This window comes from Humulus lupulus, chromosome 2 (assembly GCF_963169125.1).
Source record: "Humulus lupulus chromosome 2, drHumLupu1.1, whole genome shotgun sequence".
Taxonomy (NCBI): Eukaryota; Viridiplantae; Streptophyta; class Magnoliopsida; order Rosales; family Cannabaceae; genus Humulus; species Humulus lupulus.
The window spans coordinates 219744799-219816887 of record NC_084794.1 but is presented as its reverse complement, the minus strand read 5'-3'; the positions used below and the strand labels follow the sequence as shown (position 1 = coordinate 219816887).

Genomic DNA, 72089 nt, shown 5'->3' with positions numbered 1-72089 from the left:
CACCATACAAGTAGTGTCTCCACACCTTTAGTGCAAAAACCATTACTGCAAGTTCTAGATCATGTGTGGGGTACCTCTGCTCATACTCCTTCAATTGACATGATGCACAGGCAATCACCTTCCTTGTCTGCATAAGGACACAACCTAGGCCCAACCTCAAGGTGTCATAATAAACCACAAACTTGTCCAGATTTGCAGGAAGACTCAAAATTAGAGCAGTGATCAGATTATTCTTCAGTCTCTAGAAACTGTCCTCACACCTGTCTGACCATATGAACCTCTGATTCTTGTGTGTCAACTCTGTCAGTAGCGACGCAATCTTGGAAAACCCCTCCACAAAGCGTCTGTAATAGCCTGCCAATCCCAAGAAACTTCTGATCTCTGAAGCATTCTTCAGCCTTGGCCAATCTCTGACAGCCTCAATCTTCACTGGATCCACCATAATTCCATCCTTACTCTCTATGTGACCTAAGAAAGTCACCTGTGGAAACCAAAACTCACACTTTTTGAATTTCGCATACAACCTATGCTTTCTCAGTCTTTGTAGTACTAATCTGAGATGCTGCTTGTGTTCTGTCTCTGACTGAGAGTATACAAGTATATCATTGTTAAAGACAAGAACAAACCGATCCAGGTAATCTTTGAACACCTTGTTTATCAGATCCATAAATGTTGCTGGGGCATTAGTCAGTCCAAATGACATCACCAAAAACTCATAATACCCATACCTAGTGTGAAAGGCTGTCTTCGGTATATCTTCCTCCTTGATCCGCAGTTGGTGATAACCATATTAAAGATCTATCTTAGAGAATACCATTCTACCCTGTAACTGATCAAACGGGTCATCAATCCTTGGTAGAGGATACATGTTCTTAATAGTTAACTTGTTCAGTTCTCTATAATCGATAAACATCCTCAGAGAACCATCTTTCTTCATCATGAAGAGAACTGGTGCACCCCATGGCGAGAAACTGGGCCTAATGAAACCCAAGTCTAGTAACTCCTGTAATTGAACCTTTAGTTCCTTCAGCTCTGTTGGAGCCATCCTGTATAGTGCCCTTGACACTGGCTCTGCCCATGGTGCCAGTTCAACCACAAACTCTATCTCCCTATCTGGAGGTAACCCTGACAGATCCACTGAAAACACATCTAGAAACTCACAGACTAATCTAGTCTGTCTTGGTCCCACTGGCACGACTTGAGTGGTATCCACTACAGTAACAAAGAATCCTATGCATCCCCCCTGCAATAGGTCTCTAGCTCTAAGTACAGATATCATAGGTATACGAGGTCCATGCACAGTGCCAACAAATACAAAAGGATCCTCACCCTCAGGCTCAAAGGTTACCATCTTCTTCTTGCAATCTATCATTGCCCCATACTTCTCTAACCAATCCATACCCAGAATTATATCAAAGTCAGTCATAACCAACTCTATCGAGTTGAATGACAACTCCCTGCCATCCACTGTCGCTGGCAGTGATCTGACCCATCTCCTGGAAACCACTAACTCCCCAGTAGGCAGCATAGTACCAAACCCCACAGGATAAAAGTCACAAGGTCTACACAGTCCATCAATAATCCTACAAGCAACAAAAGAGTGTGTAGCACCTTAATCAATCAAAATAGTATAAAGGGTCCCAACACTAGAAAGCTCACCTGTAAGCACCGAGGGACTAGCCTCAACCTCTGTCTGGTTCAAGGTAAACACCTGAACTGACGTCAGGCTGTCCACCTTCTTGGGCTCTTCCTTCCTGGCTTTCGGGCAATCCTTCTTTAGGTGTCCCACACTCCCACAAATGAAGCAGAACTTCACGCGACATTCCCCAATATGGCACCTCCTGCACTGAGCACACTTTGGGAATGCTTTCTAAGTCTCCCTGCCACCCTGGCGGCCTATCTGTACGCCTCGTGGTATGTTATTTGGCACTGGAGCTGAAAATGTATTTGCAGTCTTTCTCTTTTGGTTACTAGGGCCTCCGCCCCTACCAAAGCCCACAAATGGAGGTCCCGACCTCCTAGAATCCCTTTTGACCGCATTCTCGCGCCAGATCTTATTCTCTGCGCTCTCAGCTGTGAGCATCTTCTCTATAGCCTGTGCGTAAATAGTCACTCCTGGCACAGTAGTGATACGAACATCCCAAGCTATCATAGGCTATAGCCCTTGGAGAAACCTCTCTCTTCTGATCCCATTAGTGGGCACTGTGGGTATCAAAAATTCAACACTAGTAAAGAACCCACATCTCATGTCTAAGGTCCCTGGAAGGTCCCAAGCAACCATGTTTGATGTCCCTTTGATCCCTCAAAGTAGTGCTCAAATCAACCCTACTCCAAATGACCACTTCACCTCAGACACCCGCTAGCGTCTCGCGCGCCCCAGGCGCCAAGCAGCCGCCTTGCGCGCCCCACGAGCCCCAGGCGCCTCGCGCGCTCCGCGCGCCCCACGACACCACTAGGACAAAAGCGTCTCACGGCCCCCAAGATGCCACGTGCAACAATCACGCCGTGGTCCTCATGGTGGCCTCCTCTCGCACACCAACCTCGTCCTTAGGGGTGTCCACGTGGTGACCATGAAATAAGAAGAGGTACTGAATGAGCCTACAGACCAAGAAGAGTTAGAATACGGATGGTATGGTGTCCACGCCAGACAGGTAGTGGCAGTACAAGAATGGTACATGGTTAGGACTCCCTTAACACGCTTATGAGATCCACACCCAACAAGTAGTGGAGGCATAATATGGTACCAAGACAGGAGTACTTTTGCAGACCCCAGACACGTACTAGAGCAAACCACCACTCTTCCAACACCACTACCCCTGAGACCACTCTCTTGACAATATACTTGCGTACCATCTGGTCCCTTGGACCACAATGTATCAGGGGCCATTAGAGCCCACTATAAAAGGAACCACACTTCCACATGGAAGGAGGTTGGAAAATTCATTGTAGGCTGAAGCTATTAAGCAATATACAGTTTTTACTCCATTGTTGATCTGTGTTTACCTTCCATAAGTTCATTCTAAGTTCTTATCTAAGCATCACCTTATTTACCTTTGAGTTTTCTGATCTAATTTCGTTGACGAGATTTCACCATCAACAGTTTGGCGCCGTCTGTGGGAATAACAAGCATCAAGGCAACGTTCTTCCATCACTTCCAACAAAGAAAGATGCTAAGACGTTTAGAACGCCTACGACAAATACAAGATGAAGAGGTTCACTGGGACGGAGTAGAGTGGAGGGCTTCCAAGAAAGACCCCCTCCGCCCAAGCATGGAGGCAGACCGGAGGAACCTCTTCCCCCAAGGGAGGAGAAGGAAGCATCGTCCCCGGCTATCCGTCCTGACAGAGGTCATTCAGAGCTGCCAGTGCATCCACTTCACCGGCCCCCGGTGGCACCACGCTCAGGCCACCAAGACCCAGGTCCATCGACGCACGGGCTAGGCAAGGGTCCCGGGGTACGGTCAGTAAGTTCCATCTCAAGGACTCACTTCTACAAAGATGAGATTCACGAGTTACATAAAAAGACTTGAAGGCTAGAAACCACGATAGAGAACATGCAGGAAGTCTTAAACGACCTACTGCAAGGAAAGTCAAGCATACCCCTTCCTAAGCATAAAGAGAAGGAGCATGAAAAAGGGGAAAACACTGTCCCCGTAGACGATGGGGGAACCCGACTTTCCACCAGTAAAACTCCCTCGACAAGGTCCCATGGGGGACCTAGGCCGACAAAACACCCCCAAGAGCAAATGCGAAAGGAAGACGATGGTCATAAGAACGAAGCAGAAGTCACCTCAAAAGAAGCGCCCCCCGTGGTTCCCCCGAGGAACACAACCAGAGCAAGGGTTCAGTCTGAGGATCCGCGAGACTCCTCAAGCAAAAAGAGGAGGGGACTAGAAACCAAAATGCGAAGCCCTCGAGGAAAGATTACCACTGCACTTGTGGGGCACAAAGATGATGAAGAATTTGACCATGATTCACCCTTTACAATGGAGTTCTAGGCTGAGCAAATGCCCACTGGCTTCAGAGAGCCTTGCATGACTCCGTACGAGGGTACTACAGACCCAAAATATCACTTAGAATCCTTCAATAACTTGATGAGGTTAAGAGGGGTCAACAACAGGGCAAAGTGCCATTGCATTGTTGTTACGCTTAAAGGAGTGGCGTACAAGTGGTTCAAGAGGTTAAGGCCAGGAACAATCAAGTCGTGGCAGCAATTCTCTGATGAATTTCTTCTGCAACACCATGCAGCCTATGATTACGTTATGCCAATTACCAGCCTCGCTAACATAAAACAAGGTGAGATGAAAGTCTAAAGAACTATATCCATAGGTTCAATATAGACGCAACAAAGGTGGGAAGTTTAACCAAAGCGGAGCTCAAGATGGCTATTACAGCCGGAGTTCGTCCAGGAAGCAAGTTATGGAGTAACATGCTCAAAAGAGAAGTTTCAAGTTTAGACAATTTCTCCGAGAGAGCACAGAAGTACATACATGTGGAAGAAGGCCATAAGAACTCGCAGGTTGAAGAAAGCGAACCTTCCTCCAGTCGCCCCACTACTGAAACATCTGAAGATTCCAAATAGAAGGGGGCGTCGTGCTAGAAGGGTCGCAGACCAAGTTTGATATTGAACGAAGACCATCTAGCCATGAAAGTCCCGACCCGAGGGGAGATCACCTCAAAAATTGCAAAAAAGGTCTCAAAAGTAGACGCTTGCAAAAAGGGTCTCAAAAGTAGACGCCTGCAAAAAGGGTCTCAAAAGTAGACGCCTGAAAAAAGGGTCTCAAAAGTAGACGCTTGCAAAAAGGGTCTCAAAAGTAGACGCTTGCTAAAAGGGTCTCAAAAGTAACGCTTGCAAAAAAGGTCTCAAAATTAGACGCCTACAAAAAGGGGTCTCAAAAGTGGACGCTTGCAAAAAGGGTCTCAAAAGTAGATGCCTGCAAAAAGGGTCTCAAAAGTAGACGCTTACGAAAAGGGGTCTCAAAAGTAGACGCTTGCAAAAAGGGTCTCAAAATTAGACGCCTGCAAAAAGGGTATCAAAAGTAAACGCTTGCAAAAAGAGTCTCAAATTAGACGCTTGCAAAATGGGTCTCAAAGTAGATGCTTCCAACAAGGGTCTTAGAGAAGACGCTTGCAAAAAGGGTCTCAAAGAAGACGCTTGCAAAAATAGTACTATGCCTAATGACGAGAAGGACGTTTCTCGCAAAAAATAATAAGCGCGCGCAAAAGTATATAAAAGGATAACTAGAACCCAAGGGGTCAACATATCCTTATAGATACAACCAAGGTGCACCAAAGAGAGACCTATCGAACCCCCTTTTGTATGGGCTCCAAAGGACCTCGAGCATGATACATACAAAAAAAAAAATAATAATAAAAAGAAAGAGAAGAGTCTACAAAGACGCCTAAAGGCCTCTTTATAAACTGGGGGGCAAGTGTGGATTTCAAAAATTCAACACCGGTAAAGAACCCACATCTCATGTTTAAGGTCCCTGGAAGGTCCTAAGCAACCATGTTTGAAGTCCCTTTGATCCCTCAAAGTAGTGCTCAAATCAAACCTGCTCCAAATGACCACTTCACCTTGGACACCCGCTAGCGTCTCGCGTGCCCCAGGCACCAAGCAACCGCCTTGCGCGCCCTTGGCGCCTCGTGTGCCCTGCTCGCCCCAGGCGTGCACCCCGCTCGCCTTGCGCGCCCCGCTCACCCCGTGTGCCCCGCTCGCCTCGCGACACCACCAAGACAGAAGCGTCTCGCAGCCCCCAAGACGCCACGCGCAACAGTCATGCCGTGGTTCTCGTGGTGGTCTCCTCTCGCACACCAGCCTCGTCCTTAGGGGTGTCCACGTGGTGACCATGAAATAAGAAGAGGTACTGAATGAGCCTACAGACCAAGAAGAGTTAGAATACGGATGGTATGGTGTCCACGCCAAACAGGTAGTGGCAGTACAAGAATGGTACATGGTCAGGACTCCCTCAACACGCTTATGAGATCCGTACCCAACAAGTAGTGGAGGCATAATATGGTACCAAGACATGAGTACTTTTGCAGACCCCAAACACGTACTAGAGCAAACCACCACTCTTCCAACACCACTACCCTTGAGACCACTCTCCTTACAGTGTACTTGCGTACCATCTGGTCCCTTGGACCACAATGTATCAGGGGCCATTAGAGGCCACTATAAAAGGAACCACACTTCCACATGGAAGGGGGTTGGAAAATTCATTGTAGGCTGAAGCTATTAAGCAACATACAGATTTTACTCCATTGTTGATCTGTGTTTATCCTTCCATAAGTCCATTCTAAGTTCTTATCTAAACATCACCTTATTTACCTTTGAGTTTTCCGATCTAATTTCGTTGACGAGATTTCACCATCAACAGGCACTAGATCCCCGACAAACTTTTCCAATCTATAAAACTTCAAGGCATACTCGGTCACTAACATGTTGCGCTGAAGTAACTTACTGAACTCTTCAGCCTTTGCAGCTTTGACTACGTCGTTGTAGTATTTCTCATTGAATAGAGTTTTGAATTCTTACCATTCCATAGTATTTACAGCCCTGGTCTGGGATACCACCTCCCGCGATATTGGGGCATCCTCCCGAAACATACAAGTGGCATAGGCCAATCTCTCATTACAACATACCCTCATGAAATCCAGGATGGTGATTATCATTGTCATCCACTGCTCAGCCTTCAGTGGGTCTGAGCTGCCCTAAAAAACTGGAGGGTGCTGTTTCCTGAACCTCTCATACTAGGATTCCCATCTATGTCCCACTGCCTAGGGCTGTACTGCTGCTGGTTCCACTGGCTGTATCACTGCCAGTAGTGCGAGCTGTAGGTTCCCTGCTAGAACCTGTTGCTGTCTCAAGAGGCAAATTTCATCTTCTTGCCTCTGTAACTTGGCTTGCATATCAGCAAGCACCTGTTCCCAGTTCTTTGGAGCTGGTAGTAGAGCCTAGCCCTGGTCATTCTCTTCCCTGGCTTGAAATTCTTAGCCAGCCAACCTCTCTGACCTTCGAGGAAGCATGCTGATAACTATCCCACTCTATAGTTATCAAATTGGTTGTTAGGTAAGTAATAACTATACCTCTTGCTGCGTGACGATCCAAGATCGAACAAACAAATAGATGCAATGCTAATAAGCATGCTGACACATAATATATTCAATCATGGTGCTATAAGGACTTCTTGATATTTATCAGCAAATAACGATGCTAATAAGCATTTCTGGCATACATAAGCAATTAACGATGCAAATAAGCATGTTCAAGCATTTATACTTGTATAACAATGCTAATGAGCATGTTCTTTAATCTTTTCCAGTATTATAGTGCTAATAAGCATTTCATGGCCTATATGCAATTAACAACGCTAATAAGCGTGTTCTGACCTACTGGTCCATATAAAAACTCTAATAAGCGATTCCTTTGCATTCACAAGCACTAACAATGCTAATAAGCATATCCCTATCATTCATGCAACAGTCAAGGGCCAAGCCCTATCAGAATATCTCATCCTCCCTAATCAGGCATGCAGATAAGAAGCATACATTTATTTAAATAGTTAAGCACTTAATCATATAAGTAGTTACCAAACCCTGAGTTGAGCTTGTCTTTAGTGGCGAATGTACAATCCTGGCCAGTCTTTAGGAATCCTTAAACCTTGGCAGCTTTGATACCAAGTTGTAACGTCCTCCTAATCTAGGATCGTTACATTGTGCACTTTAAATAGTGCTAGACTTGCTAATCAAGTCCCTTTGTTATAAACATGTAACTAAGGTTAAGGGTTAGGGTTAAAATTTTTTGTCAAAAGGAAACATTGACTTTCCATTTAAAAGTTTAGTACATACATGTCATCCCAAAATAATATAAACAGATGTTTAAAATGTTATATACAAATTAAAAGTTACAACTAGCTGACCTAAGTGAAAAAATGAGGGATACAACCATAGTTCCTCTAAGATATCGTCGACCGTGGTGTTCGAGCATCCCCACATGTATACACCACCACCGAAGCTATCCAAATCATGGCTGGTACAACTTCCCTTTGCCTTTACCTGCACCACATAGCACCCGTGAGCCAAGGCTCAGCAACAAAACTTAAACATGTGCATGAACAGTAAATAAAAGATTCCAGATGCATATCTAGCAGGCCCAACAATAATAACCTACTCATGCATGCGTACAATTACAAATAAATGATCATAGGATAATTCTAGGGCCCGTTGACCTAAATAGATAATCATAGAGTCAATCCGGGGCCCTATGGCCTAGCTATGTGACCATAGAGTCACCCTGGGCCCTTTGCCCTAGCTCTGAGTAACTAGCCATTGTACTAGCCAAGCGCTTTGTTTTCCAACGACCATAGGGTCAGCCAACGAAATAGTACGTCCCTGATTAGGCCTAAGCCTCTCGACCAGATGCAACTCGTTATTGTTGCACTTGACTAATAAGTCAAGACCTTACCCAGATTTCAGATAACCAGACAAATAGATACAGATACAGATAAGCATACTTCAGACAATACAAGTATGCATACATATTAATCATATATTTCAGCCAATTACATACATACACAGTAATAACCATGTTCCTTAACGGGGTCGATCCCTAATTACACAAACAATGCAAACAATCATTAAACAATTATCCAGACACATAGCATTCAAGCATGCTTAATCAACGAGGACAAACATTTAGCAAGGGGCCCGGTCCCTATTCATAGTTACATTTAGCAACCGGCCCAAGCCCTAATCATATATATATATATTATGTATTGGGTGCAATTTTCTTACCTCAGGTCCGGGTGCAATGTATATTAAGAACGACCCTCTAGCATGATGCTAGTTCCGAGCCCCTAGCGATAACCTTGTCGCAACCATAATAGAGAATCTCGTAAGAAACGAGTGAATAAAATCTTCCAAACCGATTCCTAGCCTTTGGGACGTCGAATTCTACTAATCCTGGCAATAGAATTGATCTCGAGCCCTTAGGTTTGAATTTCTACACTCAAAACCTTCCCGGGGCTCAAAAGCCCTTCAAGTGTCGTGATCCAAGGAAAAAGAGCCATGGCCAGCCCTAAGTCAGAGAGCCCAAGGGCTCTCCTTTGGACCACACGGGCCACGGAGCGCCCCTACAAGTGCCGCGACTCAAAAGGAATTTCAGGACCTTTTTCTCACAGCGTTCATGAGAGCCGCAACGCCCCAAGAATAGGGCCGCGACTCTCCATGGAAACATAGTTTTCCCCTTAGTTTCTTCAAGAAAAATCTCACCAAAAACCTATCCAAACATAGCCAAATCAAAAAAACAAAGTTCCCAATCAACTCAGCACCTCAATACCCACAAAACCCAAGCTTAAACTTGGTCAAAACCTAATCAATTCTCCAAATTCCGATTGAGTTTTCAAAACTCCAGAACTTAGTTAAAACCAGAGAAAACATAGATAATCAAGGCTAGAAATTGTTAACTCTGCTGCCCAAAATAATGCTAAGCTTTTCCCCAAGCAATCACGAGCCTAAACTTGCTTCGATTCTCCTTGTTTCAGCCTTTCCTCCTAATAATTCATAGAAATTCCTCAAGGAACATGAGAGAGAGAGAGAGAGAGAGAGAGAGAGAGAGAGACGAGAGGGAGATTGTTTTGCTGAGTGTTTCTTGTGCTTTGTGAGGTTACTTAGAGTTCAAGTTACTCTAAGTAAATCCTGAGGCTCGGGGTACCAAAAACGTCCCTGAGGGTAAAATTGTCAAAATCCCCGAAATTCCCTCCTATTCTCACTAACTTCGAATATATCATCGAATATTTATCCCCATTACCCGATATCCCAGTTCTGCACTAAATACTGAAAATATCCCTTGACTAACCCCGAGTCGGGTATTCGGTCCCGTTGTGACTTTCCCGCTAACTTGCTCCCTTGGATTTCCTCGTGCCGAGTAGCCCAAATATATCCACATAATAATGTGGTCTCATACATGTATCACATATATGCACAGATATTCCAAATATACCCATAAAGGGCCAAATTACGAAAATTGCCCTTCTAATAAGAAACAGTCTCACATGCATATTTAATACACCTAACACATGCATATCTAGTCATATTATAATATAACTCACATAATCATATACTGATACACATATATATCACATAAACACATATTTCATAATTAAATCACATAATTTTCCGTAATTTTCCATCCTGCCCCCCTAATCAAGGCCCTAAGCCTTATTAGGTAATTTGGGACATTACATATACTAACTAAAATCCCTAGAACTATCCTCATGTTAGCCAATCTAATGCAATAATTCAGGTTACAAATATAACTACATAATTAAACAAATGAGAAAACAAGGTTGTACGCATAACGTACACCTTGGGCGCAAATGTCAATTCTTCTTACCTTAAGTAGTGCGTTGTCCGCCAACTTGTCCCAAACCACTTGTTGTGTCACCTCGACAATGTACACCTTAGAATTTACTTAGTTAGATAGTCGTAGCTTATGCTGTAGTATTTTAGTTTTCGTGGTTATTGGTTTAAGCCGGGAATTATTTGGAAACTCATAGAGATAGTTATGGATTTTATAAGTTTAGCCTATAGTTTAGAAATATAAATTTTATCATAAGGTTTAATTATTGAAGCTCATCCTAGAAATATTATTTATTATAATCTAAGGTTTAGATAAAATAATTAAGAATGTGACACTTGTCACATGTATATTAAGGATTTAAGGATTTTAGATGAATAAAATAATCAAGGATAAACCTAGGAAGTCTAGAACCTCCCCTCAGCTATTAGGATCTCGTATTACTCAGTCAAAGTGGTTTAAACAACTTCAAGTGTGCTTAAAATGTGCAAAAATGTGGTTTAATTTATCAGCGTAAGCTGATATATCGCAGTTATATGGGCCAATATATTGCCTATGTTGATACAGAAAGCACGTCGACTTTGCACGAACGAAACCACAGAGCCTCGAGAATATGGGGTAGGCGATATATTGCCTATAGGGGGCGATTATCAGCTCCATCAGGCAATTTTGAAACTCTGTGGAATGTGAAGTTAGAAACACCCCTCAATAACTTGGACTTGCTCTTGAACGATTTTGACTGAGTTCTGGGCATCTGTTGAGCAGAAAATTCCATTTTTATTCATTTTAATGGAAGTTAGTTTCACTCCTTGAACTTAATAAATAGGACCATTTACTCAGCCATTTGCATCATCTTTCAAAGAGCCTCAAAGCTGCCAATTTTATTCTAGAGAGAAACACTAGGGTTTTTGGGTTAAAAGCTTTCAAATCTAAGCTTTTCTAAACACTTGGGAAGTAAGCTAGAGTGTGATTTCGGTATTGAGGTATAGATCAAAGCTCTAAGCTATCTAAGGTACTCTTAATCCTCAGGCTTAGTTCATTACTATTCATCTTATTCTTTTCTTTTACTTCAAATCCTAACTTGTTATAATGACTTTTGGTTAGGTGCTTGATTTATTTGAAACTAAAGGTTTTCTGTAAGTTCTTATCTTGATGGTTTAGATCTTCTTTTAATATTCTTTTCTTTAGGAAACTTATTATTTTACTGTTTGTTTTTAGGAGTTTCCAATCCTACACTTGTCTCCAATACCCCGGTTTTTTGTTAGGAAAATAAGTTAGATATATGTGCTATGTGCTTTGTGTATGTATGTTGTTCTTTTCGTCGCTTGGGCAATATGGTTGCTTAGATATCGAATCCTGAAATTTTTATCATTATTGTAGACTGTAGTTGTGTCTAAACCTACCTCTAAATAGTAGCAAGAGGACTATAGTAGTTTCTATGCCATACTACGGTAATGAGTTAATGACCATTAATATTGTAATCCATTTTTATGTTTTATGTTTATGTTTTAGTAGTTTTTCCTTACTGGGCATTAGGCTCATTCATTTTTATTTAGATTGTCCAGGTAAATAACCATGGAAGGTGGGACAAATCTGAGGTGGCTTTGGCGTGTGTATTGGGTGAGGACTAAAGAAATAGACCGATAGGATCGATCAAGGATGGCGTTGACATTTTAGTCTTTTAATTATGTATTTATGATTTCCGCATTTAGTATTTGAACATTTAAAATAAATGTTTAATTTTATGTACAAACAATGGAATCTCGTATTTTTTTTTTTGGATTTTTCTATAATAAAGTTTTATTATTTTATGTATGTATCCAAAGATAGTCGTTATTGTCTTAGTAGTTTTAAAGGTCCGGGGTCTTTAAATTAGTCAGGTCTTTATAGAAGACTGCTAGCTCCTAGATGTCCAATTACACAGCGACAATTCAGAATAAAGTAAACACAAAATAGGCGTAAGGGTTTTATTTCAAAACCCTAATTATCTAAATACTTTAACTATGCAATTTTAACGTGCATGACACGTAAATTAAAATCATTTTTCACAAAGGTTCGCACCATAATGTCACATGTACAAACAAGGATGTTTCTAACGCAAAACATGAATTCATATAAATATTTTTTTACGTGAAACATTACCAAAATACCCTTAGTATCATAATTACATAAAGACTCAATAATTTTCTAAAAATTATCATATGACAACAAAATTTAACAAACAAATTTTCAAAACCCAAAAATAATCACCAAAGGCTCATATAAGACCAAAAAAAAAAATTTAACATTATAAATAATTTTTCCTCAATTTTCCAAATAAAACCCAAATAATTCAAAATAAATATACAATCAGCCCAAAATTCAAACAAATAATACAAAATTGTTCAAAAACCCACAATAAACTTATAAAAATTATTTTAGAATTTTTCTAGGCAAAATAACTATTTTTCTTAATTAATTTAATAGAAAAACCAATTAGATCAAGAAAAATACATAAAGAATTAAAAATAAAATCTAACTGTACAGACCGGTTTGTACACCCTACAGTAACACACAACAAATTACCTAGGGTTCAGAACGGTAACATTACTATTTTTCATAATTAAAATATAGAATAAGCCAAATAAATCATGGAAATTACATAAATAATACAAATTCAAAATTAAAATACATAAAGCCTTAGAATCTCATTTTAAACATATATAAAAATTCTCAGAATGTTTAGAATATTTTATATAATTCTCCACATTTATCTTCTTAAATTACATATTTAAAAACAAATAATTCAATAAAATTGTCAAGCAGGATCAAAGCTTAAATCTAAAAATACAGAGCCTTTTAAAATCATATAGAGATTATTTAAACATAAACTTATATTTTTCTGAACAATAATTTTTTTAATAATTAATCTCTATATTATCTTCAATAAATCATAGCAATTCAAAGAAAAATACCAAACCAGTTGGAAAATGCTCTATAATTAATGTACTAATTTTTAGGTTTGAAAAACAAAAGAAAAAACCTCTAGAAATACCCAGATTGGGCTCGCCGGAGCCTCACTAGAATCTTCTTCTTCTCCGTCACCGACAAGATGCTAACTCCTCTTTCTGCTTGTTTTTGACACTCCAAACCAGTTGGAATTTGTTCCCAAAGATCCCTGCACCTCAAACAACTCTTGAAGCTCAAGAAAACCAACCCATGATGGCTGAATCGTGGTTGTCTTCCCCATCGCTGGTGTACTGCGAAAAATTGTGGTCAAAATACAACATTTTGTTTTAGAGCTTTTTGATCCATTTCTTCACGTCTAAAAAGCTTCTTATGGCCCCTCTAAGCTTTCTAAACACTTCAAACAAACCTGGAACCTCTCATGTTCTCTTAGATCCGAAATCATTCAAGAACACCCACTTTAATGATGAAAAATGGTGATTTTCGAAAACTAACATTATAGTCCATTTGGTTATGTCTAATACCCTTCTTAGATCATAGGAAAGACATTCCAAACATTCAAAACCATCCAGAAATTCCCTAGAGCTCTTAAACCCGAAATCTTTCTTTTTCTCTCTCTTGAAAATTCAAGAACGTCTCTTTCTACCACTAGTGTGACTCTCCCTCTCTTCCCACGATTTTGAACTGCTCAGAGGCCCTCTAAATAGTGCTTAAACAATAAGAAAGGAAGCCTTAACCACTTGGTTGTTGTTGACGGATTCTAAACCTTTGTTAATAAATTTCTTTTAAAATTAAATAAAAGAAATGGTGATCTTATTATAACTAATTTAAATTTCAAATTTAATCAGTTAATTGAATTTTAAATCATATTCTAATGTCCTTCAAATGCCCCTCAAATAAATTCAAACATAGGGACATTATGGTCATTTCATAATTACATGCAATTGCCATTATTTAATCCATTTAAATAATAATACAATAAACAATATAATAAAATAAAATAAATTCATATCATGTTATTAATATTATTATGCTCATAATAATAATAATAATAAAATTCACAACATAAATAAATAATTAAATTAACCCACATAATTAATTATTTATTAGGCATTATGCACATGTCGAGATTTAAATATCGTTCTAGATTCTCAAACATAAGAAATCGAGAATCTTTACTATTATTGGAATCCATACATATCTAAACCCATAAATATGTAAAATGAAAAAATACCATCAGTGACAAAATTACAAAACTACCATTCCAGAAAATGGATATTACATCCCTAATGTATTCTTCGCCCTTGTTTCTGAAATGCCCTTTAGTGCAGTCGCAACCCATGATGCATCTATAACCCCTCATGAAGCACATAATGAAAATGGATTATGTGATGAAACTAAAAATGAGTTCCTAGATGAAATTGAAAATTCTACTCCAATGTTCATTAACCTTACAGGTAACTAAATTTAGTTGTTGTATATGGTTATGTTTTTCTTTAAATAAAATGACTAGTTTGTTTATTTTAGGTAGTTTACATGGTAGCTTCTGATTTTACAATATTTTTTATATAGCTTATGAACCAACATTATTTTGGCAATGCAACTTCAACCCCAAACATTTGAGGGTTAGATTCTAGTTGCAAGGACAAAGATGGTCCTAGTAAGAGGCATGGGTATCAGACAAGAAAGGGCATTGGTTTTGTGTAACGCTCTATGTCACTATGGCTGCTTCCTGGAATGACGACTGACTCTACAAACTAACACGAGTCTTTCCAGCGTGCTTTATCCTCACTCGCAGGCTTCCTGGGAAAACTTCCCAGGAGGTCACCCATCTTGATATTACTCGAGGTCAAGCACGCTTAACTTTGGAGTTCTCAAGTGATGGGCTATCGAAAAGAAGATGCATCTTGTTGGCATATGTAGTACCCATCAATCCATTTAAGCCCTCTTCAACTGTGTAGTCCCATTCCTACACAGTCTTAGAATCATCACACTTGACCTTTCCCAGGCAGTGTGGGATTGCACAACTTTACATGGTCTTTCCCCTTATGGATCACAGGATTCTGACAGTCACCTTTTGTGTCTATAAGTGTACAATATGAGGCACTATCATCACCCACTGATGACAATGACGTAGAATGGAAACAAGGAAAAAACTATAGTGAAAAAGATGTCAATACAGACTCTGAAATGGCATCATTGACAAGCAGTGATGAGGATGTTGACAGAGACTATTACAATAGCGATGAAGGTGGCAATGTGAACCTAAAAAGGCTAATAAGAGAGAGATTGGTACCTAACAAGAACATTCCACTTGTTGATTCTGATCAAATTTATCACGATGGAAAAATAGTGTTGTGACTATTCTTGAAATTCAATGACTACCAACACTTTGATGCAATTCTAAAATATTATGTAATTCAAGAGGGTTTTGCACTGAAAAAAATAAAGCATAAAAAAGTAGGCTCACATATGGCTGTAGAACAATTGGTTGCCCATGTAGGATACATGCCTCAATCACCCGTGATCTGAATAACATTGTCATCAAGACTTTCATTGAATACCATACATGTCAATGTGTATGTAGGAATAGAATAGGTAGCAGTACTTGGATTGGTAGGAAATTGGTGAAGACATTCCAAAGACATCCACAAATAAAATTGAAGAGTATGAAAGAACAATTGAATAGAGGTTAATAATATAAGGTTATGGAGAGTTAGAAGATATGCAAGAGGAGAAGTTCATGGTAGCCATTCTAAATCTTATGTGAAGCTTAGAAATTATGCAGCCATGATCTTGCATACAAATCCTGGAATTGCTGCCATCATACAATCAAAGTTGGTAGCTATGGAAACTTACAATGAAGAGGGTGAACTTGTGGAATCTTTCCTTCAATTATGAAGTCTCGGTATAAGAAAATATTTGTTTGCTACGAAGGTGTGAAATCTGAATTTTTGGCTAGTTTCAAACCTTTCTTTGGTCTTGATGGTTGTCATCTTAAAAGCCTCGTACAAGGGTATTTTATTGGATGTTGTTGGACTTTATGCAAACCTCCATTTATCCCATTATGTGTCCCATGGTTGAGGCTGAAAACAATGAAACTTGGAAGGGGTTTATGAAGCACTTAATGGAACAAATTGAAGAGTGATATCCGAACGGTAAGCGTTGGTGCATAATGAGTGATAGACATAAGGTAATTCTTTATTATTTTTTACTTGAGAGTTAATACGTTGATGCTTGTTGATTTTAATAATTAAAAAAAGTATACTTTTCTGATTGTTTATTGTAGTGGCTTTGATTTGCACCCAATAGATAGAATTTGGATACTTATACATGGCTTGTTGTTTCACATAGTGCATGGTTTAATTGAGGTTGTGAGTCATGTACGTGATAGTCACCATCGTTATTATTGTTTTCACATTGAAAATAACATGGTGAAGGAGTTTGGTGTTGGTATTAAAAGTGTAAATCACAAATATGCAACGAAATGAGTTTTTAAAAATTTATTAATACCAGCGACCATCATACATATATATATATTAAATCCCAAACAAATATATTAAAGATTACCTCATGAAGCCTATCAAGTATCCACAAATCTTTTTGTATAAATCAACGATCTTTCAACTCAGATTATGAAAGCTCACACCTTGATCTTCCAGACCAATCCTCAAACACACAAGGACGTGTGTGGGCACGTAGGATTCAAAATGTTGATTTGGGACTCTCTAGATCTACTCAACACATGACATCTAAAGAGATTTGATTGAGAGAAGATGTATTGAATAGTTTTTTAGATTTAGAAAAACTATCGCCTTTTTTTCTTCAGAGAGAGAGAGTCTAATAGTCTATGAAAACCACTTCTTAAAAAGTATCGCTTCTTTTTAGGTTTATATAGATATTGAACTAATTTAATTAATCCTTATTTTATTTAAAAAAAATGATCAGTTATAAACTATTTAATTATTTAATTTAAATCATATTTAAAAATGAATAATTAAATAAAAATTATTTGAAATTCAAAATTCAATTCCCGGGGATAGGAAATTCTTGTGTGTGGCGCCACACTCACTGTACAGTGAGTGTGTTGACCACACCATTAGGTTTATCCCTAATTTTCTCATTTGTTTGGTTAATTAATATTTAAGACAATATATTTATCCCAAAATAAATATCAGTTAATTCAAAATTAACTTTATCATAAAATATCAGTTTTAAATAAATAAATATCTTATTATAAATAAGATAATTATTAATATCTATTTATATTAATCCAAACATGATTAATATTTACTTTAACCTATAGTTTTTTTTAAAATAAAAACTATATAGTTAAATAATTAATATATTCATAATTAATCAATTACCCATCATTATCATATAATTTTTTCCTTGCCTTGGAGAATTAATTCATTTGCAGTTAAGTCCTTCTCTCTACAAATCTTTCTTTTGACATCCTTACCCTTGATAATGTAGAATAGATGTGATTTGAGGACCATGGACCTGTAATACGAAGCTCCAATAAACCAGATTATTAATTAAACTATTTAATCGAATATTCTTATTTATTAATTCCATGATTACTCCACTATAAATATGGAATTGCTCTCTAAGTATTTACAAAGTTTTCTCTTGTAGTCCATTGATATAATCAATAAATATAGTTATGTCCTCCATCTATTGGTTTGTTAATTAGAGCTGGTCAAAATTACATTTTTAACCTTCTAATTACCTCTTGATCCTTAAGTACCATTAATTCACTAGCGGATAATTAATCTATAATCAAATTATAGATTTGAGCTCAATAAGTATTCAGTTCTAGAATTAACCCTTATGGGAACCAATATTCGGTCCGTTAGGAAAGTATGAATTCCATTATTGTAAATCATGTTCCCAGCCATTCATGATATTGAATCTCCAAAACAAAAGTTGTTAGCCTCATTATACTAAGAAACCTTAACAGTTGAATAAAAACATACAATAAACAAAAAAAGGAGTTCATGAAAACTCAAGATTTAGACTAATCTACAAATGATCATCTATTATGATAAGAATTAAATCTTTATCTCAAACGACAAGTTGATAAAGATAATTAATTCTCATTGGTCCTGTCATATATAATCTATATTATATACAACACCTTTACTAATATGTCTATCCACATCAGTAATCCGAATCTAGATCACTTGCACCCTGTATGCTTAGTAAACCGCACCAGTAACCATTAATTGAAGATTCCCTACTATAATATGTCATCGACTATTATATTCATTATACATGATCTTGATTCTCTCGTACTAATACAAGGTCATATTCTCATGAATGAATAATAAATTTTCTTGATATGATTATATAATTAATTAAAACAATAATTATAACATTCAAATATGTAATGACCCACTACTCTAGACTATTTGGACCATTAACGAAACTATACATAAAACTTACATTTTTACGAAAATACCATAATTTATTGAATAACTTGCAAAATAAGAGTTATTTACAAAGTAAATACCAAAACGGATATGGGATCCCATTGTCTTTAAAACAAAAACATAATTTAAAATAATAAGACATTACATAATTAGTGCGGAAAATACATATAAAAAGACATAAAACCGAAACTACATCCTCAAATCGAATAACGCTCGGCCCCTTGACTCCATTCACCATCGATACACATCCTCCAAGCGTCACGAATCTTACCGCCACTAAAGCTTATTTTCCTGCACATAAAACAAAAAGGAATGAGCCTAATGCCTAGCAAGGAAAATCTAACACATAGTCATACACATAATTTCATAAGAAACATAAAGACTTAACATAACACATATAACATACACTTATTATAATGGCCATTATTACTTGGGGTCCCATAGACTAAACAAGCATATGCCCATGGAATTAGTGGGGTCCTACTAGCTAAGTAGGTCATATGCCCATAACCCATTTGGGGTCTTGTTAGTCATATGGGTCATATGCCCAAGCCTACAAACACATATATACATATCATAACACTTTTAATAACATAAAACATATAGATAACATAAGCACATAACATATTGATTCTAGCCTATTTTCCTTACCAAAGTTATCGGGATTATGGACTGAGTTGGGACTTTTGGAACACTCCTAAAACCATAAGAAAGAGTGAGTCTAAAGAAAGGAGATGAAATGAAAGAGATGGAAAGACTAAACCATAAAAAAACATGCTTACCGACTTATATGCTTAAGAGCTTGGATTCCCTAACCAAAATAAGAATAAGGTTAGGGGACTGAGTAGAAGGTTTTGAGAAAGGAAATAACATAAAATACAGAAAGGAACTAGAGTTTTGGGTTTACCTCAAAGATTGCAAGATCAATCTAACCTCCACCGAAATACTATAGAACTCACTTCCCAAAGTGTTTGATAAGCTTATGATGTTTAAGCTTATAGTTTTTCCCCAAACCAAGTGTTTACACTCTCACACTCACTTAACACTAGCAGCTTCTGAACTTAGAGCAAATGGTGAATAATGGCTGGGTACTAGGTCCTATTTATAGAGTTTGGGAATGAAAATATCTTGATTTTACTTGAATAAAATTAATGGCTTTTTAGGTGAAAATCATTTGAATAATCGTTCAGCAGAGGCTGAAGACTCGTTCAAAAGATGCTGGACTGTTGAAGGAGTTTGAATGGCTGAAAGGAAATGAATTCAAAAACATTTGAACATATGCTGGAGGAGGCGATATATCGCCCCCTATAGGCGATATATCGCCTGGACCACTGTTCCCGAGGCGACTGTGCATCGATTCGTGTTTTCCGTATCTACGTGCTGCGATATATCGCCCCCTATAGCTGCGATATATCGGCACACGCTGAATATTTAAACACGAATTTACACATTTTTAGCTAAGTTTGAATGGAGTAAACAGCCTTGACTAAGCCTTTAACGTACTCAAAGCTGCTGACTGACCCTATAACATTCAAACTTTACCCTTATTTAATTTAATCCTCAAAAATACTTAATCCTCAATTACCATTCATAACATGTGCTTAAAATCCTATTGGTTGATATCTAAACCTTATAATATAACAAATACTATCCTTAATATCAGTCATATAATCAAACCTTAGGTTATACTTAATATTCTTAAACTATAGGTTAAACTTGGAAAATCTATAAGTACTACTATGAGTGTCCAAATAATTCCCGGTCTGAACCAAAAATCCAAAGTAACAAAGATAACACTAAACATACTATAATACTACTAACAATTAGCTAAGTAAAGTTCTTGGACTCTACAAAATATAGCAAAATTGTACTTTTATTTAAATCAATAAAATATTTTTACCTACTTTTATGGAATTAATCCTAACAATCTCTCACTTGCCCTCAAAGCAAGTGAGGCATCTCCCTTAATCTCATGTTGCATACATGACCCATAAACTACTTTGAATGAAGTGTCTTGGTAAATGGGCCTGCCAGGTTCTGTTCCGACGCTATCTTCATAACAGTCACATCACCTCTGTGCAGAGTATCTCTAACCAGGTTATATTTCTTTTCTATATGCTTTCCTCTCTTGTGACTTCTAGGTTCCTTGGAATTAGTTACTGCTCCACTGTTGTCACAGTACATGATTAGTTGCTTATCCATATCTAGAACTACTTCTATATCAGTGTAGAACTTCCTAACCAAACTACTTCCTTAGTTGCTTCACAAGCCGATATATACTCGGTTTTCATGGCACTATAAGAAAAAAAGGTTTTTACTTCTGTTTTTATATTTGATTTACTTCGGTTTTCGCTTTAATTCGCAACCGCAGTAGTTTGAGGTGAGGTAAAAAGTAGATAAAAACCGAAGTGAAATATAGGCTTTCAACTTCAGTTATTATGTAAAACCGAAGTAGAAAGTAGGGATTCTACTTTAGTTTTTACATAATAACCCAAGTAGAAAGTTGTGTACACTTCCTTGCTGGGCACTTTCTACTTTGGTTATTATGTAAAAACTGAAGTAGAATCCCAACTTTTTACCCCCCCCCTCCCCCCCGCCCCTATTTTTTTTTGGAATAATTATTTTTGATTATTTTAAAATAACCCAATTCTTAATTTATATATATTTTATTTTTTTAAATGGTCTAATTATATGAATTTATAGTTATATATTTTTACAATTGGAATTAGTTATGGATTTTTTTGAATGAAAATATGCTAACTTTCATTAATTAGAAATGTCATACATAAGCATAAAAACAAGTATTTAAGTAAGATAGCTGGCCTTAACATTAATACATTTACATAAAACTAAACTTAGAACTAAACGAACTCATAAACAAAATAGGCTTACTAATAAATTTATGTCATCAATCGACCTAACCATTCGTGTTGGATTGGCAAGAGGTCTGCAATCTCACAATATTCCTTCTTCCCATCAAATTGTAAAATTAATAAATATAAATTAATTAATAACAACATTGATTATTTTATAGGTTATCGATACCAAAATAAGTTATAAAAAATAAACTTAATTTTTCTTTTAGGATTTCTATTGCATTTGATGCCCGTACAAGATCTCTAATGTACTTCAACACATAAAAACCACATTTATGATTTTGTGGTTGTTTTGGACATGCAACATTGAATATCTTTGTAGGATTGCCGAGTAATTCAATGGAAGAAGCCTTATAATATGCACAATATAAAAAGAAAAATTACAAGAGTTATTAAAATGTAGTAACATGTAATAGTTGTTGTGTATAAAGAAATATTTTTAAAATTTTAAAACTTACCTCATTATCATTGAATCAATTTCTTCAGGACGTTTATGTGCTTTCAGTGGATCTAAGAACACGATTTTTCGTTTTGGCATAGAAATCACCAACATCCAATGTTCCTTAAAATAATAAGCATATTAAAAAAATAATTAAATTTTTAATATGAATAATCAAATAAGAAAAGTTTATAGTATTTCTTATCGTATATTCCAAGGTATAAAGTATAGTTGACCAACTCAATTCATGATCATCAACCAATTTGCCAAGTCAATGGTTGATCGTTCTACATCTTTAGCATTATTAGTGCTAAGACGCTTAGTGTCAAAAAACTTGTAAAAGACACGCTGATTTGGAAATAGGGACTCCCAAATGCATCTGCAAAATTTTCTTAAGTGTTTGAAAAATTTCGGCAGAGTTTCCCCTATAAATAGGACTACCCAAACCTGTAAATATTCAATTTACTATGAAAATATGCAACAGATCACAGAGCAATACTCATAACCATTATGAATTTCATATCATTCCAAAGAATTATTTGTAATGACCCAACTATTTCTAAGACCTTGGACCATTAAAAATACTAGACATAGCTACTATTATTTTGATACAAACATAGGAAATAACATAACTTTATTGAAAACCCAAAATAAATATTGTATCAATAACATAAAAGTATAAAATAAAATGTTATATGGTATGGGATCCCATTGTTTATAAAACATAAAACAAAACTTTAATTCAATTGTTTAAATACTATTTGCGGAATTACAAAAGAAATATAATTCAAAAGACTAAATGATGTCATCCTCGATCGACATGCAGTCCATTCATTTCATTCATCCTCAACACACAAACCAAGCTGCCAAGAATCCTTCCGCCTTCCATAATCATTTTTCTGCATCACACTAAAAATAAAGGAGTGAGCCTAATGCCCAGCAAGGAAAATCTACTAACACATAAATCATAAGCATAAAACTATATCATAAACATATACTAGAAAATATATGACTATAAAAAAAAAATATGTCATATAGGACTAGAATGGCCATCATACCTCTTTGGGCTTGTTAGCTAAGCAAGTCATATGCCCATAAATTTGTGGGGCTTGCTAGCTAAGCAAGTCATATGCCCATAAATTCTTGGGGCTTGCTAGCTAAACAAGTCATATGCCCAAGGACTATAAAACATATTCTTGGAGCTTGTTATCTAAACAAGTCATATGCCCAAGGACTATGAAACATATAACATAACATATATCATATCATAGAATAAAACATATCATAACATATAAACACATATATCTAGCCTATTTTCCTTACCAAAAGCCGGGATAGTTGGGAACCAGAACGGGATTAGAACACTCCTATAAACAACCGTAAAAATGATGAGAATCTAAAGAAAAAGAGATAAAAAGAACACTAAACCATCCAAGAAGAACCTTAAGTTTCAAGAACTTAAATACCTAATCAAGAATCATAAGAGTTAGGATTTGAATAAAAAGAAAACTATAGAACCATAAAGAATTGAACTTAAGAATAAGAATACCTTGAATGATCTTATGGATTGATCTAAAACCTCAATATCGAAATCACACTTTATCTTACTACCCAAGTATTTTGAAAAGCTTAGAATAATAAAGCTTTTATCCCAAAACCCAAGTGTTTCTCTCTATAATAACACTAGCAACTTGGAGGCTCTGAAGACTGCTTGAAGAATGAAGAAAATGGCTGAGTACTAGGTCCTATTTATAGAGTTCAAGGAGTGAAGCTATCCCCTTTTAATTTGAATAAATAAATGATTATAAAATGAAAAAGATTTGAATTTTCGTTCAATAGATGCCCAGAACTCGGTCAAAATCGTTGAAAGGCAGGTCCAAGTGGTTAAGGGTATTTTTAAATTAAAAAATCATCAACATTCAAAAATACATCACCAGGGGCGATATATCACCTACCCTGGGCAAAATATCAGCTCCACCCTAATCCTGAGCCTCGTTCGTACGTTCGTGCAAAGTCGACGTGTTTTCCGTATCTCCCGTAAGCAATATATTGGCCCCTATAGTTGCGATATATCGACATACATTGATATATCAAACACGTAATTGCACTTTTTCAGCATATTTTGAATTGAGTAAACAGCTTTAACTGAGTCATAATACGATCCTAGCAGTTTCTGGAAGGTTCTAGAGCTTCTAGATCTTTCTTTTTAATTAAACTATTCATCAAAATACTTAAATCCTTAATAAACACGATTATGAAAAGTGTCATGCTCTTAATGGTTCTATCTAAACCTTAGGTTATAATAAATATATTTCTAGGACCAACAATATTAATCAAACCTTATGTTATAATTAATATTTCTAAACTATAGGTTAAACTTATAAAATCCATAATTGTTGTTATGAGTTTCCAACTAAGTCCCGACTTGAACTAAAATCCACTGTAACTAACATACTACAAACTAATACTAACTACTACTACTATCTAGCTAGCTAAGTAAATATTATGGGACTCTACATTATTTGAAGGGATACATTAATCCAAATATCATTGCAAAGCCTCCAATCATATGCAAAGTAGCATCTTGTTCTACATCCTCTAAAGTTATAAAGATTGAATCACGATTCATGAATGATGGGTCCACTGAAACCGAGACTACTTTGTTTATTCCCTTAACTCTACAAAATTCTCTCACCATAAACTAAAGGCTAACATGGATACGATTCATGATGTGATCGCCAAATGGTTGGCCTTCTATCAGAGTGTTTCTTGGATTGATGTGAGATCCAACTGATGACAGATGTGGGCTGGACATAGAATTACATATTAAAGAATTCTTTTATACATGATCAATCATAATTAATACTTTTGGCCAAGGAATGAATACATCATAGGTATCTTGAACATAGCGTATCTCCCCATCATAACATAGGATTTCAGCTTCCTCTTGTAACATTTTGGTGACTCGCACCCTCACGTATTCGTCTGTCAACTGAACACCATGAATAGTCAGTGGACCCACCCCATCAATGATAACACCCTCAGCCACCACATTGTGAATGTTATCTGAACAAAGTAACACATCAGTTGTAAATTATGGAGACATGTCATGCTGCATTCATGGTGTGTGATATTTTCGTGTTTACCCAAGAATGGCGGCTAATGACGTGGCAAGAATTTCTCACACATGGTTGACACGTGGCAGCGTCATTATGAAAATGTGTTGTTCATCTACCGACCAACTCCCTGCTGCTTCATTAAACCTCACAATTAGATACGACCAGAATGGTCGCACACTTCGATTTATTTCCTTAAAAGATATGTAATCTTGTAATAATTACAATTATTATTTCCTCTTTATTGCCTTGATATGCTGAGATTAGGGGTAATTAAGGCCCATTGGCCCATGTAACCCCCCTTGAGCCTATAAATATGCATGAGAGGGCTTAAGGAAGAGACTTTTGACTTTTGAACCTTTTTCTGAATATTGAGAGAAAGAGCGTATAGTGCGATTATCCTCCAAACAGTTGTAATTCTCCTAAGGCTTGTGAAACTCAAGAACCCTAGGTCTTTGATCAAAACATTGGGATTTAATATCAATAATAGTACTAAGTGGACGTAGGTCATTACCATTCATTGGGGCCGAACCACTATAAATCGTCTGTGTCATCCCTTTACCATTTGATTCCATTCTTGACTATCATCTCATTTCTTGTTGTATTTCTGACTCCGTGTCCTTGGCCAAATCAAGGGTCAACATTTTGGTGCTTTCATTGAGAGCTTGATCAAGAAGCTGTAAGAAAGTCAAATGGCAAAGACATCTAAGAGAGCTAGACAGGCCGCTGGCGCTGCATCATCTCAACCTCCTCCTCCAAATGTGGCGGAGAATGAACCACATTTAGAGTTTGAAGAGGAGAAGTTGGATACGGAAACACTGAGGGCAACATTGGGGGTGTTGCAGGATGAGTTGGCCAATTTGAGGGCCAATCAAGTGAACACAGTAGAGACAATGGCGCTGCAGCAAAAAGAGATTGAGCATCAATGGTAGGAGCTTAATGAGCGGCAGGCAGACATGGACCATCGGCAGAGGGATGCCATGGCTGCTCTTGAGGCAGCCATTCAGTTGGCTCGTGGACAGGCTGTGCCGGCCTCTCAACTGGATCAGCCACTGAGTGCGCCACCACAACAGGCTCCCAATCCAAGTCCTCCGCTCTAGCCAGCAAGCCCCCAAAGGCTGGAGCACCACCTGTGGCTCAGGATGATGTCCCAATTCGGGATCCTGAGCAGCAGCCTCCATATCAAGATGGTTGAGGCAATCCCCAGCGCCAGAGGCAGAATAGGGCTAGGCAGCTGCCTCGCAATGCTAGACGCCCAGGGGACGAAGAGCCAAATCCACCGAGCAGGGGGCAGCGTCCTTCTGCCAACAGAAGGAACAACGAGTCAGGCTTGGCGGTCTGGGCCCCCCCCCGAGGAGGAAATAACATGAACAGTTGGTCATGCCGTAGTCGGCCACAGTTTAGAGATGGCCACGACTATAATGAAGTCGATTTTGGCAGAGGGAATACCGGTCGGAGGAATGAGGAAAGAGGTGGAGGCAAGAACCCCTCACCTAGAGAAGATAGGCCAGCAAGCCATAACGTTGGGGGGCAACCCAGACAAAACAACGTCTTTTATCGGCTAGAAGTTAGCGAGCAGAGGCGCAGGGATGAAGATTTGAGGGACGTGCTCAACGACCATTGTGAGAGACACAATGAGTATGCTCCCCCGGTGCTGGTTACCCCACCAATCCTAGACGCGGTTCAGGTACAAATTGATGCCCTGAACCAAGCAATACAACAGCCGGTTGGGAGTCGTATTAGGAAAACTTATACATGATCTTTATTTATTTTCATGTATATCTAATATTAAACAAATTAATACGAGATAGCCTAAAACCTATTTCTAAAATTTAATTCAAAGAGAAACAATGAATAGAATACTCATAGTATACGCAGGGAAATTAAAGAGTCCTTCCTTCAGTTTCTCTAACTCTTGTATCCTCTCTGTCGCAGAATATTATCAAGAAACTGAACTGATCTTCTATTTTCTTCACAGCCTTCCAATGTATCCTTAGAATCACCTAGAATAGTATGGGCAATTCTCAACACATGAGATAGATACAGAGAAGAAGAAGAGAAAATAATCAAAGAGGCTTAGAAAAGGACTTGTGTTTAGAGAGAATCTAAAACTATCAGAAAACCAGTGATTAAACTTATGTTTTGACTTCTCTCTAAGCACTCCTTTTATAGACTCAATTAGGCCATTTAATTTAATTAAAAAATCAATAAAATAATATCCCATTTGAAGCCCTAGGTTGAAATTATCATGGGCTTTAGGCCTGTGAAATTTCCCATTTGATTATAATCCCATTGGACTTAAAAACAAGGTCTGTATTATTTTCTATTGATTTAATTAATTAAATCATTTATCAAATTAATTATTTATAATTTAAACTTTGATTTAAACTTATTTATTAATTTAGATACCAATTTATCTTAATTAATAAATCTGCCATAATTTCTCTTTTCTTCTCAAAATTACATAACTCTATGAAACTATCCAAAATTGACCTGGTCAACTTTCATAATTCTAATTGATAATTAAATCAATTAATTGAGACTATCTAGATGATTTTATCCAAGGTACAATGGGGACCATGGGCCTATGAAATCAAGCTCCAATAAGTTATCATAAATCTAACAAATAAATTTACTAACTTATTAATTCCTCGTGACTCCACTAAAGACTCGGAATTGCACTCTTGAATTCATAGAACGCTCTATAACAAATATAGATATGCTATTAATTATCCATTGTTACAACCACACTTGTCACTCAATCCTCTATAGACGGTCTACAATGAGATAGGACTAAAATATCGTTTTACCCCTCATTGTATTTTATCCTTAAAACACTTAGTTCCTTGTAAATGATATTTCAGTAAACTAATTTAATTACTGAAATGAGATCTCTATCATTTAACACCTTGAACCAAACTAAAAGGAAACCATCGTTTCACTTCTTCATCAGAAGCTATAGATGTTCATATCTATGATTAACACTCCCACTCAATTATACTACCGAGTTCCCAAGATGTAAGTATGGGCTAGTCCGTAGGGTAAGCTGGTAACGAACAAGTCAAAGAACTCAAATAATACAATCAATTAGAATACTGACCACTCAGAATTGAGATTTAATTGAACTATGGTCAACTATATGATATGACTAGAATAGATAATAACAGTATGTTTACTTATCTTATCAACTGTCAATATCGGTCCTGTCCGATGTAACAAATACATCCGATCTTATCTACTTTGCTAATGTTCTGGAAAGAACATAACACTGTAATGTGTAAGTAGATCATATCATAGATTGGCAAGTCAGTGTAAATCCGGTGCACTAACTAATCTTAGGACTAACTTATTTTGAACATATAATCATATTTATATTCCATTGTGATTACGTCACTATAAATAAGATTAGCTATATGCTCGAGATTTAATAGAAGTTTATATTAAACAAATAATCATGAAAATAAAACATGTGAGCAAAGTTATTAACCAAGTCAAAAAATGATTTCTATTCTTTTATTGATAATAAAATGAGATTACAAAGAATTTGGTTTTAATTAGAGCATAAAACTCCAACAAGTCGAACATCCCACATAGAGTACGATCGGAGGAGGCGCACTCCATTTGTGCAAAGGATTACCGTGGCAGAAACCCCCAGTAAATTCAAAATGCCCGTACTGCCGAACTTTGATGGGTACGGAGACCCAGTATCTCATGTCAACAAATTTGAGATACAAATGGACATTCAGAAGTTATCGGACGATGCCCGTTGCAGGATATTCCCAGCTACACTATCTGATACCACCCAGGAGTGGTTCTTTAAGTTCCCTCCTGCTAGCATAGTATCCTGGGAGATGTTCGTCAATGAATTTTACGGACAATTCTATGCGGGTTGCGTACACCCCATTGAGGCCAACCGGTTGGTCGAGATACGCCAGAAGGAGGGAGAGCCCTTGAAGGAGTATGTCCAGCACTTCATGCGAGTAGCAGCTGGAGCCAAGATAGTGGGGGATGAGGGAAAAATGATGGCCCTAACTATTGGGGTTAGATGCCATTCTCCCCTCTGGAGTAGCCTAAGAAAGAATGGGGTAAAAAGTACCCAGGAGTTTTTGGATCGAGCTGATCGATATATCAAGCTTGAGGACGCGATTGCCAATTAGGGGAAATTGCCCATGAAGGACAAGGGGCCAAAGGAAGAACCTGCCAAGGCCGCCAATGGGTTGGAGAAACCCAATGGCAACGACAAGGGCAACGGGAACAGAAACAACAGAAATGGTGGAAAATGGGCGAGCAATGAGCCATCAGCCTCTGAGAATAAATGCCCCAAAGGCAATAGACACGAGCCGAGATTCACCAACTACACGACCCTTGTCGAAAGTTGAGCAGAGGTCTATCAGGCGACCAACTCTTGTTCCTTGTAAGCGACCCGCACCTATAAGGAAGGATTTCTCCAAGAGAGACACCACAAAATTCTATCGTTTTCACAACGACTACGGACATGATACCAATGAGTGCAACCAGTTGAAACACAAGATTGAATTTCTGATCAGGCAGGGACATCTAAGGAGATATGTGCGAGACGGAGGAGGGTCGTAGTGAGAGGCTCAAGGTGGCAACGAGCAGGCGCCTGCACGCTAACTCTCGCCACCTTTACAACCAGCTCCTGTAGCAAGCACGTTACTCACCATCTGTGGTGGCCCACACCTTGCATGGGATAGTTGGAAGTCAAGGGAACGACACGTTCGAACCCTACGCCACGACCAGGACATCGAGATGATGAGTGTGGAAGATCGAGCCCCAAAGAAGGCTCGAATAGAGGAGGAATTAATAACCTTCTCTGAGGACGATGCCCAGCACGTACGATTCCCACACTCCGATCCGCTGGTCATGGATGTTCAGATTGCCAACATGATGGTTAAGAGGGTGTTGGTTGACACAGGAAGCTTAGTCAACATCCTATACAAGTCTTCACTGGAAAGAATGAAACTGTCCGTCAAGGATTTGGAGCCATGCAACCAAACCATTTATGGTTTTTCTGGTGAAGGACTCACCCCAACTGGGTCGATCAGGCTCCCAGTTACAACAAGTACTGCACCTGCTAACAGGACATTACTCACTACTTTCATAGTAGTTGATTGTCCTTCGGCATATAATGCTGTAATTGGGAGGCCTATTTTGGTCGACCTATGAGCCGTTACCTCGATATGGCACCTAGCCATGAAATTCCCAACCAACGCGGGGATAGGATGCATGTTGGGGAATTAGCAGTAGGAGAGGGAGTTTTACAACACCTCGATAACTAAGGCAAATAAAGGTGTATCGAGGGAAGTTGCCATAAAAGAGTTGCAAATGGTGACTAATGTACAAGCCCAATCAGGTGATGATGTCACCAAATAGGGCGTTGCCCAAAGTGAGGACAGAGATTTAGATCCTCACTCTGAGGGTTTTGATGAAGAGATAGGACCCATTGAGGACCTTGAAGAGGTCTAACTCGATGAAGAAAATCCGACCAGGGATGTGAAAGTCGGTAAAAACTTAGAGACAACGACGAAACAAGCACTGGTGGAACTTTTGAAGGAAAACCAGGAAGTCTTTGCCTGGTCACACAAAGACATGGTGGGAATAGACCCTGCAGTCATTAGCCATGTCCTAAACATAGACAAAAATTTTCCACCAGTACAACAGAAAAGAAGGCTACTCAACAAAGATAGATCAAAGGCTTTGAAAGAAGAAGTCGAGAATCTAAAGGAGAATGGATTCATCAGGGTAGCATTTTATCCATCATGGGTCTCTAATCCCGTGCTAGTTCCCAAGCCGAATGGAAATGGCGAACATGCATGGATTTTACAGACCTTAATAAAGCTTGCCCTAAAGATTGTTTCCCACTCCCTAGGATCGACCAACTGGTCGATGCCACTGCAGGGCACGAGATTCTCTCATTCGATGATGCATACTCTGGATATAATCAGATCAGTATGCATCTTCCTGATAAGGATCACATTAGCTTTCAGATTGATATAGGGCTTTACTGTTACAAAGTAATGCCCTTAGGTTTGAAAAACGCTGGTGCAACTTACCAGCGACTGGTCAACCACATGTTTAAGGAGTTGATCAGTACAAACATGGAAGTATATGTCGATGACATGCTGGTTAAGTCGAAGAAGGCAGAAGGGCATATAGGGGACTTGCAAGAATGCTTCAACGTCTTGAACAAATATCAGATGAAGTTGAATCCCCTCAAGTGCTCCTTCGGAGTAGGATCAGGGAAGTTCCTGGGATTTATAGTAAACTCGCAAGGAATTGAGGCTAATCTCGAGAAGATAAAAGCCCTTATCGATATGAAATTGCCAACAAAGATCAAGGATGTTCAAAGTTTAACCGGGAGAATTGCTGCTCTCAGTAGATTCATTTCCAAGTTTACGGACAAATGAGTCCCATTTTTTAATCTACTCAAAGGCAACAAGAAATTCGAATGGATAGAAGAGTGCGAACAGGCTTTCCAAGCTTTGAAATGCACATGTCACAACCACCGATTCTATCAAAACTGGTTGATAAAGAAACTTTGTTCATCTACTTGGCGATCACAGAATACGCTGCTAGTGTTGTCTTAGTAAGAGAAGAAGAAGGCGTGTAGAAGGTTGTTTATTATGTAAGCAAGAGGCTGATTGGAGCGGAGCTGCGGTATCCACCTATTGAAAAATTAGCCTATTGCTTAATCTTAGCCTCCAGGAAGCTGCGGCCCTACTTTCAAGCTCACCCAATCACGGTTTTGACTGACCAGCCTCTACGGCAAGTTCTGCAGAAACCAAAAGTCGCAGGCAGATTATTGAAATGGGCGGTGGAACTCGGACAATTCGATATCTCTTATTTGCCGCAAGCAGCGATAAAAGGGCAAGCCCTGGTAGATTTCATCGCATAACTCACTGGGCTTCCAGACAGCGAGCAACATGAAGCGCCTGAGCCTCAGAACCAAACTCCCTCATGGAAGTTGTACACAGACGACTCTTCTAATGAACATCACGCAGAAGCATGTGTGATTTTGATAATGCCTGAAGGGCATCAATTTCATCGCGCAATCAAATTTGACTTCACTGCTTCTAACAACGAAGCTGAGTATGAAGCACTACTCGCTGGATTGCGGCTAGCCAGAGACATGCACATAGAATCGCTTGATGTCTACAGTGACTCCCAATTGGTGGTCAATCAAATCAATGGAGAATATCAGGCCCGAGGCTTAAAAATGGTTGCTTACCTAAATAAAGCAAATGATCTATTGGCGCAGTTTGACAAATACACCTTCCAGCAAGTACCTCGTGACCGGAATTCAAACGCTGAAGCCTTGGCCAAATTGGCAAGTGCGAAGGATGCTGACACTCTGAACATAGTTCCAGTTGAGTGACTATCTGTGCCAAGCATCCAAGCAGAGGAGACCTCTTTGGTTATCCAGGCAGCCGATACATGGATGGCACCTTACATAGAGTACCTGACGCAAGGCGTCTTACCGGTGGATAGAGACAAAGCTAGGACCCTTCAGCGACAGGCTGCTAGGTATATCCTGGTCGATGGAGTCATGTACCGAAGGGGATACTCAATGCCACTCCTCAGATGTATTTCAAAAGAGAAGGCCAAAGAATTGATGAAAGAGGTCCACGGAGGCTTTTGTGGGGACTATGCTGGGGGCAGAGCTTATCAAAAAAGATCCTAAGGCAAGGATACTTCTGGCCAACAATGAATGAAGACTAAATGGAATTTGTGCGGAGGTACGAAAAGTGCCAGAGTTTCTCCAAAATTCCACGAGCATCCCCTAATGAGCTAAAATAGATGTAAAGTCTGTGGCTGTTCGCAGTCCGGGGTATAGATTTAATCGGATCTCTGCCCACAGGAAAAGGCGGTGTCAAGTACGCTGTGGTTGCCGTTGATTACTTCATGAAATGGGCCAAAGCTGAGCCACTCGCAACCATAACGACCAAGAAAGTGCTGGATTTTGTGGTAAAAAACATCGTATGTCGCTATGGATTGCCAAGGAAGATTGTCTCAGACAACGACACCCAGTTTGATAGTGATCTATTCACAAATTTTTGCGAACGACATGGAATTATCAAGAGCTTTTCTTCAGTTGCTCATCCTCAAGCAAATGGACAAGTCGAAGCAGTCAATAAAATGCTAAAAAATACTCTGAAGAAAAGGCTTGAGGAAGCAAATGGGGCATGGCTAGAGCAATTACCTGAAGTCCTTTGGTCGTACAGAACTTCTCATCGAACAGCAACAGGTCATACTCCATTTTCCTTAGCTTATGGATATGAGGCTATGTTGCCTGTTGAGTTAGATCCGCCGTCGCATCGCAGAATAACGTACGATCAGGGCTCTAATAGCCAGCTATTGATGGAATCTCTTGATTTGGTCAATGAAAGGCGAGAGCAAGCCCAACTCTGAGTAGTTGCTCACCAGCAAAAGGTCGCCTGGTTTTCCATTCTAAAATACGTGAAAGGAAATTCAATGTCAGAGATCTAGTACTTCGAAGGGTTTTCCTTAACACGCGCGACCAGGCTGCTGGAGTACTCGGACCTAATTGGGAAGGACCATACCAGATTGAAGAAGTCTTCCATCCAGGCACTTACAAACATGCTCGCTTGAACGGAGATCTCGTTCCTCGATATTAGAATGGAGAACACCTGTGGAAGTACTATCAATAAACAATTATTCTTAAAGAATTTGCATGTATTAATTTTACTTTTTACAAGTTATGAAAAAGGGTTGGTCATTTTACGTGACTAATCGCTTATAAGTGTACCCAGTATGTTGATCACTCATACAGACATGTTTTGTCCATTTATTACGAGAAATATAAGGGACTATGCGCAACTAATCATTATTGCCAATTATTGTATTTATTACAAGTATTTGCTCATTACGTGTGTTGTTTTGTTGTATTATTGTTTTAAATTCTTTGCTCCGAGCAGTATTGTTCGAACGGGTTTTGGTCAAGGCAAGTGACCAAGGACCTAAAGCTCCTCAATCACTTAGGGGGCATATAAGGCATCTAGTAAGCAAATCATATCGAAAGGTATGTAAACACATGAGCAAAATAAGTGAAAGCATGCTAGGGTACTTAGAGTATTTTTCAAAATTTTGCATTTTGTTAAATCAAACCAAAGTACTATGCTAGGTTCGGTCATGGGAACAAATGTTATGATAAAATGAAAATATCATAATATCAAAAGGAATTCCTTTACACCGCGAGCAGTAACTGCTCGGATGTAATTATTTGATTAAAAGTAAAAGCTGCCCATGCAGTAATAAAAATAAATAAAAAAGGATATTTTCTTTACATCATGACCCGTAGGTCGTATAATCAAAAGATAACAAGAAAAATAAAAAAGACTACGAGGTTGGAGGATCTTGAGGAGTGTTCTGGTCGACGGTAGCGCCATCTTCATTATCTGTGCCATCAATCCCCGTTGCTAAGGAAATTTCTGGGGAGGCGGGAGTATTGGCTCGTTCTTCTTCCTCTAGGAGAATGACGCATCAGGTCATTAGAGTTCTCCTCAAGCGCTCAGACAGATAGCTGAAGTCAGCCTTTTGATTGTGCTTCCAAAACTTGTAGAAGCAAAGGTGGGTGGCTTCCCTGCACTTCTCCAAGTTTTTGGCATCAGTCTCTTCGAGCTCTTTAATGCGCCTTTCCAGCTCCTCCATCTCCTTTCTGCTCGCAATCAGATCGAGCTAAAGCTATTTGGATTCTTTGTAGTTAAGTTTGGCATTCACCCTGAATTTTTCTTTATCTTCATTGGATTTGTTCAGAGTGGTCCGGCTTTCCAATAGCTCCTCAGTCAGCGTGGCTTTCTGCTCGAGCAGTTCATCATTCTACTTGGTCAACTCTGCATTTTTCTTGAGAAGTTCACCGCTCTGCTTGACCAGTTCAGTGTTTTTCTCGAGCAGGTCAACGTTCTTTCCCTTGAGCGCCTTCATTTCCTCGGCGAGCCTGGCGTCAAAGTCTTTGGTCTGGGAGACCATTGCACTCGCGCGACGCCAGCCAGCAGTCATGGTCAACAATCCCTGCGACCAGATAAAAGGAATAAGACAATGGCAGAAAATTAAGAGTAAATTACTTAGCAACGGAAAACAACTTACACTGACTATCTCATTCAGCCCTTGATTTATTATTTGGTTGGTTTCCATGGAGATGGTACCGTCGATGGCCTCTTGAATGCGTTTGTGTTTGGAGAGTTTATATATTCTCTCCCTGGCTGAACTGACCATGGTGCTGGCCAGGGTGCCTCTAGGCTGAGTACGATGTGGCGGAGCTGAAGGCGCTGGAGGAGTAGAGTGTTGGTCGGCCGACGGTGTTGAGGACGGCTGGTCAAGTGGAGAAAGAGGTGGCATGGTTTCCTTCAAAGGAGCAGCTGCTGAAGGACCCTCAGTCCGGGCCTTCTTTGAAGCAATTTTGCTGCTTTCTCCATGAGCTCTCTTGCTTTCTTTCTTCCTGCTCGAGGAAGTAGTAGCGGCCTTGTAATGCTCGAACATGTCTTCAGACGACATATTTGCATAAAAGGAAACAATACGAACATTGAGACAATATATATAGATGGAGCTAAAAAAGAAAGCAAGGAAATTATAAGCAAAGTACCGTGCTACAACTACTGGTCACTACATTACTTACTGAACTACTGCTACCCTCACTTACTTCCTGGAAAAAATCTAAACCTAAGTTTAGAGTATACTTAAAGTTGCCGTCCCCGTAAAATAAGTGACAGGGAATTGGCAAGCTATCTAAGAATGAGAAACAATACCGTTCTCATCTGAGGACTCGTCGATGAGAGTAGGGGGTTCGGTGGCTTTCTTTTTTCCCTTTCCCAGTGGGGCAGGGGGAGCAGCAGCTCGCGGGGTGCTAGAGGGTTCCCTGATTGTCACTCCAGTCATCCTCCTCCTTTGAGGTTGTGACACGTCTGGGTGCTGCTCAAGAATCTCCTCACCGGTGGCGCTCCCCGTTGTTGACTCCCTCACATCTAGGTGAGGTTCTAGAAGCCCGACCAGCCTCAGGTTAGCTTCTATGACCAGCTGTTTCATGTTGTTCTCTACATCAGTCATGCTGGCCAAGAGTGCTGATCGGACTTCCATTTCTGGAGTGGGAGCCAGTCGTAGCCATGGACCTGAAATACGCTAAATCTCTAAGGGGAATGCAGGAAGAATTAAAGGAAAATAAATACTAGGGGAGCAAAGATATTACCTCCTTGGGTGAAGGCCAGGTTGTTGATGACCATGTCGGTAGTCAGAAAGTACTCTAGATTGTACTTCCCCACATTGGATATGAAAGTGGTATCACTCAGGAAAGTGCGGGTCGTTTCCTTGTGAAAAAGGTGAAAGAACCCCGTATTTTCTTGGTTGGGGTTGGATTTTAGATCGAACAGGTAGTTGACCTGGTGAGGCATGGGGATCGGCCACTTCTTATGACTATAAAGGATATAGAGTGCAGAGAGCATTCTATACCCATTTAGGGTTATTTGGAAGGGAGTAACCCCAAAATAGTTGGCCACTCCTTGGAAGAAAGGATGGAGAGGCAGGATCGCTCCTGCCTCGATGTGATACCTCGACCAGGCGCTGAAGGCGCCTCCAAGAAGATTCGCCCGTTGGTCTTTGGTGGGTTGGACTAGGGTCACCCCAGGAAGCCCATACTTCTTGATGTAATTGGCAATCATCCTAACCATTACTCGGCTAGGAGGGGCAACGTACCATTCGACATCTGGTCGAATGACGTTTCGAAGTTGGGCTTGAGTTTGGATTTCTAGGTCGGGGGTATTTTCTTCTCGACCACTAGTCGAAGGCATTTCAGCCTGAGGAGCAGGCTGATTTGAACGAGTGGGAACTTTCTTTTTCTAGGCTTTGGACTTTACTCGACCCATATTTTGAAGTGGGGACGATGGAATGTTTGGGGTGGCATGAGAAAAAGGGATCTCTGGTATCAACAGCGACGGTTGCTCCTCATCCTTAAGCAATTGGGCCAGCAAGTCATCGTCGATAGGCCTCTCACCTCCCCACAGATCTTGCATGAAAATCTGGGAATAGAAAAGGGGAGATGAGAATCTACGGCCTAAATTCTTGTGTTTAAAAGTTGGAATAACGCTGCTCGTGTATAAAAGTTAAGCTTTTATACGACCAGCAACATTCTGACAAAAAACACTATATTTAAAGTGAACAGTTTGGAAAATGGATTAAAAAGCAGAAGTGAAAATTTTTTCAGAAAAAACTTTTCGACTCTGAAAGGGCGGGGAAAACCAAGTTTTTCAACTAGCTTAAAAATTGAATTTTTATTTCGATTTTACGCCCTAAATCTACAACCCTGACTACCAAATTGATTCTTAACCCCAGCAAAATATCTCTTCCCTGCTATGTCAAACATCAATCAATATGCCCATTTACCCCAAAACAATTTTGGTCAAGAACATTCAAGAACTCAGATACAAAGCAGGTAAAAAATAGTTTTTTGCATGGAATCTTAAACGAATGAAGAGGTTGATAAACTTACTTGAGTTAAGGATGAAGCGAGTCTCTGAAACACTAAGTCAAGCAGTCAGGCAGAAAACTTCGTAAAACGATGGAACTGATTGGGTTTTTTGGGCTCTGAGTGTAGAAGTTCTTCAGAGTTCTTGAAGAAGAGAAGATAAATGAAAAGTAAAAATTAAAAAAATGATCTTGGGGGGTTATTTATACTGACCGTGGCTTGGTAAAAGAGGTAATCATGGAATTACTTTTTTCAAAGCATGGGGAAGTGTAACAGCCGTCGGAAATTTTTTTGGGAAACCGAAAAGACTTGATTGGACATGATTGGTTACCTTTTTCGAGAAGGCATGGGTGACTCTAACAGATTTGGTGGGATACGCGAAGGGTCGGTTTCTTAAGTTTACTTTATGCTGGTCGCAGTAAAATAAACTTGGGGGAAAATGTTTACCCAAGAATGGCCGCTGATGACGTGGCGAGAATTTCTCATACATGGTTGACATGTGGCAGAGTCATTATGAAAAGGTGTTGTTCATCTACCAACCAGCTCCCTACTGCTTCATTAAACCTCACAATTAGATACGACCAGACTGGTCGCACACTTCGATTTATTTCCTTAAAAGATATGTAATCTTGTAATAATTACAATTATTATTTCCTCTTAATTTCCTTGATACGCTGAGATTAGGGATAATTAAGGCCCATTGGCCCATGTAACCCCCCTTGAGCCTATAAATATGCATGAGAGGGCTCAAGGAAGGGACTATTGACTTTTGAACATTTTTTCTGAATATTGAGAGAAAGAGCGTATAGTATGAATATCCTCCAAACAGTTGTAATTCTCCCAAGGCTTATGAAACTCAAGAACCCTAGTTCTTTGATCACGGCATTGGGATTCAATATCAATAATAGCACTAAGTGGACGTAGGTCATTACCATTCTATGGGGCTGAACCACTATAAATCGTCTGTGTCATCTCTTTACCATTTGATTCCATTCTTGACTATCATCTCATTTCTTGTCGTATTTCTAACTTCGTGTCGTTGGCCAAATCGAGGGTCAACACTTCATCATTCTACTCGTTATCGTTGTCTTGTTCTTCCATATCATCTATCCCACCTGCTTGTTTAGCTCTTTCCATCTCCAATGCTTTAATTTCTGCTCTGAGCCTTGCAATTTCTTCGTCTTTCTCACTAACAACATTAGCCATTTCTTTTGCGTTTTTTGGTTTTCTTCCAAAGATGGAAGAAATCTTCGCAAATGACCTACAATAATCAACCCAATTATTTAAAACTAAAATATTGAAGAATAAAGTTAAATGCAACAAATAAAGAACAATATCATACCCAACTGCTCTAACACGACCTAGGTGCTCAGGTGTCCCTAAAGCTTGCATTAATTTTTCATTCCAACGCTTTGCAATTTCTCCACTACTAACTTTTTCTTTCAACTCATTTTGTGAAACAAACCAGTGATCGATTATATTAGTAACTTATAAGAACTTTATCATTCTTACATTACTTTAAAACACTTACAATTCTTGCTTCAATTTGTTTGTCCAAATCTGTGACAAGAACCTTTTTCTTTTCTCCTGCTCTTATCCAAACTTGGTACCGTTCTACATCTCCCACACCTAGTTCATTTTTCTACAACATACAACAATTAATTCAAGTTGGTGAGTGCAATATTCTTCATAACAGGTTGACAGTTGTAAAATAGTGATGTGAATTACTTACCAAGTCCTCTCTAACATTGGCAAACCCTCTACGAGATGTGCAATGCCTCGAAGTATATTTGAGAGCTCTTTCACGTTGTGCTTCCCGCAAAGCCTACATAAAATAAGTAAAGGTAAGTTTTTAAGAAATTATTAATACTTCAAAACTAATAAATTATATACGTAATAGTACCATAAACTCAGGAGATAGACGGTGGCTAACAAAGGTACTCCAATCTTCTAGGTCAATGTAACGACCTGGATAGCCAAGACCGTTACACTGTGTGTTTATAAAGTGCCAGACTTGCTAATCAAGTCATTTAATTTAAAATCGTGTTACTGAAATTATAAAGGAACTAGGGTTAAAACATTTTGGTCTTAAAAGCCACATTTAACATAAGAAACATTATCTGTTTACACGGGATCCCAAAAATATTAAGTTTGAAAACTATTTACAAAAGTCATAAGGTTTAGATACAACAACAAGCCATATTAAGGCAAAACAGATAGTTAGGCAGTCCCTGTCCTGACCCACTCCTTGACCATGGCGATCGAACAGCTGTCTATGTACATTCAACCCCGCAGCTCTCCACCTCAGGATTGGTCCAACTTGCCCTTGCCTTTACCTGCACCACGTAGCACCCGTGAGCCAAGGCCCAGCAAGAAAACACAATGACAGAGCATAAGCAATCAACAGACAAATCAATATCCCATATTGCATCATATAATCTAAACCATATAAACATTCAGTATAATCAAGTATCCCATATACTATACATATCAACTCATATCATACACAGTACACAAATGATAATTAGGGCTAGCGCCCTCCGGCCGCTCCTTCCGTTATCCCATTGACACTACAACAATATTGAGTATATATTACATTAAAGTATAGCATATTTTTAAAAATGCTATTATTAATGGGGGATTAAAATTAACACGGCTGATGAATAGTGGGGATTAAATTTTTTTGGCGCCATATGACTAAAATCCAGGCGGCAAAATGAATTTATGCCAAAATTCCCTCTCTCTCAGCCTTCGAAGTCCTTTCTCAGCCTCTCTCTCAGCCTTCGAAGCCCTCTCTCAGCCTCTCTCTCAAGAAATTCAACACTGGAGTGCAGCGCAGGGCTTTCTCGGCTCAAGCAAGAGCCACAGTGACTGGAACAACAGGAGAAAGCCACCAACATCAGTCAAGCAAGCAATTTGAACTTTCTCTCACTCACGAAGCCCTCTCCGCCCTCTCCGCCCTCACGAAGACTCACCGCCCTCAACTCATCTCTGCCTCTGCCCTCGCCGAAGTCTCTCCGCCCTCACCGAAGTCTCTGCCTGACGAAGCTTTCCATTTCTAAGGTGAGAGTAAAACTCATTATTCCAGGTGATCCATGTTTACCCTATTTTTGTGGTGGATGTTCCACTAATCACCTTATCTCATTCTTCAAATTTTTTTTTTGCCCATCCCCAGATTGCACCTTTCGATATTGAGTTTTCAGTGACACACAAGGAACTTGACTTCTCTCATTTGCTGGTTAGTTCCTCCAGAGCTACAAGTATATAATTTTTTTTAAATTCTTAAATTTCTTTAGAACTCTGTTTAGTTCTTAGTTCAGCAAGCTCTTGAATATTTTTTTGCCGATGATATCAGCTTTGATGCTTTAAGGGAAGAATAAATGATAACCTTGTGGAGATGAACAAATTACATGAGAGAAATCTATGAGATACATAGACTAGTGCATGGAAGTTTATGACAATAGAGTTGAACCATTTTGAAATGCCTGAAAGTTCAAGTGTTTACAATTTCAAGCCCCTAGTTATTCATCGAGTAGTATTGAATCTGTAAGTATATTTGGTTTAAACTGAAATTACTCAACTTTATCCATGAGCAAGATAGATATTTCTAGTTGTTGATTTCTCTAAATGGGGATCTTATGTCAGAATTTGCTTCAAGTTTCTTCACTGCAATGGGACTATTCACATTCTCACTCAGATAGCTAGAGTGTTCATCCTCAGTAGAGGGCATTGTTGTCTGTAACAGATCCATTAGTTGTTTGTCTGAACTGGAGATCTCACTAATCTTGTCACTCAACCCCTCAACCAATCCCAACAAGTTTTCTCTTTCTGATGATAACTTAGTGACATCTTCAAGTAAGTTTCTTCTCTCACTCTTGAGCTCATCAATCAAAGCATCTGACTCTTTCAGCTTTGTCTAGAATTGAAACCCCATATTCTTCATTTCCAACTCTTTTGCCTCCAATTCTGCTTCAACTTCAACTGCTTGCCTCTTCAAAACACACATGGAGTTTTGCTGCAGTTCCAGTTTCTGCTTTACATTATGGATGTCATCCTCAAGTTCAGCAATCTGTTCTTTCTGCTACAATTCTTGAGAGCAAAACTTGCTCCAGCCATTCAACTTCTTTATGGAGCTGCTCTAGGATCTTATCCTTCTCTCTTATCGTTTGGAGAAAGCTTGCTTTCTCTGACTCCAAGGACATGGCTGTTTTCATCTCAGCTGAGTTAGCAGCAGCTTCTCTTGTTTTGAGATTCTGCTCTAGTAACTCCACCTGGTGCCACTACAATAAAAAAGTATTTTAGCTACTCAAAAATTGGTAGTCATTAACATATTTTTGGTTAATTTTACATACAAAGAAAGGACTCTTTTGGAAACTTTAGTAATGAAGTTTAAAAAATAGAAAATATATATACCTTCTTTAATGCGCTGACAAGCTGAGCCTTTTCTTTGCTTTTCTCATTGAACAGGTCTAATGCTTCTTTATATTCTTTCTCCTGCAAATTCAAACAAAATAGCATTCATTTACATTATAAAATATATACATATATCTCTGGAATTGATTCAAAATAAGGATTATTATCATATAATCTAAGATTGGTGAGTTTAATTTGCAAATATTGTTTCACCTTTTTCTAGCAGCTCTGTCCAAGAGGCTTTAGCTCTCGATTCGCCATGTCGATTCTCTTCCTCACATTTGCAACTTCCTTCCTCAATGGATCTTGCATTTCTTCTAGTTGCTGCATAATTAACATTCCAATTTCCACCATTTAAAAAACATTATGTTCAAATTTTCTCATATATATATTTCTAACATCTCTAGACTTGACCAAAGTTGCCACAAAAGCACAATTGACTTCATTACTGTGAGGAACTAAATTGACTTTTCTTGAAGGAAATACAAAAGCTGAGAAACAAACAAGTCAGCAAATAACAAAGCTAGAATCTGTGAAAGACTTGGGATCCATTTTGATATGATTATATTGTATTTTCATTATATGACATGTATAGAGATTAGTGAACTTACTTCCCAAATCCTAGCTAAGCGTTTAGTTTCTTCTTCAGCTCGGCCTAACTGAAGCTCAACCTTTTCCTTGACCTCCATCTTCCTTCTCTCAATCTCTTCCTCTCTAGCTTGAAAAGTTGAAATGGCCAATCTTGATATCTCCTGATGATCATTATCATCATCTTTGATCAAATTACATAATTTTATTAATAAAATAAATTAAATGTTGTTTTACTAATAAAATTTGGTGGCAAAATATTTCAAAATTGGTAGCTAATAAATTATTTTCTACTAGCAAATGAAAAAATATTATTATTTGGTAATTTGTATTTTTTTTTTGTTGGATTTTTTAAACTAATAAATTATAATTGCTCAATTATTTTAATATAAAAATAAAAATCCACGTAAAATATTAAAACTAATAAGAAATTACAAATGTATTTAAGTGCTCATTTTCTCCTAAAACCTGTTTTCCTTCGTGGGTTTTCTAGTTCATTACATTTCATTTTGTTTCGCGGAGATGAGATGGAACATCTTCTAGCAACAAGAAAAGTGTTGCTTTCCATGACCTTGCCCAATCCATTGTTTCTTCACTCTTTCTAGTCAATGGAAATGAGGTCCTCAGTTATTCAGTATCAGAAAGCAGTAGAAAGAATTAATCAAATTATCTTTGCTAAATTGATTATGCCTTGACGAAACATTGATGTAGACTCATTATTGCAAAATTAATTTAAGCTTTTAATTTACCAATAACAAAATGAGCTTTTAGACATGTATTCCTCTTATCAGAACATTGAGAATATACAATTCTATGTAAAAATAAACATTGTACTAACAGTTTCCAACAAAATATATCATAAGAAACTATTAACTTGGAATATTCTAAAATTAGTTATCAGCATTCTTGCAGTACAAATTATTTGCTGTTAAATAACATAAAATTCCCAACATTATGTTTAAACTAAATCCTTGCTCAACAAGCTAAATCACACATAAGAAGCTTGAAATTGCATAACTCCAGGTCTTAAACTAATCATAATTTTAGGCCCCCAATTTTGATATATACATACACATAGCTTCTGAACATCAAATCCCAATTGGTGTACTCAAGTATAATTTCACCCAAAAAAGTTCATTCATCTAAAGCTCCATACTATCCCACCCATCCATAGTAATATTGAAAAAGAAAGTTAAACAAATAAAACAGCAAAGTTTTGTGTTCAATGAAACCTACTTTAACCACATTTGCTGGAGTAAAAATTCAATTAGGATGGTAACACCTAACCTGGAAGAACAACTTCAAATTTCTACCAATAGCAATGTCTCGTGCAATCAATAATGCTTGATTAGCCCACACCCGTAGTACATCAGCAACCATCACAACAGAGTTTTCAGAAATTTCTAAATCAGGAAGAGGAGGCAAAGGTCTGCAAACAGAGTAAAATCATTTCTCACTATGAGAATAGAATAAATCATCACCATCCTGGAAACTTTTTTAAACATTTCTCACCACTTATATTAATGGATACCATTCCTAAGTTTCTAAAACTAGATACATCTTGTAATTATGTCTTCGTAGAAATGCTGATTTCAATCATCTAAAGCTCAGAACAAAATAAATCAGCACCCTATCTTGAAAACTTACTTTACACCACGTAAATTGATGGATGTCATTTTAAAAGCTACTTGTATCTACTAATCAATATGTGTAGCTTCTTATTTCTTCCAACAAAACGATGGTTCCCATAAATTAAAATATTAATCTATTAGAGCCATAACTATCTAAAGATGAGTGTTGGGCAATTAAGTTATATTCTTGTTGCTTCTTACATGGGTTAGCAAGAAATTCAAGAAGAGTCATCATGAGGGTCCGAAGGAGAGGCTTAATAACACAAAGTATTTGTGTTATAAACCAGCTTTAATGGCTTGTCTGGGTCTTTATGTGTTTAATCTAGTGTTGTGCTTATTGAGCTACATCAACTGGTATAGGAATGCGTTTAATCTCTTCTCAGTGAAGTAGATTTGACAATGTTTTCAATGATTACCAGGATGCAAAATCCCAACTAAAATTTTAGTATTATTATATAATAAATCAAACTCAGCTAGTCATATGATATAAGTTTATATATTTTGCTTATGGAATATTTTTAATTTATATAAGCTCCTCACATTCACAGTCTGTGCATATATGTTAGCATGCAAAGTTATGACTTACATGGTTGAACATAATTGTGACATGACTTTTTGATTTATTGGGTTCTCTACACAAGTTTCTAAATTTCTTTAACTCTTTCAGAAATTCAAAATTGGAGGGAACTTTATTTGCAGCAGTTTGCAAGAGGTATGTTTTCTTTTATTTTTGTTAAAATACTTTGCAAATGTTAGAGGAGTTTGAAAATCTTAGATATTCATCCATAGTGAAGTAGGTTCTGAGATTATTATTATTGTGTGCTGCGGTGATAACGGAAGGTTGAGAACTTGTGTGTATTAGTGAAATAGGTTCTGAGAAATTTGTGTGCTGCGGCGAGATAAGGAAGAAAACTTGTGTGTTGATTGAATATTTTGAATTGATAATGATTGATGGTTGGTTAATAAATATGGCTAGAATGTTTTCTGATTTTCTGTTAGTTATTTGATGTATATCTAATAAACTTCAAAAACCATAGAAATTTGAAAGTAGAATCGAAACCCATGTGGGGAAAATCGAAACCATAGAAATTTAGTCATCAATCAACTAAATACAAAGTGAACTTGAAAAATCTTAAGGTGAACTAAAACCATAATCCATAACTGCTTAAAACAACTCCTTTTATACTTTGCATCTTTGTTATTACAATAATAACATACATTTAATCACATTGTAGAAAAATCAGCAAAAATAAAAATCAAATAATCACATTTAAATATGATATAGGAAAACATGGCTACCTTTACTTATCAAAACAAAAAAGGAACACAAGAGTCTTATCCTCCATCCCTTAGCTCAAGAGTCTCGTACACTCATAGTTAAACAAAATCAGAAACATACCAAGTTGGGAGAACTAAAAATTGGTGACTGCTTGAACCAGAAAATTGAAAGACTAATAAGGAAAGCAGCCAAAAAGATCCTGACAGAAAAGTTGTAAAATGTAAAATTAAATAATAACAAAACAAACTTAAATTACCATAAAAAACACATACATATTAAGTAATTAACTTTATGATTTTTTAAATTTATTATTTATTGTATGTTGACTTAAGAGATAGATTTATTATAAAATTCAGAACTAAATAATGGGTTTATATGAATAATAAATTAGAAAAGTTCCTTCATTTTTCTTTCCTATCCATAGATCGATGAACCAAAAAACAAACAACACCCCTTTAACTTTTTTCTTCCACTTTTTCGGCTACCAATCAAACAACTTTTTTCAGCCAAAAGTGCATGCATGGCTGGATAGCTCAGTGGTTTTCTATATAGGATTAGCATATATGATCTAAAATCTGAATGGCGTTATATTTAAAGAAGAAAAGAACAGTGTATTATTGTTATTATTATAACAAAAGTAAGCAACAGATAAGAATTGCAATGAGTGCTTTTTTATTAGGTTCAATCAATGATAAGAATATGCATGACTACAATTACAGTTGACACTTTCGGGGCTTTTGAACTTCTCACCTGGTTGTTTTGTAAATGTATCCCATATACTAACTCCTTTATTTCCCTCATCAGAAGCTCCCTCAAACTACCATATTGAAATAGATATCAAATTCTTGAATTGACAATACTCTTTATATATATATAAATATATATAATATTTCTTTGAGATGAGGATTGGAAATGCCAGAATTATCTCAAGTTTAGCAATAAGACTAAATAAACAGCTTAAATTCATTTCTGAACTCAAAATCAAGTAATTTTAAAAATCAAATCATATAGTATATTTTGGTTGATACAATTTTGTATTTACCATTACATAGACTTATCAAAATTTTGTTTTTTGTTGGTTAGAACAGGACAACTAAATTGGTGATCATGTTGGATAAAAATTGGCTACGCTTCAATAGGTAATAAGAATTAGGGATTTAATTAGTGCTAGCTTAGTAAAATTAGTAACTTACTGTATTTGTTACTAATATATTATAAATATGAACTTGTCTTTGAATTGTAGAGCCTCGGATGAGTATAGAGAAGGCGCTAAGAATTTTGTAGAAATGTCAGAAAAGCTAGCTGGTTATCCAGAAAAGTTATTGTGTCCAAGCAAAGTTTGTCGAAACTTAAGTCACCAATGTATTAACATTTTGTATGAACACTTAGTCATTTATGGGATTGATCCAACATACAAAATATGGTTTCATCATGGGGAAGAATTATCAAGAGATGATGATGTAGAGACAATGGAAACATTTGATTCTTACAACTTGTTTAGGGCTACAAATATTGATGGTTGTGATTTTGAAAGTCATCTAGAAGGTCATGATGACACTTTTATGGAAAAAATAGAAGATGCAGACACTCCATTATATCCACAATGCACTAAATATACTAAGTTATCGTCAATTGTTGCATTGTATAAGGTTAAAACTACCAATGGATGGTCTGACAAAAGTTTTGATGAATTGTTAAGACTTTTGAATGATATGTTTCCTTTAGATAATATGATCCCCAAGTCTATGTATGAGGTTCAAAAATTTCTTCGATTATTTGATTTAGGATATGAAAAGATTCATGCGTGTGTTAATGATTGCTGTTTGTTTAGAAAAGATAAAGAAAACTTGCAAGAATGTCCAACATGTGGAACTTCACGTTGGATGTCAGATAAGCTGACTAAAAAGGTTCGACATGGTGTCCCAGCAAAAGTTTTGAGGTACTTTCCTATAATCCCTAGGTTGAAACGGATGTTCATGTCTAAAATAATTTCAAAGGAATTAAGATGGCATCACAACAATAAAAGTTGCGATGGAAAAATGCGTCACCCAGTGGATTCAGCAGCATGGGAGCTAGTCAATGATAAATGGCCATCATTTTCAAATGAAGAGAGAAATATTAGACTTGGCCTTTCCACAGATGGATTTAACCCATTTAGTAATTTAAGTTCTAAGTATAGTGTTTGGCCTGTTTTGTTGGTCATGTACAACTTACCCCCATGGTTGTGCATGAAACAGGAGAATATTTTATTATCAATGTTAATTCCAGGACCTAAACAGCCTGGGAATGATATTGATATATACTTAGAACCCCTCGTAGAGGACTTGAAATTATTATGGAATGAGGGTGTTGATGCTCATGATGCATTGGACAACACAAATTTCAAGTTGCGGGCTATTTTGATGTGGACAATCCAAGATTTTTCAGCATACGGGAACCTTGCTGGTTGTAAAAAGAAGGGATGTTTTAGTTGTCCCCTATGTGGTTATGGTACTCATTCAGAGTGGCTAAAACATAGTGGGAAGTTTTCATATCGAGGTCATCGGAAATTTCTTAAAGAAGACCATCCATTTCGGAGTAAAAGAAGTTGGTTTGATGGCAAAGTTGAGCATGGAAATCCCCCAAGAATCATGAATGGGACTACAATTGCTGAACACCTTAAAGATTTTGTGAATGTTTGGGGAAAATCCACTTCAAAGAAAAGGAAACAAAATGATTCAAAAGAAATGTGGAAAAAACGATCCATATTTTTTCAGTTACCTTATTGGAAGGTTAGCACATTCTTACTACTCTAAAATTTTTGTGTGTAAATTATTGTTTTTGGAGGAATTTCATTAGTTATTTCTTTTGCAATATTTTTAGGAATTGTATGTTCGTCACAATTTGGATGTGATGCACATAGAGAAAAATGTTTGTGAAAGCATCTGTAATACATTGCTAGATGTTGCTGGAAAAAGTAAAGATGGACTAAAAGCTCGCTTGGATTTGCAACATATGGGTATTAGGAGTGCATTACACCCACAAGAGAAGGGGACTAGAACCTATCTTCCTGCAGCTTTACACACACTATCAAAGCTTGAGAAAGAATTATTTTGTAAAAGGTTGTTCTCATTGAAAGTACCTGATGGATATAGTTCAAATATTCGAAATTGTGTTTCAATGGAACAATGCAAGCTCATGGGCCTTAAGTCACACGATTGCCACATTTTGATGCAACAATTACTACCGGTGGCTATAAAAGGATTGATGCCATTGGGTCCAAGAGATGCTATAATAAGATTATGCACGTTCTTTAATCGAATATGTCAACGTGTTCTTGATAGAGAAAGCATAATGACATTAGAAAATGATGTTATTGAAACTTTATGCTTACTAGAGAGATTCTTTCCACCATCATTTTTTGATGTCATGATTCACTTAGTGGTTCATATCGGACGAGAAGCACGACTATGTGGACCAGTCCAATTTCGATGGATGTATCCATTTGAGAGGTGAATCACTAAGACTTAATTGTTTTGTTTATTCTTATTAGTTTATGTGAACATTCTATTAATGATGAGCAATTGTGTGATTAATAGACGCATGAAGATATTGAAAGATTATGTCAGAAATCGAGCAAGGCCTGAAGGTTGTATTGCAGAGTGTTATCTTGCAGATGAGTGTGTGAGCTTTTGTAATGAATTCACTGACCATTCAATTGAACTAAACAAAAAAGAAGGTCGAAATGAAGAGTGGTCAAATGATGTGATACTTGAAGGTCGTCCAATTTCTAGGAGGAAAGAAATTATATTGACAGATGAGTTGTTAGAAATTGCACATCGATACATTCTGTTAAATACATCTGTTGTGGAGCCTTTTCTAGAGTAAGTGTCTGATATTAGAAATTATTGTTTTTTTTATTAAAAATGTAGTAATACTAACTCATTGGTCCTATAAATTAGGATTCACTTAGAGGAGTTGAAAAAAACAAACAAAATATATGAGAGAAATAGTGGATTACTTTGGAAGAAACATATACAAACTTTTTCAACATGGATGAAGGAAAAGGTAAATTAATGCAAACTAACTGGTTCATATCTGTTGTTTTAAATATCATTAAGAAAATTAACAATGTCATACTATTATTTGTATAGGTTCCTATGCATTCCTCAACATGTGATGAAACTGATTTGTTGAAATGGCTAGCATATGGACCCAGAAAACATGCTGCTTCTTACACTGGATATATTATCAATGGTCAAAGATTCCATGTACATGACATTGAGAAGTCCACACAGAATAGTGGTGTCTCAATTGAAGCTACAACTATCTGTAGATCTAGTGCCAAAGATGTATCTCAAGTTCCTAATTTAGTTTCATACTATGGGGTTATAAGGGAGATAATCTTGTTAGATTACTATATAGTTCAGATTCCAATTTTCAAATGTGATTGGGCAAATGTCCCTAACGGTGTTAGGGTGGAGGATAGTCTTACTTTAGTTAATCTACACCAAAGTCAATGGTCTGTTGGTAGAGACCCTTTTATTTTAGCCTCACAAGCTAAACAAGTCTTCTACTCAAGAGAACATGATTCTTCCAATTGGTATGTGGTGATTAGGGCACCCCCTAGAGGTTTTTATGACATGGAAAATTATGATGAGCAAGAATTCATGCCTGTAATGTCTGAAGTTACTGAATCTAGGTTGTATAATGTAGTGGAAGATGAACAATATGTTAGAGATGATTGTGAGGGTATATTAGTTTGATTATTGTTGTGTTTTTTGTAAATTGTAGAAGATGTTACACTTGACATTCAAAGTTGTAATCAATGGAAATTTCAGTTTATACTTTAGCTCATTAATTTGTTGTTTCTTATTTGTGTATTTTTAGCGAAGAACTCTTGAAAACATGTCTTTGATGCCAAGAATGACTATTTATTTCTTTCTTTCTGACTTTTATTATATGTTTTTTTTGTGATAATTGATAATATGTTGTTATATATGATTTTTGCAACTCATCAAAAATCTTACTAATTATAGAAACGGTTGATCAAAAACTAGTCAAAGAGTTTGCCAAGTACAAGATATGTCACCTCCATCTACAAAAGGAAAGAGGCCAAAACACATACCTACAGGAAAATTAGTTAAACTCCTCAATGAAAAAAGAGCTTTAGACTAAATTTGGAAATGGATAAGGTTGTTGAAGAGAGATATACAAAGGATGTGTCTCCAAAGAAAAATACACGTAGAATGATTGTAAGAAATGACTCTTCTGATGAAGAAGAAGTACCCATCTCCCCTGTGACAAGGAGATCTCTTAAAAATCTATTTGAGGTTGAACAACCAATAGACTCCCTTGAAAAAATAGTGAGACCACCTACTAATGACCTAATTTCTCCATTCTTAGCTTCAAAGACAGCCACTAGGGGATCTATTAAAAGAGTGGTTGAAGTAGAAATTAGTCCTTCAAATGACCATGCCATCTCACCAACAGCCACAACAAAATCACAACGCCTACAAATCCCAGAAAACCCAAATGAAACAATTGTTGAAAATTTTCCTGACGAACAAGAACTACCTGAAGAAGTTGTTGCACCTATTACCCAAAAGAGAACTAGAGGCCCTAGTAAAATGAAGTCTATTGCAATAGACAGTGATGGTCGTTTGGAAGTTAAGTTTAACTCAAAGGGACAACCAATAGGTGCAACATCAATATCTTTGTCTTCATTTTTGGGTGCACTTGTTAGAGAAATTGTACCAGTAACAATAAAAGATTGGAGGAAGATTCCTCTAGGAATGAAAGAGGTCTTATGGAAATCTATTCAGGTATATATACTCAGGTTTTATGCATTGAACATGAAATTTGTTGAAATTCATTTACATTAATACTAACCTATTATTAATTTTACTAGGCAAGATATAAGGTTGACAAAGATTGGCAAAAGACCTATATATTCAAAAGTATGGCAGATCTTTGGAGAGCTTCGAAATCAAGGCTAGTTACTAAAATAACAAATGCACCAAATGAAGAAGCAAGATTGAAACTAAAGCCTGATAATATTAAATCTATGAATGAGTGGAAAAGTTTTGTTAAGGAAAAAAATAGTGCTGAGTTTAAGGTATTTTATTCTTAACATCTTATAACCAAATATATTTATGATTAAAATTTATAGTTTAATGTCTCTATTAACTTTATATTCTTAGGCTACAAGCGAGAAATTCAAAAAAATACGGACAAAGCAACTACCCCACACTTGTAGTCGCAAAGGTTATGCAAGATTGATTGATGAGTTGGTAAAGCCAAACATATTTACAGTTGTTTTATTATAGAATTTGGTTTAGATATTTTTTTAATTTATTTTCTTATTTTGATAGATGAACCATAGTGAAACCAATACACCACCTTCTAGAGTTGATGTTTGGACCAAAGCACATAAGAAGAAAAATGGCGAACCAGTAAATTCAGAAGTGGCTGAAGCTTCTGTATACACCTTGCCCTTTCAAAATCATGTGACTTTAGTTTTAACTTACTCATTTGTTTGAATACATTTATTGATACTATTTATTTTTGAAGGATTTGGTTGAAGAATATAAGAAAGATCCTGCTACGTCTTCAACTACAAGTGTTAATGAAGATATCCTCACAAAAGTCCTTGGTCCTGAAAAAAATTCATACTTGAGAGCTTTCGGAAGAGGAGTTACTCGGTCAAAGTTGCAAATTGTGTCAGAAAGAGATGACCATTTGATAAAGATAGAAGGTCAATGCAAAAATTTGAACGACAAAATGCAACACATGGAGCAACTCATTGTTTCTTTAATGAAAAATCAAGTAAGTATTTTGATGCTGAAACTATATTTTCATGTGGCTGAATTGCAATAATAACTAAGATTCATGTTTAATTTTTTGGTTAGTCTTTACTTTTGTATTTTTTTTAATTTTGATGTTGAATTCATGTCTTTCTATCTTACTTGTAAATAGAATACATCTTCTCAGAGCGAGGAGCAATCAAATGTCAATGTTCAATCAAATTCTTATGTTCATTCCACTCAGGTAATTATGATACTAATTATATGAAAATGATAAAATCTAAAACATATAATATTCAATATAAAATCATTTACTGCTGCTGAATTTGTTATATTGATATATTATTAGAGTGTCAAGAACCACACATTTGGCTCAAAATGCAAAATATTAGATTGGATTGGATCTGGAGAAATTGTTGCAGAAGGTTATTTTATCTCAAGTGACCCAAAGGATGAGGTTCATCATGTTCCTCTTGGGCCTAATGCTATGAAAGTAGGGATAGATCTTGTGAGAAAGAATGATGCATTTCTGTGGAGGCCTTCAACAATTATGTCTACTATAGAAGATGCTGTAGGTAGTATAATTGCATGGCCAGCTGATAAAGTTATAATTAGGTAATTAACGTTTTTTATGTACTCTTTTAGTTTACTATAACTTTAAGTTGAAGCATTACTTATTTAAATTTTGTTGTAGCTAAACAAATGGACTCGCAACAAAGACAAGTGCACAAATGATGATGAATTGAAGGATGGAGCAAATTTCACGCATGGTTTACTTTTGTGTATCTTGTAATGTTTCTATTTTTCATTTTTGAAGTAAAAATTGTTCAAGATTATAAAACTTTATTATGTTATGCTTTCAAACTTAAGTTAGAACTAAGATCTCATGAAGTAGACACATTCATGGTTTGAATTAGTTATTGTTTAGTGTAATACTTATGGTTTATCAATCTATTGAGAATTACATTTTATGATTAATTTTGAATATTTTTATCAAAATACAATAATGAAAATCTTTTAATTAAAAAAAAACCATATAAGTATACTTATCAAAATAAAATTTAAAATTTTATTACTATATGTTATGATTTAAAAGCATATTATAAGCGTAAAAAATCGTTATGGTTTATATAATATAACAAACTAAAAATGTTATCAAAATAATCAAATGCAACAGTTGAAAAGTGCTATGAAAAAAATACAAGATTAAACTTCAAATTTATAATAAAAAACTCTATCTAAATGTTATTATTTGAATATTATAGCACCTAAAAATGTGTTATTGAATAGTTTAAGATAACACCGAACATAACATTCAAAAAATGTTATAGAAAAGACTGGACTTTTAATAACATGGGCTACGTTAGCATTTTCAGAAGTGCTATCAATAGTCCCAAATAACACTTTTTAAGTGTTATGAATACTGTTTTTTCTTGTAGTGTGACTCCGGCCCGCTTAAACTGAGCTCAGTGTATATTAAGCTGTCCTTGGCTACCAGTGGCCAAGCCACGCCCTGTGCGCAAATATTATGTACGACACTCTTAGGCCTCTTTCACATGTTCCATGGCATAATACCATCATTGACACGATGCAAATATCGGGAGCACTTGGTCCCATCACAAACATATAACAGAGTGCAGTTTTCTTACCTTTCGATACGCTAGCTTTGATCACTCGACTCCTTGAGCACGATCCCCCTCGAGCCCTGGCACTTACCTTTGATGGAACTTCGACCCCAAGTTGTCTATAGACCTCCTTAACTTGCTTCTCCTCAACCCTTGGCTCCAACTTCCCTCAGGTGTTGATGACCTCTTGCTAAACCTCTGCCAATTCCTCAAACCTAGCTTAGGATCCTTGATGCTCAGCCTAATCTAGCTCTCCTCTGAGCTTTGCTCTAAGAAAATCCTCAAGGAACTGATGAAGGAAGCTTAAACCGACCTAGAAAACTTTCTCTGTTTTTCTCCCTTTCTTTTCCTTCTTTTCTCTCTTTCAGCCTTCTACACTTCTCTACACTTTCCACTAACATAAAGTCTCAGTAATTCCCATCCTTAGAAAGCCAAATGACCCTAATGCCCTCCCCTTTATTCCTAATCCTTTAGTCCACTTAAGGGCATTCTAGTCATTTCACCCAATTCCCGCTAACTCCCCGAGTGTCTCTAATATTTCCCACTTAACTCTCGATACCTAATTAATCACCAATAATATTCCTCAATGTCAAGATAGACTCCAGTATATTCACTAAATTCCCATTTATACCCCTGAGCTCACCCCGAGCCGGGTATAAATCCCCGCCATGACTTTTTCGCTACTTTGCTCACTAGGATCGTCTCAAGTCACAGATCACAGATATATCCACATAATAATGTGGTCTCGACCATTTTCACATATATCAATACAGTTATGCCCATAATGGCCAAAATTACGATTATGCCCTTCTAACCTAATCAAGGCCTACATGCATACTAATACACATAGTCATGCATCTCAAATATTCAAATAGTCATATAACATGCTTTAAATCATAATCATGCATCTTAATCATTAAAGTCACACATAACTCCCATTATGCCCTCCAGACACACTAATCAAGGCCCTTAAGCCTTATTAGCAAATTTGGGTCGTTACAGTCAAGTTCTGGATATTTCTTAAGAAGGAATTGGAGTTTAGGTATCAGACCTGCTTTTGGCAAAGGTAGATGTAGTCACTAGTGATGTTGGTCTTAAAATCTCTCATCATTCTTCCCGTGCATTTAATTAATTATGGTTTCCAACTTTCTGGAATGTTAAAGCCACCTGAAATAGAAAGAAAATGATTAATGAAATACAAAGTAATTCATGAAAATGATCAATATATTAAAATAATTAAAATATTTTCTTACTTATACATCCTCCCATATTTTGTTCTTGCATTCTTATGGGACTTGTCTCCAATCCTTATAATTGAGAGAGACTGTTCTCCTAGTTTTAACTCCAAGGTACGATTGCATTTCGCCATATGCTTTCCTTATAGGTTGAACCTTATCATTAAACTTAATATTTCTCCTTATTCCCTTTGCCTTTTGATTATTTATATTGTTCTTCTTTGTTGGGCCTCGCCTATTTGGTGTATTCTCCTCTTCATAATTTGTCATCTGCACATAAACAAGAATTAACGTTACAATTATGACATAAATAAATACATATTTAACATAAAAATTAATACATTACTCACTCGACACATTTTCTTTTCTTTTTTTGGTCGATTTACAATCTAGCCATATTCCGTCTATAATATCATTTTTAATGTATTCCCCATCATCATCATCTTCATTGAAATCATGGTTTTGCTAAACTTGCTCATGTATTGGTTGTCCAACAATAAAATTATCATGAAACAAATCATTATTTTCTTCGTCATTTTCATCTTCTATAAACTGCCTCTCTGGGGTTCATAAAACAACTGACCATTTATCATCAGCAGGATCAGTTATGTAAAACACTTGTTTCCCTTGGGTAGCCATGATGAAAGGATCATTCTTGTGACCTTTCTTACTTAAATCAGCCAAAGTGAATCCAAGTTCATCAGTTCCAACCCCAACATTGTTGTCCACTCAAGAACATCTAAGAAGGGGAATTGGAAACAAGGAATAATCAAGCTCCCATATTTCTTCAACAACCCCATAATATGTCATAGTATCAGTTACTGGATTATTTCTTTTGCACTAGCGAAATGCATTGCTTCTGCAACAATACTTACTCCACTATTTTGAACCATTCGAGCATCATCTCTTGACTTTGTGTGAAATCTTTTTCCTCCAACAATGTAAGCATGGTGCTTTATTACATGAAAACTTGCTCCAAATGATATGCGATTTAACTCTGTCAACACTCCATGGTTTTCTTCTCCCAACCTTACTAATTGGTATTTTTCAACCATCGACTAAATGTTTTATGATGCTCATCTATAATCTATTTCTGTTTATTTTTAACCTTGTTTGGAATCATTGATTGTAATAACTCATGTGCTCCATGCAAATACAAAGTACAACATTAAATTTTCAATTATATATAAAAATGAGCATAATGTTTATTAAAATTTAACTTACGTTATATATGGTTGAACCTCAGGATTGTTTTCCAACTCAACTAAATGAGCTTGATCTAATTCTGCACGAGATATGTTCACTACTGTTCCTTTCCCTCGTAATCCTCTATCAACTCCATCCGAGTTATTTCGTGGTTTTCTAATTCCGATTGTGTCGACTCCAACCATGTACTCTGAACAAAATTCCATAGCTTCTTATGCTAAATAACACTCAACCATACAAGCTTTAGGGCGATGAATATTATGTACATATCCTTTCAACAACTTCATATTATGTTCAAATGGATACATCCATCTCGCCCAAACTGGCCCACACAACTTAGCTTCTCTTACTAAATGGACCATCAAATGTATCATGATGTCAAAAAAAGATGGTGGAAAATATTTTTCAAGCTTGCATAAAGTTTCAACTATTTCATCATGCAATGCATTCAACTTCTTCATTTCCATTTATTTTCCGCATAATTGATTAAAGAAGATGCACACACTTGTCACACTATCTCGAACTCTTTTTGGTAAAACTGATCGAATGGCAATTGGAAGTAATTGTTGCATTAATATATGACAATCATGTGATTTTTTTCCAATTAACTTCAAATCTTGCATAGACACCATGTTTCGAACATTCGATGAATAATCATCAGGCACTTTCATCTCTGCCAATGATTTACATACAACTTGCTTCTCTTCTTTAGACAATGTAAAATAAGCAGGAGGCAAATATGTGCGTTTACCTTTTTCTTCAGGTGTCAAGCGGTGCTTTATACCCATCTCAACAATATCTAAATGACTAGACAAACCATCTTTGGTTTTACCTGGGATATCAAGCAATGTACCAATTATACTTTCACACACATTTTTTTCTATGTGCATGGCATTCAAGCAATGTCTAACGAGTAAATCTTTCGAGTAAGGAAGTTGAAAGAAATTAATTTTCTTTGAAAACATCCATTGACTTTTTTGTTTTTATTCTTCTTCCCATACCTAAAGTCAACTTTTTCTACTTCCTTAAGAATTTGCTCACCTGACAATGGAAAAGGAGTAAGGTCTCGTTCCATAGCACCGTCAAATGCTTTTTCTTTATTTCTGTCAGGATGACTTAAATGCAAATATCATCTATGACCCATATAACACATTTTGTGTCCATTTGACAAGCGGCGGGCCCTTGTGTTGGTGCAACAAATTGGACAAGCTTGGTAACCTTTTGTGCTCAACCCTGATAGGTTACCATATGATGGAAAATCATTAACAGTCCATAACAACACCGCTTTCAAATTAAATACTTCATTTTTAAAACCATCATATGTCTCAACACCATTTTCATACAACTCTTTCAAATCATCAATTAATGGTGCCAAATAAACATCGATATCATGTCCTGGTTATTTTGGGCCTGAAATCATTAATGAAAGCATCATAAACTTCCTTTTCATGACCAACCATGGAGGAAGATTGTACATAACAAGGAAGACAGGCCATGAACTATGCCTACTACTATGCGAGTTTAGTCCATCAGCAGCTAAACCGAGACGAAGATGTCTTAGTTCATTTTTGAATTCTGGATTGAAATAATTTACTTTCTTCCAAGCCCGTGAATCTGCAGGATGTCAGAGTTTACCATCTCTCACTCGTCTAGTCTCGTGCCATATTAAGTTCTTATAGTGTTCCGCGCTTCGATATAATTGCTTTAGTTGCGAAATCAAAGGTAAGTACCATAGCACTGTCTGAGGAATAAGTTTCCTAATCTCCTTATTTTTGTTAGGTTTGTACCGTGGTAAACCACATTCTGGGCAAGTTTCCATGTCTACATACTCCTTACGATATAAAACACAATCATTCGGACATGCATGAATCTTCTCATACTTCAACCCTATTAAACTTAATGTTTTCTTTACTTCATATGGAGACTCTGGAAAACAATTTTCTATTGGCAAAATCTCATTGAAAGCAGCTAAAAATTGACTAAAATACTTATCACTAACTCCATTTTCTGCTTTTATGTTATAAAATTTAACCATTGTTGGCAATCTTAGTTTATTGCAACCACTGAACAATTGTCTATCTGCATCTCTAACCACACTATCAAATTTTTCTGGATTATGAACAAACTCTTCTTGTGCTTCATCAAGCAATTCTATAGGATGATCATCAAAATCATTGCTCTCAAAATCATCTACACCTCTCCTACCTAATGGATATGGGTTGTCATTTAATAATTTTCCATGCCAATACCATCTAGTATTACTTATATCAAATCCCCGCAAAATACATGATCCTTTATCATGGTAATATTCTTCTTTACTCCATTACCACAATCGATACAAGGACAACGAATTCTTTGTGGATCACTCAAATTCTTTCGGAAAAACTCTAAAAAATTGTTGAATCCATCTTGAAATTGTGGTGTTTCTCTCTTCTCAAGCATCTATGATTTATCCATACTAATAAAAATATTAAATTCCTAATAAGTTAGAAAAAAAAACTTATATAAGTTTCAAAAACAATTCAATCATATAAAGAGTTTCAAAAAAACTATGCACGACAACTTTAGGCATGTTATTAGGTTCTAGTCTTATAAAATTAAAAAAAAAAAATCGGCAAAGTTTCCTCTATTTCTATAGCATACCGTAATTTCATAATTACCTATAAAATCAATACAAACAAAAATAATAGTAAAGTATAGATGAATCTATCATTATTAGGTTCTAATCTTATAAAATTTTAAAAAAATTTGGCAGAGTTTCCTCTATTTCTATAGCATACCGTAATTTCATAATTACCTATAAAATCAATACAAACACACAATAATCAAGCATAGATGAATCCATCATTATTAGGTTCTAGTCTTATAAAACATTTAAAAAATTCGGCAGGGTGTCCTCTGTTTCTATAGCATACCACAATTTCATAATTTCCTATAAAAGCAATACAAACAAACACAATAATCAAGCATAAATGAATCCAACCTTATTTCACCACAACACGCAAATTTCCCAGAGCCTACTTCACTAATTTTCAAACATAACTTTCAACAAATCCAATATGCATGATTTAATTAACCTTATCTTTATACATAAATCTTGTAGTAATATAAATAAAATAAAAAATTACTAACCTTCAATATTACTCTTCAATTCACCCGAAATGAACAACAAAGTCACCACTCAATCGACGACCCTACTATAACATTACTTACATAATTAGTAAACTACATAATTAAATATCAAGCCACTAAATAAATAAAAAAACAATCAAACTAGCTATAGAAACTAATGAACAACACTTTGATCATCTTCACGCTATTTATTTTTTCAAATATTTAAAAAGCCAATTCATCTTGTCACAATTTCTACAATTTACTAATATACATATATATATATATATTTACAATAAACCAAATTTTTATCACATTATTTAAAATAAAAAAATAATTAGAAAAGTTAACAAAATATTACTAAATCTAATTATAAAATTTGGAATAATGTAAAAAAAAATAACTCAAGAAAAGTTTGTAGGATTAAACCTATTCATTGATGATTGAAATAGCTTCTATCAAAATTTTGAAACTCAAACACCTATACACATTCAACACAAAATATGAGAATAAAAAAAATTGAAAAAAACATAGAAAAATAAAATATTATCATCAAAACAATGATTTAGTAATCCATACCTGTTTTGAAGCTAAAAAACAACTTACAATGACCAAAATCCGGCAAGACACCAAGAACCCATGAGAAATAATACCCAAGGTCAAATGTATTTTTTTCCTCTAAAAAACAAAAAAATAATGATTTTTAGGCTATATTTCGATTTATAATGAAGGGAAGTTGTAAGAAATAACGAAACAAAAGGCTTGATTCAAGAAAATGGTTGTGTCATGCGGTTAGCGTCAATGGAGCTTTTGGGGTTTGCATAGAGGAGAAGAGAAGGGATTATGGGCCATGAGTGTGGAAGAAATGGTTTTAAAACCCTTCTACTACGGTTTTTATATAAAAACCGAAGTAGGAAGTAGGCTTTCTACTTCGGTTCTTATATAAAAACCACAGTAGAAGGGATTTATGGGTACTCGGCCTCACATGGCTTGGCACTTTCTACTGCGGTTATTATGTAAAAACAGAAGTAGAAAGCGTACTCTCCACTTCGGTTCTTAGATAAAAACCGTAGTTGAAAGTTACCAAAAACTAATAAGGGACACGTTTGGCTTGACCATTTTTTTTTACATCCTTATTCTCTCCAAACCGAAGTCATGGGCATGTGCAACCAAACATGGCCCTCTTTCAATTGAATTTTTAACTTTGTTTTTTTAAGAAAGCGAAGTAGTATCTAATTTTTTTAGCGCCAAATTCAAAAGCAAAGTAAAAGAGTTTAAAAAGGATTTTACTTCAATTTTTTTATATGCTGACTATAAAAACTGAAGTAAAAGCCTATATTTTTAGTAGTGTGGTTGAATTTTAAATACAAGATTGTTTAATACTTGTCAAAACTACAGCTCCTCCACCAAGAGTGAATACTGACTCGACGTTGACTTACGACTATCTTTGTCTGATTGGAAATTTGAATCAATGTATCCAATAGGGTTTAACTCACCCCTGAATATACAAGAATATAATCTCTCATTCTCCTAAGACACTTAAAAATGTATTTTACTGCAATCCAGTGTTCCAAACCTTGATTTGATTGATAACGACTCCCAATCCCTATTGCATAGCATATGTCAGGCCTTGTACAGAACATAGCATATATAAAACACCCAACTGCTGAAGCATAGGGATACTTTCTCATGTCCTCTTCCTCCTATGGTGTCTTCGGACATTGCTCTTTGGAAAGAGTAATTCCATGTCTGGTTGGTAACTGACCTTTCTTGGAAATCTTCATAAAGAACCTTTCAAGAAATTTATCTATATAATTAGCTTAACAAAGTGCCAAGAGCTTGTTCTTCCTATCCCTTAGGAATTGGATTGCTATAACATAGCCCGCCTCGCCCAAATCTTTCATTTGGAACTTTTCGGCTAACTACTTCTTTGCGTTTGACAGTATCTCTACATCGTTGCCAATGAGGAGAATGTCATCCATATAAAGAACAAAGAAAACCATCACTTTTCCAATGATATATTTATATACACATGCTACGTCGACATTCTGTTAGAATCCATATGTTTTAATAGTTTCATCAATGGTGATATTCCAAGATCTAGATATTTTTTTAATCCATAAATGGATTTCAACAACTTACACACCTTTTGATCTTCCCCATTCTTGATGAACCTTTTTGGTTGTACCATATACATACTTTCATCAAGATAGCCACTAAGGAAGGCTGTCTTGACGTCCATCTACCATATCTCATAATCATATGTGGCAGTTATGGATAAGAGGATGCAAATAGATTTCAGCATGGCCACAGGAGAAAATATTTCTTCATAATCAACACCTTCTTTATGAATGTAACCTTTGGCTACTTGTAACGCCCCAATTTCTCATAGATTACCGAGACACACATCGTTGGATCATAATTCATAAATATTGCTCCTTTATTGAATAAAAACTTGAAAATAAATACATACATGGATCCGTGGTTTTAAAAAAATAAAATAATTGTCTTTAACATAAAAATGAGCAACTTTAAATAAAACTTTAAAATAAACTTTCTTTAATAAAAAAAAATAATTAGGCCCGCTTGATCTTTCTCGACTATATGGTCCCCACGAGTACATCACGAAGTTCTTAGGTCCTCACTTGCCACCGACCTTTCTATCCTTAATTGCCTAAAATAACAACATCATAAGGAGTGAGCTTCTAAGCCCAGTAAGGAAAATACAAACAAAAGTTAGTCATATAATCAAACATATCCTAAATTTCACCAAAGTCATAACCAAACTTATTTATACTAATCACACAACAATAAATCCTAGGTCATATCATACCCTAAATCATATCATAGTCATAAATCATAGGTCATAGATCATAAATCATAAATCATAAGTCATAAGTCATACTCATAATCATAACTATGGGTCATAAGTCATAATCATAATAGTTACTATGGGTCATAATAACAAGTCAGATATAATAAAAAGATAAGTGTTTATACAGGGGTTGCAATTAAGCCCCGGACATCATTTAGGTCTGTTATAAAGTTTTGGCAACCGAGCCTACCGGACATAGTCCGTCATACATCATTGGACACCTTAGGTCCAGACAAACTTACCCCTTTATTGTACTTAAAATGTTAGGTCATACAAACATAAATTATATCATAAACTACATAAACTAAGTCATAATACTAAACTGCCTAATTTTCCTTACCAAAAACCGTTATATTGGAGACAAGAGCGGGATTGGAAACTCCTAAAACCAAACATAAGAAAACCATAAGTTTCTAAAGAAATGAATTTGAAAAGAAGTTCTAACCCATGGAGATAAGAACTTAATGAAAACCTTATGTTTCAAAGGAATTGAACACCTAACCAAAATTCACTATCACAAGTTAGGATTTGAAGAAAATGAAAGAATAATAGAAACTATAATGAACTAAACCTGAATATAATGAATACCTTGGATAGCTTAGAACCTCGATTGATACCTCGAACACTGAAAATCACACAAAAACTTACTTCCCAAGTGTTTATAAAAGCTTTAGATTTGAAAGCTTTAACCCCAAAACCCTAGTGTTTTTCTCTAGAACAAACTTAGCAGCTTGAAGGCTCTGAACTGTGCTTGAATGATGAATAGAATGGCTGAGTGAAGGGTCCTATTTATAGAGTTCAAGGAGTGAAACTAACTCCTTTAAAATGAATAAATAAATGATTAAAAATGAATAAATTTGAATTATTTGTTCAACATATGCCCAGAACTCGATAAAAAACGTTCAGGAATGAGTCAAGGTTGTTGAGGGCTGTTTCTAGTTCAGAATTGTAGGAACAACTCAAATATGGCCACTGGAGCCGATATATAGTCTAGGGTAGGCGATATATCACCCCTACCATGATCCCGAGGGTCTGTGGTTTCGTTCATGCGAAGTCGACGTGTTTTTCGTATCAATTATAGGCGATATATCGTGCAATATATCGGCATACGCTGATATTTCAAACATGTTTTTGTACATTTTAGGATAATTTGAAATTGATTAAAACTACTTTAACTGAGTAAAATGTGATCCTAACAGATAATGGAAGGTTCTAGAGCTTCTAGATTTTTCTTTTAATTAAACTATTCATAAAAAATACTTAAATCCTTAATAATCATACATGTGACAAGTGTCACGCTCTTAATAATTCTATCTAAACCTTAGGTTATAATAAATTATATTATTAGGACTATATTCATTAATCAAACCTTATGATAAAATTAATATTTCTAAACCATAGGTTAAACTTCATAACTATTTCTACGAGTTTCTAACTAAATCTCAGCTTGTACCAATATCCACTAAACTAATATTCTACAACTACTACTACTACTACTACTACTACTACTACTACTACTACTACTACTACTACTACTACTACTGCTGCTGCTGCTTCTACTACTACTATCTTGCTAAGTGAAATTCCGGGACGCTACAATTCTCCCCTACTTAAAAGAATTTCATCCTTTAAATTTACTTACCAAAAATCTTGGGATACCGTTCCCTGATATATTCCTCCAATTCCCATGTGGCCTCTCCTTCTATGCTATTGCTCCACAAGATTTTAACCATAGGGACACGTTTGGACCTTAACTCCTTAGTTCCCCGTTCTAGAATGCGTACTGACCGTTCTTCATAATTGAAATCTTGTTTTAACTCCAAAGCCTTGTAATCGAGCACATGGGATGGATCTGATATATATTTTCTCAACATCGATACATGAAAAATGTTATGTGTTTCAGCTAATGATGGCGGTAAAGCCAACCAATATGCTACATGTCCTACTTTGTCCAATATCTCAAAAGGTCCTATAAACCTCGGGCTTAACTTTCCGTTCTTTCTGAAATGCATAATCCCTTTCACCGGAGAAACTTTGAGAAATACTTGATCGCCTACTGAAAATTTAACAGTTCATCTCTTAGCGTCGACATAGCTCTTCCGGCGACTTTGAGCGGCAATCATTTGTTGTCTTATCTTTTCTACTGCCTCATTTGCTTCTTTTACAGCCCCGGGTCCTAAATATTGTCTTTCACCAACCTCATCTCAATGAAGTGGTGATCGAGATTTCCGTCCATATAGCATCTCATAAGGTGCCATGCCTATCATTGCCTGATAACTGTTGTTGCAGGAGAATTCTATTAATGTAAGATACTTGCTCCATGATCCTGAGAAGTTTAACGCACACGCCCTCAGCATATCTTCTAATACTTGTATGGTACATTCTGACTGACCATTGGTTTGAGGGTAAAATGCTGTACTTAGTTTTAACTTAGTGCCTATTGCACGCTGTAGACCTTCCCAGAACTTTGATGTAAAAACCGGTCCTCTATCAGAGACTATCGTCTTTGGAACTCCATGTAATCTCACTATCTCCACCACATAAAGCTCCTCGTACTGCTCAGCGTTATAAACTATTCTTACCGGCAAGAAGTGAGCAGATTTTGTGAGTCTATCTACTATCACCCAAACATATTCATGCTGCTTGGTGGTCCTTGGTAATCCCATCATGAAGTCCATCACTATATCTTCCCATTTCCATTCGAGAATCTCTAATGGTTGCAAAGTTCCAGCGGGTCTTTGATGTTCGACCTTAACTTGTTGACATGTAAGGCATTTTGCTACAAATTCTGCTATGTCTTTCTTCATCCCCGGCCACCAGTACATTGTCTTGACATCGTTGTACATCTTGGTCGATCCTGGGTGAAGTGAATATGGAGAAGTGTGCACTTCCTTCGTAATACTTTCTCTTAATTCACCACTTTTGGGCACACATACTCGGTTCCTATATCGTAACATGCCTTCTTTTGTCAAGGGGAAATCAACATTCTCTGAGCTTTGTAATGCTGCCTTCATCTTAAGAAGAAACTCGTCCTCTTGTTGTTTCTCCTTTATTTCCTCCATTAGTGTTGACTTGATCGTGAGGTTAGCTAGTTGTCCAGTTATTAACTCAATTCTGGACCTCTTAATATCATCTTGTACATGTTGAGCTATCCCCTTAAGTGTTGACAAGCTTCCATAACTCAGCCTACTAAGTGCGTTTGCCATGACATTAGCCTTTCCCAGATGATACAAGATCTCACAATGATAGTCCTTTACTAACTCCAGCCACCTTCGTTGCCTCATATTGAGCTCCTTTTGTGTAAAGAAGTACTTTAGACTTTTGTGATCCATATATGTAGTGTCCTAGAATATTTAGTTAGCTAGCTAGATAGTAGTAGTAGTTAGTATTAGTTAGTAGTATGTTAGTTACCATGGATTTTGGTTCAAGACGAGACTTAGTTGGAAACTCATAGCAACACTTGTGGATTTTATAAGTTTAACCTATATTTTAAGAATATTAATTATAACATAAGGTTTGAATTGTTGGTCATAGATATATATTTATTATAACCTATGGTTTAGATAGAGCTAATAAGAGTGTGACACTTGTCATAATTATGATTATTAAGGAATTAAGTATTTTTGATGGATAGTTTTAATAAAAGAATGATCTAGAAGCTCTAGAACCTTCCAGCAGCTGTTAGGATCGTATTATGACTCAGTCAAAGCTGTTTATCCAATTCAAATTATGCTGAAAAAGTGCAATTACGTGTTTGATATATCAACGTATGCTGATATATCGCAGTATAGGGGCTGATATATCACCTATGGAAGATACGGAAAACACGTCGACTTTGCACGAACAATCGAACAAGCCTCGGGACTATAGTGGGAGGCGATATATCGGCTCCACATATGCATTTTTGAAAGTTTGATTTTTGAATTTTAAAATTACCATTAACACTTAGATCTGCCTTTGAACGATTTTGACCGAGTTCTGGGCGTCAGTTGAACGAAAATTCAATTCTTTTTCATTTTATAATCATTTATTTATTCAAATTAAAAGGGGTTAGTTTCACTACTTGAACTCTATAAATAGGACCTACTGCTCAGCCATTTTCTTCATTCTTCAAGCATTTGATCAGAGCCTCCAAGGTGCTAGTGTTACTATAGAGAGATACACTTGGGTTTTGGGTTAAAGCTTTTATAAACACTTGGGAAGTGAGAAATAGTGTGATTTCAGTATTGAGGTTTAGACCAATCCATACGGTCATTCAAGGTATTTTTATTCCTAAGTTCAGTTCTATATGGGTCTTTAGTTTTCTTTATTCAGATCCTAACTCTTGTTTGTGATTCTTGATTAGGTATTTAAGTTCTTGAAACTTAAGGTTTTTCTTGGTAAGTTTCTTCCTGGATGTTTTATTATTCTTTTTCATCTCTTTTCTTTAGATTCTCACAATTTTACCGTTGGTTTATAGGAGTGTTCTAATCTTGTTCTTGTTCCCAAATATCCAGGCTTTTGGTAAGGAAAATGGGATATATTTTATGTGCTTATATGTTATGTTATGTTATGATATGATATGTTTATTTTATGATATGTATATGTATAGTATGTTTTATAATCCTTGGTCATATGACTTTTTAAGTTAGCAAGCCCCAATAATTTATGGGCATATGACTTGCTTAGATAGCAAGCCCCACAAATTTATGGGTATATGACTTACTTAGCTAACAAGCCCCAAGAAGTATGATGGCCATTGTAGTCCTATATGATATATATTTTATAGTATATGTTTATGTTATAGACTTATGATGTATATTTAAATAGATTTTCCTTGCTGGGCATTAGGTTCACTCCTTTATTTTTAGTGTGATGCAGGAAAATGATTATGGAGGCGGAAGGATTCTTGGTAGCTTGGCTTGTGTTTTAAGGATGAATGGACTGCGTGTTGATCGAGGACGACGTTATTTATTTTATGTCTTTAAAATTATGTTTTGTTGAAATTTCGCAATTAGTATTTAAAGTTATGTTTTATAAACAATGGGTACCCATACCATATCACATTTTATTTTATACTTTTATGTTATCGATACAATATTTATTTTGGGCTTTTAATAAAGTTATGATTATTTCTTATATATGTTTTTCTCAAAAATAATAGCTATGTCTAGTAGTATTAATGGTCCAAGGTCATAGAAATAGTTGGGTCATTACAGTATAGGTTTCACACATTTCTCCGTACAGATAGTGCCTCCAAATCTTTAGAGTTAAAACCACCACTGCTAATTCTAAGTCATGGGTCAGGTACCACTACTCGTACTCCTTTAGTTGTCTCGAGGCATAGGCGACCACCCTTTCGTCTTGCATCAAAACACATCCAAGTCCATGCTTCGACGCATCGCAATACACTACAAACTTGCCCTTATCGTTTGGGACACATAGAAATGGGGTTGATATAAGCTTGTCCTTTAATGTTTGGAAGCTTTCTTTGCACTTCTCCGTCCATACAAATTTTTGTTGCTTCCGCGTCCAATTTGTTAAGGGTGTAGCTATTTTGGAAAACCCTTCAACAAATCGTGTATAATATTCTGCCAATCCCAGAAGACTTCTCACCTCCGTGGCACTCTTGGGTTTGGGCCAGTCCTTCACTGCTTCGATCTTGACTGGATCTACTTCTACGCCATTTTAAGACACAATGTGTCCTAGAAATGCCACCTCCTCTAGCCAGAATTCGCATTTCTTAAACTTAGCGTATAATTGATGACTTTTGAGTCGTCCCAATGTCAGTCGCAGGTCCTCTTCATGCTCGGCTTTCACCTTTGAGTAGATCAATATGTCATCTATAAACACCACAACAAACTTATCTAGGTAGTCCTTAAATACTCGGCTCATAAGATCCATGAATGCTGCCGGTGCGTTTATTAAGCCAAAAGACATTACCATGAACTCGTAGTGTCCATATCTAGTCTAAAAAGCCGTCTTTGGAATATCTTCTTCTCGTACTCTTAGCTGATGATACCCCGACCGCAAATCTATCTTCAAGAATATTGTATATCCTTGTAGTTGATAAAAAAGATTGTCTATTCAAGGTAAAGGGTATTTTTTCTTGATTGTCACTTTATTTAGTTCTCAATGGTGGATGCACATCCTCATACTCCCGTCTTTCTTTTTGACAAACAGTACTAGTGCTCCCCAAGGTGAATAGCTCGGTCGGATGAAACCCTTGTATAAACGCTCCTACAGTTGTATCTTTAATTCCTTTAACTCGGTAGGCACCATTCTATAGGGAGCTTTTGAAATTGGTGCCGTCTCTGGTGCTAATTCTATTTCAAACTCGATTTCCCTGCTCGGAGGTAATCCTGGTAGATCTTCTGGAAATTCCTCCGGAAATTCGCATACAATATGTACATCCTTTGGTTCGATCTGCGTCTCTCATGACTTGTCCACCACACTGGCTAGAAACACTTGGAAACCACTATTGATTAACCGCTGAGCTTTGAGAGTTGAGACTATCGGTATGCAAGTTCGGGAAACTTCTCCTTTGAAGGTGAACTATTCTCCATTTTCTGCTTGAAAGTTGACTACCTTACCCTTACAGTCTATCGTTTCCCCATGTTTAGCTAACCAATCCATGCCTAAAATTACATCATAATCCTTAAGGTCTAACTCGATCAAATCTACTGGTAATTCTCTTCCTTTAATTCTAACTACAACGCTACGCACCCCTTTACTAGATAACATTCTTTTCCCCGAGGGTAACTCTATGACAAACTTATCTATAAAAAGTTTGCATGGTTTATCTAAGCTATCAATCATATTCATAGAGACAAAAGAATGCGCAGCTCCCGAATCGAATAAAACATTGCATAGTTTACCAGAGATAGTGACCTGACCTGTTAACACTGTATTACTAGTTTCTGCTTCACCTCTAGTAAGAGCAAAAACTCTAGCTGGCACAAGCTTGTCATATTCCTTTTGGTCTTTAATCTTTGGGCAATCCTTTTTAATGTGTCCTTCTTCTCCACAATTGAAACAACCTTTCGTCTTATATCGACATTCTCCCAAATGCTTCCTCTTGCAGATAGGGCACTGGGATATTCCACATAGGGCTTCTTATTCCCATTACTTTCTGATGTAGTTTTGTTCTTCTTGTCAGCCTTTCGATTTTGACCACTGTCATGTTTTTGTTTATGGTCGTTTTGTTAATTGTTATTCTTTTTGGCATCCCTTCTAGGCGCGCCTTCCTTCCAAATCCTTTCTTCTGTGCTCAGCTTCCAAGGCCACCTCTAATGTTTCCACATAAGTGGTTATTCCTCGAATAACCTTTACATCACGGGCTATCATAGGTTTCAGTCCCTTCACGAATCTTTGAAATCTCAGCGTCTCAGTGGGTACCATGTCCACTGCGAACTTAGCCAGCCTATCACACTTCCTGACATACTCTGTCACTGTCAAATTCCCTTGAGTAAGCGCGATGAATTCGTCCAACCTTGTGGCTAGAATCGCAGAACTGTAATACTTCTTGTTGAGCACTTGAGTAAACTCCTCCCATGTCATAACGTTCACTCCTGTAGTCTGCTTCACTATATCCCACCAGATGCGGGCGTCTTTCTTTAGCATGCTTGAAGCGTAAGATACTCGATCTTCATTTTCCAGCCGCATATGTTCTAGAATGGACTCCACTGATCGAAGCCGTTCTTCTGCTTCTATTGGGTTAGATCCACCATCAAAGTTTGGTGGTTGTTGCTTTCTAAAGCATTCATACACTGCCTCGTAGCAAGGTTCTGCTAATTGTAGTAATTATGCTAGAGGAATGACTTGTTGCACCACTTGTTGTTGTTGCCCTGATTTTATTTGGAACTCTTCTTCCAATCTCCTTAGCTCTGCCCTAAGACGGGCATTTTATCTTTCCAAATTTTCTTGAGTAGCAGCAGCTGCCGGCTCTTCCACTACATTGGGTGCCTCAGGCACTCCCGGGGCTACTGAAATTTCTTCATATATGGGGGTGGCGGGTACACCTCTTCCTCGCCCTCTTTCCCTTCCTCGGGCTCTACCTTGGCCTCTTCCCTGATCATTTAGTCTTTCAGATCTTCTTGGTTCCTGCTCCATGTGTCTTTTCTATTTCCCCAAAAGAGAAAAGTTGAAAAAAACTAAGACAAACAAAACAAGTAGAGGTTACAACTTAGCCTATTGTACTACTGTCTATTAGGTCCATCTATCTATAAAACTACCGTATTACATTTAAGTCCAACTTGGGTAAATGGGCCTTAACTATTGAATCTTCCATGGAGGAGGGTTGGGTTCAGTATATCATACCCATTACTAAGGCCCCCTAACTTCCACTTGGACCCAAAAGACAGGAATTTAAACCCTTGCTTTATTAATTGTTATTCGTTTAAATTAGATCCAATCTAATAATGCAAAGAAAATGGGCTAACCCATAAGAGAGGAATTTAAACTTTACACTTTTAATTGAATCCAAAACTCTTAACACTTACTAAACAATGAAAAAATAACAAAAAGCAAATAGCATGTTTCAAAAATTTTAAAAAAAAATTAAATAGCATAATACAAAATTCAACGATGTGTTCTTATATGCGTCTAATCCTTCACATTGGATCCATTGTCATACTCAGGGTCTGGTATTCTTCTTATAGCTTTAACCTTTCTAACCACACTTGAGTCCATTGAGCTAATTTCTGAAAAATAACACAAGGAAAAAATTACAAACATATTTCAAAAACAATGTGTACACTTACTTGGTAATGAGTAGGTCCGTTGTAGCTATCGTGTGTATTTTGTGGGAACGTTCAGGACCAATATAGCCGTGGGCTCTGATACCACCTGTAACGCCCTAATTTCTCATAGATTACCGAGAACATAGTGTTGGATCACAATTCATAAATATTGCTTCTTTATTGAATAAAAACTTGATGTTGACGCCGATTTTCGTCAACAGTGAATAAAGAGCACGAAAACAATAAATGGTTATGGCCAGAAAAATACAATAAGACAAACAGGATTTTTTACGTGGTTCAGCAGTTAACTCTGCCTAGTCCATGAGTCTTTGTTATTAGAACTCAAGATGATTTCTGGAAATTCTTCAAAAATGAATTCTCCAGAGTTTCTCTCAAGATTACCAAAATTTTTCCTTCAATGGTGCAAATCTTCTCTATTTATAGAGGAGATTTCAGAATACTATCCCACACATTTCAGGAAGTTATTCTGTATATATAAATAAATATAATGGCATTAAAAGCCTGTAACTCCTATATACAAGGAAACGTCCCCTGAAGACCAAGGAACGTATAACTTAATAATAAATACCCCTTTATTATAGGGGATTTACAACAATGAATGTAGACTGCGCCTTTCCAAAATAATTCACTAAGACTGTAAAGAACGCCCTAGACTAATACTTACAAAATATTCGCATAACATAGCTTATAAAAGAATACCATCCATTATTAAAGTCTCAGGGGGACTTATTTAAAATCATGCAAGTTGGCGCCATAAGTTTAAAATAAAACATAGGTTTTTATGCAAAGTTCAAAGAAAACCAATTAAGTTAAATAACAGAGTCCCGCTGATAATTTAGGAAAAAGTCCCTTAAAACAAAACATAATTTAAATGGCGTTCTACGTTGATCGTTTTATCGTCCATAGGATTGCCCCACGCCATACACCCCATGATGA

At 36.8% G+C, this 72089-nt stretch overlaps 1 protein-coding gene and 1 pseudogene across 1 annotated transcript; one reads left to right on the top strand and one right to left on the bottom strand.

Moving 5' to 3' along the window:
- Positions 1–15725: 15725 nt before the first annotated feature.
- On the bottom strand, positions 15726–44341 carry LOC133815180 (uncharacterized; annotated as a pseudogene).
- Positions 44342–46861: 2520 nt separating this feature from the next.
- On the top strand, positions 46862–50364 carry LOC133815179 (uncharacterized). The gene is made up of 5 exons (XM_062248048.1): positions 46862–47773; positions 47855–48250; positions 48438–48998; positions 49709–50256; positions 50349–50364. The coding sequence occupies exons 1-5, from the start codon at positions 46862–46864 to the stop codon at positions 50362–50364; spliced, it is 2433 nt and encodes an 810-aa protein (XP_062104032.1).
- The last annotated feature ends 21725 nt before the right edge of the window (positions 50365–72089 follow it).

Bases quoted from the DNA above. Each gene is read 5' to 3' on its own strand.
- LOC133815179 (XM_062248048.1), top strand. From the start codon at position 46,862: ATGTCAGAAAAGCTAGCTGGTTATCCAGAAAAGTTATTGTGTCCAAGC. The intron at 47,774-47,854 runs GTCATGTACAAC...GGACCTAAACAG, and splicing joins GTGTTTGGCCTGTTTTGTTG to CCTGGGAATGATATTGATAT. The intron at 48,251-48,437 runs GTTTGGGGAAAA...CAATATTTTTAG, and splicing joins ACCTTAAAGATTTTGTGAAT to GAATTGTATGTTCGTCACAA.